The sequence below is a fragment of the Chenopodium album genome, chromosome 1, assembly GCF_948465745.1.
Source record: "Chenopodium album chromosome 1, dcCheAlbu1.1, whole genome shotgun sequence".
Lineage (NCBI taxonomy): Eukaryota > Viridiplantae > Streptophyta > Magnoliopsida > Caryophyllales > Amaranthaceae > Chenopodium > Chenopodium album.
This window is the reverse complement of record NC_137834.1, coordinates 61405568-61477656: the sequence shown is the minus strand read 5'-3', so window position 1 is coordinate 61477656 and position 72089 is coordinate 61405568. Positions and strand designations below refer to the sequence as shown.

General features: G+C 37.3%; 1 protein-coding gene, 1 long non-coding RNA gene, 1 other non-coding gene and 1 pseudogene across 6 annotated transcripts; 2 read left to right on the top strand and 2 right to left on the bottom strand.

Moving 5' to 3' along the window:
* Positions 1–23390: 23390 nt before the first annotated feature.
* On the bottom strand, positions 23391–23489 carry LOC145566349 (small nucleolar RNA R71; annotated as a pseudogene).
* A 21312-nt stretch (positions 23490–44801) lies between these two features.
* Positions 44802–44906, top strand: LOC145565357 (small nucleolar RNA R71). The gene has a single exon (XR_014095017.1). It is a non-coding gene; the product is annotated as a small nucleolar RNA R71 (small nucleolar RNA).
* A 4676-nt stretch (positions 44907–49582) lies between these two features.
* LOC145556792 (single myb histone 6-like) lies at positions 49583–60489 on the top strand. Of its 3 annotated transcripts, XM_081618445.1 has the most exons (8): positions 49584–49766; positions 50818–51001; positions 51161–51375; positions 53359–53443; positions 56177–56260; positions 57013–57350; positions 58406–58481; positions 60126–60489. In XM_081618445.1, the coding sequence occupies exons 2-7, from the start codon at positions 50852–50854 to the stop codon at positions 58443–58445; spliced, it is 912 nt and encodes a 303-aa protein (XP_081474571.1). In that variant the 5' UTR covers positions 49584–49766; positions 50818–50851; the 3' UTR covers positions 58446–58481; positions 60126–60489. The 3 variants fall into 3 exon arrangements, with proteins under 3 accessions (XP_081474584.1, XP_081474571.1, XP_081474577.1); XM_081618458.1 differs by lacking the exon at positions 56177–56260 and having other exon boundaries at positions 49583–49766; XM_081618451.1 differs by lacking the exon at positions 58406–58481 and having other exon boundaries at positions 49585–49766.
* Positions 60490–62741: 2252 nt separating this feature from the next.
* Positions 62742–68556, bottom strand: LOC145593834 (uncharacterized). 2 transcript variants are annotated; one of them, XR_014102810.1, is made up of 4 exons: positions 67953–68556; positions 65448–65468; positions 64160–64225; positions 62742–63002 (listed from the first exon to the last, which is right to left on the bottom strand). It is a non-coding gene; the product is annotated as an uncharacterized LOC145593834 (long non-coding RNA). The 2 variants fall into 2 exon arrangements; XR_014102807.1 differs by having other exon boundaries at positions 68214–68554.
* Positions 68557–72089: the final 3533 nt, after the last annotated feature.

The following is a 72089-nucleotide window of genomic DNA, read 5'->3' as shown; positions in this document are numbered from 1 at the left end:
CGAAATTGACCTAGTACGACTTTAGGCATACCCCGGTTGACTAATAATACCGAAAACAGTCCCAGACCGAAGCTCCACTATTGGCGCCAAAGTCTGAGCTGTAGCGCCACACTATGGTGTGTAGCGCCAGACGTTAACTAAATTGTCTGGCGCCAATCACCATAATGCGACGTCAGTCCTGTCGCTTGGCCGACAATTCGGATTATTTGTCGAGTCATCACCTAAGGTCTAATTAACCAGTTTGCTAATTAATCCGGTTAATTTCCGCTGTCAATAACACCTTGTCGAGTCATTAATCGAGTCTTGGTCACATAGTCTAGCCACATGGTCATGACACGAGTCTCAACATGTCACCTACACTCACTAGTCTTAGCACACACTTTGAGTATACATCACCATGGCCATGTCTTAGGTTCATGCATGAGTCGGTCTTTTCCGTCATTTGAGTTGGGGGGTACATTCTATTCCTAATTCTTCATATCCCTCCACCTCCATCATCTTATTCTTCTTCACATTCTATTCCATTTTTCTTCACTTCTTCCATCCATGTGTGTTGAATCGAGTTTGAGTCATATGATTGACAAACAAAAAATGAGGGTAATGATGAAACAACACAAGACAAGAGGCGAACTTCAACGACAAGATTTCATGGCCTTTTTTTCTATTTCTTTTTCATTTTTTCCTTTCCCCAATAAGTCTAGCATAGGCACCTTTTCCTTTCCTTAGATTAATTTTGTAGATTCTTTATTTTCTTTTAATAAAATGAGCATCTATTTCCTTGCATATGATCATTTCATTACATTGCATTCAAAAAAAAAAAAAAAAAATCCATGTCGAATTAAGCACAAGGTATACCAATGATTTAAGGCACCCCTCGTAGCCACATCATATTACCTTTCACCCTTCAATTATACATCCTTTCTTCATAAACCACTTTGAGTCTCGTATAACGATAGACCTTTTTTTTCAACCTACATCTATCTAACCTTGGGATGGGATGGTGTGTAACTTATGCAATTCTAAAGAAAGCTTGAGCAAATTCAAAAGAAAGCAATAGTAAAAATAAGCAAAAGCAAAAAAATAAATAAAAGTGTACAAAAGGGCAAGTGTTCCAATGTCTTTGATATGAAAATATCTTCGATAAGAACACGTCTCAGATTGCGTCTCTTATCGAGTGCTCGGTACCGTGCCTAAGAAACATGAATGTCAAGTGAGTGATAGACCGCATGATCGGGATTGCCCACACTTATGAAAATAAAATAAATGCTAAAGCAAAAAGAGCTAAAAAAGAGTAGAAACTCAAGCATAAAATTATAAAGATTCAAAAGCAAGGTTGCACACCTTGGGGGCTTATCTAGGGTCTTGAGCCTTTATCCCCTTCTTCTTCAAACCTTTAGCCTAACCACGTTACAACCCTTAAAAAGACCTTTTTGAGGTATACACACTTGTGCGAGGTTTGGCTAGAGCTACGTTCAGCCTTATTCCTAACGGATACGTAGGCAACCTCACATTGAGGTGCGGCCGTAATAAACATGCATTCATATTCACATTCACACACTTGCACCATGATCATATCAAGGGATCTCCAATGCTCATCCCTATTCATTTAGAGCTAGACTTGGGGGCTTGATCCCTACATCATTAGATTATCTAGCTTAAGAGTCACCACCATTTGACTCTTTTAATAAATAATATCTTTTCACACACTTAGCTCTTGCGGCCTAACTTTAGTGTCACTATCACACACATCACGCATACATGACCAAATATACTTTCCTTAGGAACCCTTTGTCATGAAATCTTAACATAACGATGAAGCATGCCTTATCAACATCACTCATCAATCATAATTATCATTACATAGAAGTATGAAGCGCTTAGCTTCCGTGCCTAAGATACCCAAATACTTTTATCATGGAGTCAACCATTGAGATAGCCTAGGATGGATTAATCCTTGAACCTTGAGAGATAGTATCAAACAACATTTGACTAAGCTCATTCAACATGCACCTTCAAAACTTCGATTCTTTTTCGCGTCTTTCCTTTTCGGGAGAAAGTCGGTACCCTCCACAAAATTGACGGAAAATTTTTGCTTTTTTGCATTTTTTCGAGTCACACGATCACATTACAATGCACACACGATTCATGTACACATTGAGTCATGTCATGCCATATCACTTTGATTTGATTCTACCACATGTGTCATTTCACTTCGAGTCGAGTCAGCCTCGAGTTAGTCAAACATATCGAGTCAAGTTTATACCTTGAGTCGTGTCAAGTCGATGAGTCAAGCAACATTAAGCCTTAGGTCAACCCTAAGATAATTAAAGAAATTGGCAAAGTTCTATAGTCAAAAATAAATACAGGTGTAGAAGAACAGGGAAGACCCTATCACAGCGTTCGGCGACAGAATCAGTTCTTGCCGCCAGAAATATTTCAGCAACGACAGAGCTTGAAGCCTCTCAGAAAGGTGATTTCGACTTCATACAACAATTTCGGGTTCCTTGGTACGCCAGTTAGCCCCTATAAGCAATTTGACATGATTAAGTGATCGACCTGATGAAAGATCGTCTCACTTAGCTTAAAGCGCCTAATCACGAAGACACCGACATACTGGTTTTAGCGAAAGCAAAGTTCAGGCGAGCTTTAGAGATCGACAAACGTTGGTCTTCGGAAATTTTTCTTCAGAACATCATCGCAAGAAACATTCAAGCACTGAAGCTCTATTGTTCAGAGACGCGTGAACATTTCCATCAGAAGCTCTTTTGCTCCAGAGACGCGTGGGCATATCATCAAAGCTCTTTTGTTCAGAGACGCGTGGACATTTCATTCAAGCTCTTTTGTTCAGAGACGCGTGGACATTTCCTTTTCAAGCTCTTTTGTTCATAGACGCGTGGACAATCATTTTCAAGCTCTTTTGTTCAGAGACGCGTGGACATTTCCTTTTCAAGCTCTTTTGTTCAGAGACGCGTGGACAATCCTTTTCAAGCTCTTTTGTTCAGAGACGCGTGGACATTTCCTTTTCAAGCTCTTTTGTTCAGAGACGCGTGGACAATCCTTTTCAAGCTCTTTTGTTCAGAGACGCGTGGACAATCCTTTTCAAGCTCTTTTGTTCAGGGACGCGTGGACATTTCCTACAAGCTCTTTTGCTCAGAGACGCGTGGGCATCCTATCAATCAAACTCTTTGTTCAGAGGCGCGTGAACATATCAAAAAGAAGCTCTTTGTTCAGAGACGAGTGAACATCGAAACAGCAAGGTGGCGTTCCCTGGATTATGGAGAGTTGTCACAAACAAATGAGGATTGTTTCAAGAGAAGCAATCTTCGATAGTATTCCCTTGGACGCGGAATATTATCAATGCGGATGGAGATTGTTTCGAGAGAAATAATCTTCGGTGATGTTCCCTTGGACGTGGAATGTTATCATAGCGGGGAAGATAGTTTCAGGTGAAGCGATCTTCTAAATTTATTGGAAGCAGTTACAGGCGTAGCGGTTTTCAAGCAGGATGGCATTCTCTAGCTTGTAGGAGGTCATCAAAACAGTAAAGCAGCAACAATCGGTTACTTTCAGAGACGTGTGCTCGACGGTGCAAGATACGCGTTTCTTAACTCTTTTATCTGTTTAACTAACGCTAGTTTTGCAGGTATCGGCGTTATAATATTGATTTAGGATCGCAGAACGTTCTGAATCATTCTCCGTCCCTATCGATACTTTGACTTTTGTTTTCGAAACTTGCGTTTCTCCAAAGTGGGGGCTTCTGTAGACACCCATTTGTGTCTCCCCAAAACCAAACCCGATGATGAGTGCCTTTCACGTCGAATCATAATCGAATGAAACGAAAGTGTGGAAAGGTCTAGTGTTGCGGAAAGTTTTATTTCTTTTCTCTTCTCCCTGTTTTGGAAAACTTTATTTTAAGAAAACATCCAATACAGTTTGGTTGGTCCATGATATGGGTCCAATAATGGTGTAGTTGGATGGGGCTTGCAAAGGCCTTTCCAACGATATATTATAAGCCCAATTCCGATGAATATTGAGGAAGTTATGGCCAATTTGCTAAACTGGGTCCGGTTTGAGCTTTATGTACGGCCCAATGATCTAGGGGAGGGCCTAATATGATTTATCATTCCTAATGCAATTAGGAATGGTTTTAGTCTTCTAGAATCTTCTAGAAGGTTCTTTTCATTCCTAATTCAATTAGGACTTTTCAGAGTTTTAATCAAGATCAAATAGCATTTTCGAAGGAATTATATTATTTTATCTTCCAGTACGGTAAATTTATCAGATTTTCGAAACCGCGTTGAAATCCAGTTTAGCGTCCAACCCAAGGCCTTGGCGCCTTGAACCAGGCTTGGCGCCAGACGCTAGCCATTGGCGCCTGGCGCTAGCCACTGGTGCCTGGCGCCAGTTAGCCAAGGTTGGCGCCAATACTGTTTTGTGATCTTCAGACTCTGTTTTGTTAAATTATCTTTTTTGGCTGATTTTCTCTATAAATATCGTATTAAAAACTCCGTTTTCATTCACCAATTACCATCTATCTTCATCATCTACATCTTTCATTCATCAACTCTCTTCATTGACAAGTTTTCTTTCATCGATTCTTAATTAAAAACGTTAATTCTTTAGCATTCAATTCTTTCTTGCTTTTTCATATAAAATTCCGCATTCACAAGATTTAGAAACACCTAGCCATATTCGAAGTTGTCTTCGCCCTAGACGTGAAAGGTTTTAATTTCTGAGGGTTTGGTCCCAAATCTCTATTTAAATTATTTAATTTAATTGCTTTGATTATTATTTTCCTTGAAGTTACTAACGTGTGTATTTTGTTATTAGAAAGAGGTACGAAACATCAAAGTAAGTACTTTTATTGATTTTATGATGTAGATATCATGTTTATATTGTTATTATGATATTCCTAGTATCATGTCTAGGATATTTTTAATATTAAATATGATTGTTATGATGCCTTTTATTTTCTTCCTAATATTTATTCAAGTTAGTATCATGTTAGGGTTAAAGATTTGATTTTTATCGCTTAGTGACATGCTAGGATTTGTTATTAATCTTGTTAGTATCATGCCTAGGATCTTACTTTTATTATGCTTTAACATGAATATTGTTATAATTATGATTATTAATATTTCTGATTGCTATGATTATGATATTCATTATTTTCATGATTATTTATTATGTTGCTTGATACATTATTTATTCTTTATTGCTTGATCACCTTTTATACATGTTAAAGGGAATTGGTACTTGTAATCATGCTTAATAAGATAATTAATAATCTTGTTTAGGGTTAATGTGATTATAATTTCAAGTGATCGCCAATAATAGTTTGTTTGTGCATTATATTCAACCTACATAGATTAAACAGGTGTAGGGTTAATCCTATTGATTGTATGTTAATCAGAAAGCGCACATGAATACGAGCAGAATAAAGTAGAGGCCTATTATGATGGCAGGTTCAATCTCTTTTAGGTTGGATTTGTACCATCATCCCCGAACCCTTATTTGGTTCATGACCTTATGGAGTTGACGATCTCTTGGATCGTTAAGGGGTGTAACCTTCACCTCGTGAACGGTTTACAAGTTCCTTAAAAACTTGTTGGCGACTCTTTTGCTCTATCTTCTTCCCTTTTGGACGCCACCGTACTTTAGTGTATGATCACAGTGGGGTTCAAGCTAGTGGGATTTTAAGGCTTGAAATTATTCCCTACACCTATTATTAGGGCAGGTTCAATCTCTTTTAGGTTAGATTCGTACCTTCATCCCCAAACTACCAGTAATGGTTCCAGACCTATTGGAGTTGACGATCTCCTTGATCGTTAAGGGGTGTAACCTTCACCTTGTGAACTGTTTACAAGTTCCTAAAACTTGTTGGCGACTCTTTTGCTCTATCTTCATTCCCTTTGGACGCCACTGTACTTTAGTGTATGATCACAGTGGGGTTCAAGCTAGGGATAATGCTTGAAATATTCCCTACAGTTTTTTCGCTACTCCAATGGGGAGGATTTCTATTTTAATTCCTGAAATTTATTTCGGCAAAGATATAGAATGAGTGGATGAGACTCGAAAAGTTCTAAGTATTTCATGTGCGCAATTTTGATTAATATTATTTTCATATGCATAAAAAAAGATCTCATTGGAAAGACCATCCGTAATGAGGTAAAAACATAGGATTTTTACACGTAGGAAATTTGAGGAATATCTTTCACAACTAGGATCGACATAATGCTGCGCGAAACTGGAAAATTTTATCGAGCACAGAAAGCTACTGAGGCATGTAGGAACTAGCGTTAGGAAACAGAGTTTAGCGCCACTAATTTGACTCTGGCGCCAGGCGACAGTTTTTGTCGTCAGGCGCGAAAGCCAAATTGTTGGCGCCGGCCTCTGTTCGCTGGCGCCAAGTTCTTCCAATACCGAGCCAGAAATATGCGTTCTAATTTTGACCAGTTTTTAGCACTGTTTGCTGGATCCTACTTCCTGATTGGGTTTTTCTCACTTTTCTGAAACCCATATGTGTTCTACATATGGACATAACCCTCTGGGAATTCATGCTCCATCTACCTAATTGAACGCTCTGTGCAACAAAGGGTACATCCGAGAATGTTGAATTCACCAAACCATGGAAATGAGTTTTTCTTAACTCGCGGTGTCCCATCCACTCTTGCCAACCCTTCACAGTTAGGCTTCCGCGCGGTGCATCCGGACAATTAACCATGGACCCTCTTTGACTAACCCATATCCCGAACTTTAGAGAACTAGAGCCATTGTTAGGTTGCAAACTCATTGCATCATGGTGTGACTACTTGACTACTTGTGCATCTCTTACTTGTGCATACTTATTATGTGACTAAGCTAACTGTTTGATTTGACTTGTGCTTGTAAATAAGTCTTAATAAACTAATTAATTAATTAATTAATTTGAGCTAAAAAAATGCCTAAAATCGAGTCATAGTTCCTTTAAGTCAACCCGGATTTTTATTCCCGTATACTTCACAAACGTCAACTTGTTTTGGTCATATCCGGAGTTCTAAGAATAACTATGAGTCGTACAATCTATGGATCTATAGCCCGAGTTTTATCTTTAATTTTGCGTTGGTTTCATCCCAATCAGAGTCACATATCAAAAGTTATGACTGAAATACCATAGCCTGTCCAGTTTAATGCATATACGTGAGGTTTTAACTTAGTCTTTGTTCCAGTCTAGTCATATAGTCTAGCCGCATGGTCATGACACGAGTCTTAACATGTTACCTACACTCATTAGTCTTAGCACACGCTTTAAGACCATGTCTTGGGTTCATGCATGAGTCGATTTTTTTTTTCGTCATTTGAGTTGGGGGTACATTCTACTCCTAATTTTTCATATCTCTCCATATACATCATCTTTCTCCATATCACAACTTTCATTGTTTCTAGCTTCTTCAATCCATTTCATATTGAATAGAGTTTGAGTCAAATAATTAACAGCCAATATCCCTAATTTCCCTTTTCACAGTACTTGGTCAAGGAGAGAAGGGCGATTAATCAAGGACAACCTCTTTATTCAAGTCTAACTTTTTGATAAACCGATTCGTCAAAAGAGGAAAGCTAAAAAGATAATGGCAACTCAAGAGGAAGTTAATGAACTTAGGAGTCAATTGACTGACGTGACTGAGGCGTTGAAGGCTTTAGCTCTCAAAATTAATGACCCTGTGAAGCAACAACAAATGGACCTTATGCAAGAAAGCTTGAGCAAGCTATCTAGTGATTACAAATTTCAAGGCATTAGTTCACAAGGGGTCTTGGTGGACAAGGAACTTCTTCCGCATAAGTTCAATGCCAACGACATCCCAAAATTCAAGGCAACATATAATCCTTACCTTCACTTAAGGGCCTTTGAAACTATAATGAACATTAAGGGGATTGATAAGAGAGTCTTTCATTCCTTGTTTTCTTTATCTCTTGAAACCGTTTGCCAACAATGGTTCTTCTCCCTTGACAAAGAGAAAACCTCTACTTGGAATGCTATTGTAAACGCTTTCATTAATAGATATAAATGTAATATTCAAGTCGAAATCGATTATAGACAGCTCGATGTGCTAAGACAAAAAGAGAATGAAGGCTTTACTTCTTTCTTCAATAAGTGGAGGGAAACTTCCGCTAAGATGATTGAGGTGCCCACCGAAAAAGAGTCTGTGAGGATGTTTATCAAGAACTTACAAGAAAAGTATTCAAAGCACTTAAAATATCAACACAACTTGAATACTTTCAAGGCCGTTTATGACATCGGAATCGAGATTGAAGATGACCTCGCAAAGCAAAAAGCTACTAACAATAGTAACCACGGTGGCTGGAAAGGAAAGAAGAACGGCAATCCTTCTTCTTCCGAAAACGCTCACTCTAGTAACAATGTTAGTACCTTTGATCTCAGTGAAGTTTTAGCCATGGATAACCAAGGATCTAGGAAGCAACTAAGTAAAGACTTCACCCCCATTGGGATGAGCTACGATACTGCCTTCGATCGACTCCATGCCAAAGGACTCATTACTCCCATTGGACCTATTCAAGATCCCACACCTGAAAAGAGATTGCCTAGTTGGAATCCTGATGAACACTGCAAGTACCATCAAGGTAGGGGTCATGCTACTGAGAGCTGTTAGAAGCTAAAGGAGGTTATCCAACATTTGATCGATAATAAAAAGCTTCCCATGCCTCCAGTTAACAAGAAGAGCGAATGATGATAAAGCAAACAACACAAGACAAGAGGCAAGCTTCAACGACAAGATTTCGTGACCTCCTTTTTTCCTGTTTCTTTTATTTACCCTTTCCCCAATAAGTCTAGCATAGGCACCTTTTTATTCTCCTTAGATTTATTTTGTAGGATCATTATTTCTTTTCCTTTAATAAAATGAGCATTTTATTTCATTACATATGATAATCGCATTGCATTGCATTTTAATATAAAAAAAAAACATGTCAAACTTAGCACAAGGTATACCAATGATTTGAGGTACCCCTTGTAGCCACATCATATTACCTTTCACCCTTCAAATATACAATCCTTTTTTTGATAAACCACTTTGAGCCTCGTCTAACGATAGACCTTTCTTCTTCAACCCATATATACCTAACCTTGGGATGGGATGGTGTATAACTTATGCAATTTCAAAAGCTTGAGTGATTTCAAAAGATCAAAATAAATCAAATAAGCAAAAAAATAAATAAAAGTGTACAAAAAGGGCAAGTGTTCCAATGTCTTTGATATGAACATGTCTTTGATATGAACACGTCTCATATTGCGTTTCTTATCGAGTGCTCGGTACCGTGCCTGAGAAACATGAAAGCCAAGTGAGTAATAGACCGCATGATCGGGATTGCCCACACTTATAAAAAAAATTCTAAAGCAAAAAAGAGAAAAGAGAGCTAAAAAAAAAAGAGTAGAAAGCCTCAAGCATAAAAATATAAATATTAAAAAGCAAGGTTGCACACCTTGGGGGCTTATCGAGGGTCTTGATCTTTTATCCCCTTCTTCTATAACCTTTAGCCTAACCACGTTACAACCCTTCAAAAGACCTTTTTGAGGTATACACACTTGTGTGAGGTTCAGCTAGAGTTACGTTCGGCCTGATTCCTAACGGATACGTAGGCAACCTCACATCGAGGTCCGACTGTAATAAACATGCATTCATATTCACATTCACATTCACACATCATGGTCATATAAAGGGATCTCCAATGCTCATCCCTATCTACTTAGAGCTAGACTTGGGGGCTTGATCCTTACATCATTAGCTTACCTAGCCTAAGAGTCACCATCATTTGACTCTTCTAAAAATAATATCTTTCCACACACTTGGCTTTTGCGGCCTAACTTTAGTATCACTTTCACACACCGCACAGATACATGATCAAATATACTTCCCTTAGGAACCCTTTGTCATGAAATCTTAACACAATGTTGAAGCATGCCTTGTCATATCAACATCACTCGCTCATCAATAATCATTGCATCACAAAGTATGAAGTACTTAGCCTCCGCGCCTACGTTACCTAAATACTTTCATTATCGAGTCAATTAGGATACTCTAAGATGTTACAATCCTTGTACTATGAGAGACAACGTTAACGGATTAAACTATTCAACATGCACCTTCAAAAACTTCATTTCGATTTTTTTTTATGTCTTTCTTTTTGGGAGAAAGTCGGTACCCTCCACAAAAATGACGGAAAATTTTTGCTTTTTTGCATTTTCGAGTCGCACGATCACATTACAATGCACACACGAGTCATGTACACATTGAGTCATGTCGTTTTATCACATTGAGTCCACACTAAGTCTTAGGTCAACCCTAAAGAAAGATAAGCAAAGTCCTATAGTCAAAGATAAATACAGGTGCATTCCTGCGGCAACAACAGCAGAACAGGGAAGACCCAACTCAAGCGCCAGACGACAACATCTAGCGTCTGGCAACAGATTTCAGCGCCTAGCGCTAGATCCCAACATCTGGCGACAGAGCAAAATCGCGGTGTCAGAGATATTTCAGCAGCGACAGAGATCGAAGCCTCTCAGAACAGCAATTTCGGGTTCCTTGGTACGCCAGTTAGCCCCTATAAGCAATTTGACATGATTGAGTAGTCGATTTGATTACAACCTCAAATAAGTGATCGATCTAACGAAATATTGTCGCACTTCGCTTAAAGCGCCTAAACATTGGCTCATCACAAAGGCACCGACATACTGGTTCAGAAGCGCCGACATTATGGTTCAGAAGCACCGACGTAATGATTCATAGCACCGACATACTGGTTTACAAGTAGCAGAAGCGCCGACGCACTGGCTAAAGCAAAGTTCAAGCGAGCTTTAAAGATCGACAAGCGTTGGTCTTCGGTAGTTTTCTTCGGAATATTATCGCAACAACTGAGGATGACTTCAAGAGAGATTATTTTAGACAGCATTCGCTAAGATTGTGCAGGTTGTCACCAAGATTCGAGAAGATAGCACGAGATGGGCGATCTTCGACGGCATTCGCTAAGATTGTGGAGGTTGTCACCAAGATTTTAGAAGATAGCACGAGATGGGCGGTCTTCGACAACATTCGCTAAGGTTATGGAGGTTATCACCAAGATTTGAGAAGATAGCACGAGATGGGCGGTTTTCGACGGCATTCGCTAAGATTGTGGAGGTTGTAACCAAGATTTGAGAAGATAGCACGAGATGGGCGGTCTTCGATGGCATTCGCTAATATTGTGGAGGTTGTCACCGAGATTTGAGAAGGGCAGTTCGTGATGAGGCAGTCTTCGGCGAATTTTGCTATGATTGGGAAGGTTGTCGATATGATTCAAGAAAAAGAAGCTCTTCGTTCAGAGACGCGTGGACATATAAAAAAAAGCTCTATTGTTCAGAGATGAGTGAACATCAAAACAGCAAGATGGCGTTCCATAGATTGTGGAAGGTTGTCAACAACAACAATGCAACAGCAACAAATCGGTTAACTTCAGAGACATGTACTCGACGGTGCAAGATACGCGTTTCTTAACTCTTTTATCTGTTTTAACTAACGCTAGTTTGCAGGTATCGGCGTTACAAGAATGATTTAGGATCGCAGAACGTTCTGAATCATTCTCCGTCCCTATTGCTACTTTGACTTTTGTTTTCGAAACTTTAGTTTCTCCAAACTCAGTTAAAGTGGGGGCTTCTGTAGACACCCATTTGTGTCTCCCCAAAACCAAACCCAGTGATGAGTACCTTTCATGTCATTTGATTATCGAACAAAGCGAAAGTGTGAAAAGTCTAGTGATAAGGATGTTTTATTAAAATATCTTTTCTTTCTGATTTTGAAAATATTTCTTTTCTTACCTTATTTATGAAAAACATGCATTCCAGTTTAGTTTGGTCCATTATAAGGGTCCAATAATGATGTAGTTCGATGGGTCTTGAAAAAACCTTTCCAACGATATATTATAAGCCCAATTCCGATGAATAATGAGGAAGTTATGGCCAAAATACTAAAATGGGCCCAATTTGGTTTTTATATGCGGCCCAATGATCTAGAGGAGGGTCTATTATTAATTATCATTCCTAAAGCTATTAGGATTGAATATATTCTTCTAGAATAATCTAGAAGTTTCTCTTAAATCCTAATGGAGTTAGGATTGATAATTATGTTTCAAAGAGTTTGAAATTGAATAAAACTACTCCTTTTTAGAATCCTTGTTTTGTACGAAGTGGAATATATTCAGATTTTATTTTCGTGCCTCATAATCTTTATCCAAATTTTATATGGTTGGATATATCTTGAAATTATCTTTCCAATGATACATTATAATATTAATTCTGAGCTATAACGAAAAAGATATGAAACTTTATCCAAAACAGACACCGTCCTACTATTTCAGCCATATCTTCTTATATACAAAAGATTTTAATCTGATTCTAATTGGGTTGGAAAGTAGACTTCAGTAGCTTTCCAACAACATATTATATGCCTTATTTGGACTTTCGGATCAAAAGATATGATAAAAAAACAAAAAATGTGTGAAACTAATTATTAGCGCCTGACGACAAGCATTAGCGCTTGGCGCTAATGACCAGCGTCTGGTGCTAATTGTGTTTTATTCTCGTTGAAATTCTGATTTGTTTTTTTTTATCCATCTCGCTGATTTTCTCTATAAATAGCCTCTTAAAATTCTGTTTTCAATCATCAATTCTCTCTATCACCAACTCTCATCAAGAAATTCTTGATTCTCTCTCTCTTTCTAGCCTAACCTTTTAAAAACACAATTCCTCATACATTAGCACTAGACACACCTAGCATTATTCGAATTTGCCTTCACCCTAGACTTGAAAGGTTTTGATTTCTAAGGGTTTGGTCCCAAATCTCTCTTTCAATTATTTAATTTAATTGTTTTATTTTTATTATTTTCCTTGAAGTTACTAACGTGTGTATTTTGTTATTTGAAAGAGGTACGAGGCATCCAAGTAAGTGCTTTAATTGTTTAATTGATATTTTGATATAGAAATCTTGTTTAGGTTATTATTTTGATTCATAGTATCATGTTTAGGGTAAAAGTTATAATATCAAATATGCTTATTATGATTTATGTGATGCTTCCTATATTCTTTCCTAATATTCATGTTAGTATCGTGTTAGAGCTAAATATATGATCTTTGATTGTTTAGTGACATGCTAAGGTTTGTTATTAATCTTGTTAGTATCATGCCTAGGATCTTGCTATTATTATTATGCTTTAACATGATTATGTTAATTATGATTAATTTTATTTTTTTAATCATGATTATTTTTATAATTGTTATAATAATTATGATTTTTATGATTATTATTATTATCATGATTATTATTATGTTGCTTGATATTTATTGTTATTGCTTGATCACGCCTTTTATGCATGTTTAAAGGGAATTGGTACTTGTAATCACGTTTAATAAGATTATTAATAATCTTGTTGGGGTTAATTTAATTATAATTTAAGTGATCGCCAATAATAGATTTATTTGTGCATTAATATTCAACCAACATAGATAAACAGGTTTAGGGTTAATCCTTTTGATTGCATGTTAGTCAGAAAGCGCACATGAATACGGTCAGAATAAAGTAGAGGCCTATTATTAGGGAAGGTTCAATCTCTTTTAGGTTGGATTTGTACCTTCATCCCCGAACTACCAGTCATGGTTCCAGACCTATTGGAGTTGACGATCTCCTGGATCGTTAAGGGGTGTAACCATCACCTCGTGAACGGTTTACAAGTTCCTAAAACTTGTTGGCGACTCTTTTGCTCTATCTTCTTTCCCTTTGGACGCCACCGTAATTTAGTGTATGATCACAGTGGGGTTTAAAGCTAGGGATAAATGCTTGAAATATTCCCTACAGGTATGGGTGTAAATTATATTGCTTAGGCATTGATTGAATTGTTACTATTTGGTTTAGGAGAGGACTTTGTAGAAGGTGATTTCTAGATAGTAAAGTGGCACACAGATTCGTTTACTCAAGGTGCGTACAAGGATACGAAAACCTTGAACTTGGGAGCATGTTTAAGGACTTGGAAAATTTAGAATCATGTTAGGAACTTGTGGATTAGTTGAAATTGTATGGTATTAATTGTGATTAATCATTGATGTGATGTTTAGTTTTGATTCTAGTATGAGAAATGTGTATTAATTTATCTTTTAAGTATTATTTATGCATTAATTTTCAAGATGAGCTTAAAGGCAAAGGTACGTGAATATGGTGTTTGAATTATTTTATTACTCGTTCATGATAATTGAAATGTAATAAGTAAAGGGAGAATTAAAGTCTTATAAGACGAGGTTAAGGATTTGAGGTGCCTTTTATGCACTTAATGTGTTTATACACTGAGGTAGTTAAAAGATTCAATAACAAATACTATTTTTCACTAATAAATCATGAATTGAATTGGAAATTTAAGTTGCTAGAATGATACATGATTGATTGGTTGAATTGTTTTGCATTTGAGTCATCACCAAGTTTAAACTTGTAAATCACGTAAAGTGCAAGATGTATGAGCAATAAAACTCTTGATTTGTGCACATCTAGAGTATTAACAATTTGGGGTTGGGGTTCACGGGGTATTAGTCGTGTACTTTCTAGGAAGGTCGTCAGATCTACGAATCTCTTGTTTACAAATACTTTCTAGATGAGATCTCATACTAGCTATGGTCACAAAGTCGCTCCCGTGGCCATTGGATGTTTATTGATGTTTCCGAAAGGAGGCATGGGGTTTTTATTTTATTGATGTTCCAAATGGAGCATGGGAGGACATTCTTGTCTATAGCTTAATCCAATTAATAAAATGAGATAATTTATCTATTATTAATTAGTGAAGTTTTAGTAATGTAAACAGTTAAGTCATGTGTTTGAGTCTATAATTAAATTGTATTTGATAATTGATTATTAGTAGCATGGTAGGAATTTCTTACTATATTTCATATCTTGTATGTACTTAGCGTTACTGATTGCATGCTTTTGTGTGTCTTTATTTGGTCATATCCTTCGCGTTTCAATGACCCTGTAATGATCCATTTTTTACACTTGTAATATTGGGGAGCAAATTTACCACATGTTTTTTTATATTTAGAATTTGCATCAAGGTGATGGGATTTTGAGTAGAGTGTTGGTTACCATTCACCGTTTATGTTATTTCTTACTTTTGAAATTATTTACTCTGTTTGACTTATTTACCACTTTTATTGGGTTTTGAATAAGGGCCTTAATGGTTCCAATTTGTTAGACTTAATTTGGTTTAATTTGATTATTGGTTTTGAAACTTATTTATAAATGAAATAGTTATTCCACTGCTAAATTCTAATATAGCCTTAACGTTTGAACACGAGGCGGTAGCAAGTCAGTAATCCTCTTGGATTTTTTTCAAGGTACTTACAGGTTTAAAGAGAGAATTATTAGGGTGTTACAAAGTGCTATCAGAGCCAGGTTTTATTTTAGTTACCACTAAAGAAATTTTTTTTTAGGCGCCTAATGTGTAAGTATTATGATTTTGGATTTAATTACTTGATTGAAAATTAAACTTTAATTTTTGAAATTATTTTATTTTAAATAAAATGATTCGGCATTTTAAAAATAAAATACTCCCTTCGTTACGGATTACTCGCAACAATTTCCTTTTTTAGCCGTTACACATTACTTGCAACAATTTTTTTCCAATTTTAGTAAGTTTTTTAGGGTAAAATGACAATTTTACCCTTACTTATATTTTTAGCTTGGATTAATTATTAACAAAACACTACACTTAAATTCTAATCAAATTAACATAACATAAGCCTAATCTAACCATTCCCACCAAAAACTGATCACATTCCATCTAAATTCAACAGATTACTCTCATCTCCACAACTACCCTATTAAATGATCTTCATTCAATTAACCTCGATCATGCTGCCCAGAAATCCTTTTTTCTGGAAAATTCTCCTGTTGCTCTTCATAAACCCTAAAGTTCCTCCTCCAATCTTCTTTCTCTCTCCTCTTTGTTCTCTATTCTCTCTCCTCCATTTTCTCTCTGAAACCCTAAATTTGAGTCCCTGTGTTTTCTGGAAAAATGAGTTCCCGAAAAAACAAGAAACCATGTGTAAAACCATCTAAGAACGATGATCAATCCACCATGTACATTGCTATGCGTGGATATGGAGTGATGAAACCTGTTCGGAGGCGTTCTTCTTTGTTTTTGAGGTACTCCTGTGGGAAAATAAGGGCAAAGTTTTACTTTTCGTCCAGCGACGAAGAGGAGCCAGTGGTTGCTGCAGATCCACCCACCCCGTTGGCTGTTGAGGCGGCGCCTGTGCCGGATCTGACTGTTTCCACTAAGGAAACTGTTGAAGGGGTGGTCGGGGTGAAAGAGTCCCTTGAAAAAGGAGCCGGAAAGAAGGAGGAGACGCCTCAGGAAGCTTTGGAAAAGGAGGGGTCTTCTAGGGGCCTCAAACGCCGATCTATGTGGCTCGATGACTACAGCGACTAGAATCCATGTTACCTGGCCTATATTAGGAAGCATTACCCTAATGACTTCCCCCCTGATCTCTGAACTTGCAGCGTAACTATGACTAAACCCTAGTTCCTTTAATTTTTTTGTTATTTCCTAAAATTTTTGTGTTTTTGTTCTTGAATATGAGTCCCTCTTGATAAAATATGTTGGATTGTGTATGAGTATTCTGGGTTTATTTGTTGGTGATGCATATCCTGTGGGTTGTCTCTTGTGAGTTTTTGTTGCTGCTATGTTGTTGATGCTTGTACTTTTACTGGTTTCAAGATGTTGAATTTGGTTTAATTAGTTATTGTATGGTGACCTTGCTTATGATGTATGGATGATGTGCATGTTTTTGGTGAGTGTTGTACTATATGGATGATGATGAGCATGTTTTTTGTATCTAAGCCCTTGGAATACTCTTATTGTGGATGTGTTAGTGTTGTTGCCATGGAGTCCCATTTGACACTTGTTTATGTTTGGCCCTTATAATGTTTGACTCATGTGTATCAATTGTGTTATGTTGTGAGTGCATACTTGAGGCATACAGTCACCACTTCTTGACTGCATACTTGAGGCATAGAGTCCCTGATGTCCCTTGTGTTGTGAGTGAATGAGTCCCCCTCCCCTCTTTTGTAATGGGTCTTTGTTGTTTCAAGTGATGAAGGGACTCTTCTGACACTAACCTCAACTTAAAGGATGCTCCAACATTTTCTTACAGATTTCGTTGTTGAGGTGCCTTTGTTTGGATGGTTTTTTGTGTTGATATAACATCCCATTTGATGGACTCATGGAATTCTTATCATGTCCTACCTATAGGGTATTTGTTGGTCATAATTGTTTATATTGATTGTCAAAAAGTTGTCATGTTTTCATAATTCCTACTACATGTACATTTGTTTGTCATGAATTCCTTACTAATTTACCTATGCTATTTGTCAAAATACACATAACCATTACAAAAATAAACAAAAACCTAGTTTTAGTCTTAATGGTTATATGTGGCAATCCATGATCTTCTTCTGCTTCTTTCTTGCACATTCATTCACAAACTTCTTTCTTGCATCTTCAAAAAGTTGTTACCTTGCATTGTGTTCTTCAAAAGACTGTATGCTTGCTTCATGATCAATCTGCATCCACTTCCATGTCTTGTGTGTCTGGTTGAGCCCCTGTTGTAGGAACAAACAGTGTGTTAAGGTACTCCACTGTTTCTGCTATGAGTTCCTTGTTTACCTTGAGTATGTCCTCCAATGTGCCTTCCCTTGCTTGTCTTGCCTTTCCCATGTGGGGTGAGTTGAAGTTATTGCCTCCCTTTTTCTCTAGTATTTTTATCATAAAATATTAAAGAGTGATCCAAGTGTACTTGTTTAGGGTAGGATCAAAAATCTGAAATGCCTCTCCCACTTTCTCAATAAGCTCATCCACATTAGTTGGGAAAGACTGATATTGTATGGACTGTATGACCTTAAATAAACCAAGGTCCAAAACATTGGGGTATGGGGATTGGGCAGATTGAAAAACAAACTTAATGTTAAAACCATTAGCTTGTGTGGCTGCCAAAAATTCAGCATCTGTGGGTACTTGATGGGGCCTTGCATTGTCCCACTGAATTACTATGTTCTTTGATAACTGTTGTGGCCATTCAGCATGAATAGTAGGAATGATTTTGTTCATGAGCATGTCTCTGATTGCTTCTTTGTTAACATTCTGAATGACTTTTGTTTCCATTGTGCATGCCTCTCTGTTTTTGCTTTTTTTTTACTTTGCTCTTTCATACTTCACAAAAGGGAATAGTCCATACTTCCCTGAGTGAAGTAGAGTCCCATCCTCACCATAAAGAGGATTCCTTATCATCCCCATGAACATTGCCTTCAATTTGAACCTCTTTGATTGTTGTGCTCTATAAGGTACCTCTTTATTAGGTGTTAGGTAAAAGGTCCTTGTCTCTGGGTTCCAGTAGAACCACTTTTCATCAATGTGAATTTGATGTTACATGTCCATAAATGATGGGTCCCCTTCACTTGGTACTGGATTGATATGCTGCAACACCCATTTTAACCTTGAAACTTTATGATTATCACTTAAAGCTGGGTGATTAGTTGTTGTGACTGCCCTTAGTCTGCCTTTTTTCTTTAATCTGTGTATGACCACATGATTCACATTAAGTGCTGCACCATAGCTTCTGTTTGTGGTCCTCTTGTACAGTGGCACAAACATAAGCCACTCATTAGAGTATTCCTTAGGCTTGGGACCAGTCTTGCCTAACTTCTTGCTCCTGACATCTACAACATCACCCAATTGAATGTGTTTCTTAATTTCATGGAACCATCTTCCTGTTGTTTATCTATGTACTCCATGTTTTCTTGCCAAAGAGGACAGCATGCCACGTGGAAGAGAGTCCCCTTCCATGTGTAGCAGGATGTCATCTACTATTTGCCTCTTTTCATTGATGTTGAGTTCTCTGTTATGCCTTACATTCTGTTCCTCTTGATTGTGACCCTCTGCCTCTACTTCTGATTCCCCTGTTTCTATGGACTCTGTCTCTTGCGGAGTACTTGCTTCACTGCTGCCTGAAATTATTTTTGTACTGTTGGATTCATGACCCAATTATGTACTCTCTTGCATTTCTCTGTCCTGCTGCATGAGCAGTTGGCTGATGTTGTAAAATTCATCAAATTCGTCTTCCATGAGTCCCTTTTTTTCAAATCAGTTGGTACGTGATGAAGTGGAGATGTTCTGGCTTTTTTTGGGAGCTTACAATGGAGCCTAATTTTGTACAAAGGACTAATGTTGCTACTAATTCAGCAATTAGGAATTAGGACTAATTTTAGTGGATGACTGTTTTTGTAATTTCCAAACAATGGAAACTTTTGGTTTGTAATCAAACTTTGAATTATGCTTTCCCTCCCCCCCCCCCCCCCCACCCCCACCCCCACCCCAAATCCGAAACAGTGTTGTTGATGATGTATGGGAAATGAATGGAACAGGTAATCCCCCTTTAAATAAGGGGCTTTTGGTATTGAAATTAGGAATGTCCCAAAAATTTGAAAGTGTTTTCAATTGATTTCAAACTTTTCATGAAAAGTTTGGAGGGAAATTAATTAGAGGGGAAAAAAAACCCTCCAATTTGCTGCCAGCCAAAAAGAGAGGGAAAAAGGTAAGAAAAAAAAAGGGGGTCACATGGGTCTCCTTAGAAATTGGGACCACATAATTTCCCTCTCTTTTTAACTCACCTAATTACATACCCTTACTATTTAATACACCCCCTTAAAAGTTTTGCCTAGGAGTCCGCAATTCCTCCCTTTGTTGCGAGTAACTCGTAACGGAAGGAGTATTTTAGAATAATGTGTTGCATTAATATTAAACCAATTTAGCTTAATCATAGTTTGGAGCAAATTGAATATTTTGTTTGTATGCCTTTGAGATCCCAGGAATCATTTTTCACCATAAGAATCGAGTAGAGGCCAATACGGGTGAATGTGACTCCATGACTCACTTCGTACCGTCATCCCCGAGACCCCGATCCTCCTTTCGTGGTTCCGAACCATATAGAGTTAGTAATCTCATGGATTATGAATGGGGTGTAACCTTCACGGGTCAATCGTTGTTGCCTATCGTTGTCCCTTAATCGTGGTTGCCTTTTATGATCCGTGAACGGTTTACAAGTTCCTTAAAAACTTGTTGACGGCTCCCTACTTTGCTTTGTCCCTAATCGTTGTCCCTAATCGTAATGTCAATTCCCACTTCCTATGAGTGCCAAGCATATTCACAACATGCTTTTACGTAGGCACACTTCGAACGACGCCTACAATTTGGCGACTCCACTGGGGAGGATTCTTGGTTATTTATCGATTTAAGTGATCGATATTTAATTAAGATGAGTGGATGAGACTTGAAAGATTCTTGAAAAATATTCCTGTGATTAATTTGGTATTTTTGCATAAGCATAGACGTTTTAACGTTGCATTTAAGTCTTTCCCGTAGGAAAAATTGAATAACTTGATTACGTACGAAGGAAAACAGGGCACCAGTCAGATTTTTTTACTGTCGCGCCATGGCAGATTCTGCAGTGTCACGATGCAATACACCGTCACGCGGTGTGCAGCATCGTGACACGGTGCTCTCTACCGTGTCACGGCAGTTCTTGAATCAGTTCGGTGGTTTATTTTCTCTTCTCACAATCAGCTTCCTTCGATTTTTCTGAAAAAACGTGTGTGTTCTACATACGTCTTAGCCCCGGGGGGTTTAAGCTCTATCAACCCAAAAACGCTCATGGCAATAAGGGTTAATCCGAGTTTTTAAATCCACATAAACCATGGAAACGAGTTTGATTTCATCACGAACTCGCGGAGCCGCCTGTTGGCATACACCCTCAAGAGAGGCTGCCTTGCTAACGCGTCCAAACTCTTAACCATGGTACCCTATTGACACCAAATAAACCTGACCATAGTCGAACATAGAACTTGACCTTAGGTTGCAAACTATTCTTTGCATCATTGTACCTACGTGTTTTATGTGTGTATATTTGGTCGTTTTTATCCTAACCTTAACGATCTTTCTGATGAGTGTCATTTATGGAACTCATAGGGTAGTCTTTTAGGGTTATTTCTTTCCCTTTTTCATGCTTTCTTCTCTTATTTTTGATCCTTTTTCCTTTAGTTTCTCTTTTTCCTCTTTTCTTTATGATTCTCGTGTTTTTATCGTGTTTTCCTTTATTTGGCTCTTTTTCCCTTTTATTTCCTTTCTTTGTTTACTTGTGTAGGTATTGTGAGAATCACCTTGGCAAAGGATTCAATTTGGGACCTTAATGATCAAGCAAGGAAGAAGCATTTGGCTAGAGAGGGCTTAGAGAGGCCTTGGAGAGGCCTCGGAGAGGTCTCCAAGGCAATACCAGCAGGCCGCGGGCGCGGGTCATCTTGCCGCGGGCGCGGGCCTATGTTACTCAAAACTGCCAAAACATGGCAGGAACATGCCGCGGTTTCCCCGCAGGCTCTCCGCGGGCGCGGGTAAAATGGAGAGGCCGCTCCATTCAGAGAGACCGCGGCCCCCCTGATCAGGCTTTGGGAGCAGGGGAATAGTCGCGGGCGCGGGTTTCACTGCCGCGAGCGAGGGTCTCTGCTGCCGCGGGCGCGGGGTCTGCCCAGATAGCCCGCGGAGGGTTCCGTACCCATTTCTCCGCGGGCGCGGGTCTATCGAGAGAGGGCGCGGGAGCTGCCGATTTCTTCTTTGCTTATAAATAGAATTGTATTTCCTTTTTGAAACCAACTTTTTGATAATTTTCATTAGCTTAGTTTTAGAGAGAGAATCTAGAGAGAAGTTAGAGAGAAGTTCTTGGTTTTGGATTTGTAACTCAACATTTGATCAATCAAGTTTGGATTTCTTCATTTTCAATCATCAATATTAGTGAGAATCTCTTCCTTCCTTCATCTTTTACTTACTTGCTATTTGATTTTTGCTTGTTGCTTGTTCTTCTTTGGATTTTAATTTGATATTGTTGATTATTTTGATTTCTCTTAGATTTTGATATAGAAATGAAGATTAAAGCAATTTCTAGTTATTTGTTCTTGAATTTCACCATGATTAGTGAGTAGATTAGTTGCTAGGGAAAGGGGGAAGCATGTTTGATTAATGAAATTGCTAGTTGATGCTCTTTGATTGATTGATTTCTTGCAATTAAATTGGTTGACATAGTTTTGCATGAGATTGATTAGACTAGGAGTGATCAACCTATAAGATTAATCTAGATTGCATTGCAACTCTTAATGACATGAACAATTGAATTGAAAGTTGCTCTAATTGATTGGGTTTGCTTGTGATCCTTCTTGATTTGCCTTTCATAGTGACACCTAGATTGGCCTATAGGAGATAGCATTTGAACTCTCTTGATTGCTACTATTGTTTGTCCATTGCAATACTTGAATTAATTGATTAAGCTCTAAACTAGCATTATCATTGAACTTGCATGTGGAACCCATATCCCTAGTGTTTAGACCTTTGTTTTACTTGATTAGACTTGCTTTAGTTTACCATAGTACCACCCATAATCTCAACTCCATCTTCGAGGTAGCTTGACTTAGACTCTAGTTTTCATCATTGCATTCCCTAGGGATCGACCCTTAACTTGCCCTATATTCATATAAGGTTGGTTAGGTGTTTACAAATTTTGTTTGACTTGGGAGAAGGGTAGATAACGACATACATTTTCCTCTTGTCAAAATGGCGCCGTTGCCGGGGAGTGCTATTGGTGCTTAGCTTTTGTTGTTGAGTCTACTTCATTTTAATTGAAAAAAAAAATACAAAAAGATTTTGTTTCTTTAGGCTACACTTGTAGCCGTGCTACTAATATTTTCTTTGAAGTTTTGCATGCATAGAGCTCGTGATCGATCCATTGTGTCTTTTGACCCGGAAATTGAAAGGACTCTCTCAAGAAGAAGAATAGCTAATCGATTCTCCTTGGGGTATAGTTCTTCAAGTGAAGAAGAGATTGAAGAAGGGCAAGGCATGGGAGAAAATCCGAGAGTGGCCTTGAAGGAGCTAGGAATACCCGGTGCTTATAGGTTTGAGAGCGGCATAGCTCCGCCTACAACACCGGCAAATGATTTCGGGATTTGGCCGGCCATGATCACCTTAATTGAGAGGAGGCAATATAGTGGGGCTAAGAATGAGAGCCCGTTGAACCATCTTAAAGAATTTGAAAAATATTGCAACACCATCAAAGTCAACGGAGTTTCTCAAGAGTTCATACGCCTCAAGTTGTTCCCCTTCTCTCTCATAGGAAGATCCTTAGAGTGGCTAGATAAAGAGGTGAAGCCCAATTCCTTGAGAACATGGGATGATGTTACAAAGGCCTTCTTGTCCCGTTTCTACCCTCAAAAGAAGACGGCGGAGGCAAGAGCCTTGATTCAAGGGTTCAAGCAAAGGCCAAATGAAAGCCTTTACGAAGCATGGGAGAGATACAAAGAGTATCAAAGGGAGTGCCCTCACCACGGAATCCCAACATACCAAGTGGTCCAAATATTCTATGGCGGTTTAAGTCCCCAAGGCAAGTCATGCCTTGATGGGGGGGCCGGGGGTCCTATCATGAACAAGACCGAAGAAGAAGTGGTGGACATCATTGAGGACGTGGTGACATACTATAGAGATTGGCAAGATGGGGAGAGAGACTCTTCAAGCAAGCAATCTTCATTGTACTCGGTAGACCATCTAAATGCGATCAACAACCTTTCCTCCCAAATGACAAACTTGGGAAAGGAGATGACCGCAATCAAAGCCAAGTTGGAGAGCACTTCTACTTCATCCCAAGCTTCAAATCTTCCCTCCCAATTTAAGGGGAGAGGTACTCCTTCTAACTCTCAACCCCCTCCCTCTTCACATAATATGCCTATGGGTTGTTTGTTTTGTGATGCATGTGGATCGTATGATCATGACTCTAGTAATTGTCCTAATGAATGTGTTGATGAGTTTGATAACAATGAGAGTGAGCATGTGAATTATGTGTCAAATAATAATGCTCAAAGGTTTGATAATCAAAGAGGTCAATGGAATAGGAATTACCAAAACCAAGGCAATTTTGACAAATATAATCAAGGTGGTGGTTATAGAAACCAAGGGAACCAAGGTTCTCGTGGTAGCTATAATAACCAAGGTTATAGTGGCCAAAATCAAAGCCAAAATTATGGTAATCAAAACCAAGGTTATGGAAATCACAACCAAGGTAGTGGTAACCATAATCAAGGTGGTGGTAACCATAATCAAGGTTATGGACAAAATTAAAATAGGGGTACTTGGAACAACCAAGGGAAGGGCAATTTTCAAAATAATGCTCAAAGAGGTCCCCCACCCGGATTTGTTCCAAGGACTCAAGGAGAAAATTCCTATTCCCAACCTTCTTCACCTAGGACCAATTTAGAAGAGATAATTGAGAATCAAACCAAGTTGTTGAACACATACATGGCCGTTAGTGATAAGAAGTTCAATGAAGTGATGACCCACAATAAAATGCTTGAAAATCAAATTTCTCAACTTGCTAATGCTTTGAAAGATCATGCAAGCCCTTCTTCTTTACCTTCCCAAGGTCTTGATCCCAAGAAACACGTGAATGCTATTGTTACTAGGAGTGGTAAGGTTCTTGAGGAGAGATTTCCTAGGAAGGGTGAGGATAAGGAGATTCCTAAGAAAGCCTTGGTTGAGAATGAGGGGGATAGGGCATCATTGGATGAGGTTGTGGTTGAGACACCTAGAGAGGTGAGAGTAGAGAAAGAAATTGTGAAACCCAAGCTCCCCTACCCGCAAAAATTCATGAGACACAAATTGGATGAGCAATTTGAGAGATTCATTGATATGCTAAAACAACTTCATCTTTCTCTACCTTTTACCGATGTGATCAACCAAATGCCAAATTATGCCAAATTCCTCAAGGACATTTTGAGTGGGAAAAGGACTTGTGAGGTTGTGGAAACTATCAATTTGACCGAAAATTGTAGTGCTATCATCATGAACAAAATGCCACCCAAATTGAAAGACCCCGGAAACTTCTCCATCCCTTGTGCCATTAACAAGATGCAAATTGATAATGCCTTATGTGACTTGGGAGCTAGTGTTAGCATAATGCCATATTCGGTTTATCAAAGGCTTGAACTAGGGGAACTCTTACCTTCTAACATTACCTTGCAATTAGCCGATAGGTCAATCAAGTTTCCAAAAGGTAAGGTAGAAGATGTTTCATTGAGGGTTGGGAAGTTTGTGTTCCCGGTGGATTTTATTGTGCTTGAAATGGATGAAGATGCTACCATTCCAATCATTTTAGGTAGACCCTTTCTTGCTACCTCGGGTGCTATGATTGATGTGAGGAGTGCAAAGATTTCCCTTAAGGTAGGAGATGAGGTCATTGAATTTGATTTGAATGAAAGCAGGAAATATCCATCTTCTTCTCTAGAAAATTGCATGATGATTGATTCACTTGATCATGTTGTGTCTTCCATGCATGAGCACTTGCTCACCTCTAACGATGCTCTTGAGAATGTTTTGTTGAACAAGGACAAAGTAGGTACACCATGCAAGGAAGTGGCATTCTATGAAGAATTGCTTAATGGAAGCATGGAGGAAGTGGATGAGCAAATGTGCTTGAAAATCTCAAGCCAAGAGGCTTTGCAAGCGGCCACATCAAAGGAAGGTAATGGTGTGCCTATGGTAAAGCTCAAACCTCTACCATCACACCTTAGGTATGAGTTCTTAGGCCCTCATTCCACTTATCCCGTGATAGTTAGTGCATCCTTGAGCGTGAGCCAAGCTCAAGCGTTATGTGGTGTTTTGAGAAAGCACCAAGGTGCTTTGGGGTACACAATTGATGATCTTAAAGGTATAAGCCCCGCCTTGTGCCAACACCATATAACACTTGAGGAAGGCGCCCTTCCTTCTATCGAACGACAAAGAAAACTACATCCCCAAATGGGAGAGGTAGTTAAGAAGGAGATCACCAAGCTATTGAATGCGGGAATCATATTCCCCATCTCTAGCTCAAGGTGGGTCTCCCCCGTGCATGTCGTTCCAAAGAAGGGGGGCATGACCGTGGTTGAGAATGAGAAGGGTGAGCTCATTCCAACTAGGACGGTCACGGGTTGGCGGATGTGTATAGACTATAGACGTCTAAACACATCCACCAAGAAGGATCACTTCCCTCTTCCATTTATTGATCAAATGCTTGAAAGACTAACAAGGCACAAGTTCTATTGTTTCCTCGATGGATATTTGGGATTCTTCCAAATCCCCATTCACCCCGATGATCAAGAGAAAACTACCTTCACATGTCCTTATGGGACCTTTGCCTATCGAAGAATGCCCTTTGGGTTATGCAATGCACCCGCTACATTCCAAAGGTGCATGATGAGTATTTTTGGGGATATGTTGGAGGAGGAAATGGAGGTCTTCATGGATGACTTTTCGGTGGGGGGTGTCTCATTTGAGGAGTGCCTTGTGAACCTTGAGAAGTGTTTGGAAAGATGTGTTAAGGTCAATCTTGTTTTGAATTGGGAGAAATGCCACTTCATGGTGGAAGAAGGTATAGTGCTTGGGCACAATATTTCAAATAGAGGCATTGAGGTGGATAAGGCAAAAATAGAAGTTATTGAGAAACTTCCACCTCCGGTGAATGTCAAGGGTGTGAGATCGTTCCTTGGTCATGCGGGTTTCTATAGAAGATTCATCAAGGATTTTTCACTTATTGATAAGCCCCTAAATGACCTTCTTCAAAAGGATGTTGAGTTCATTTTTGATGACAAATGCTTGAAGGCATTTGATAAATTGAAGAAGGCCCTTATCTCCACTCCTATTGTTCAAGCCCCAAGGTGGGATCTTCCTTTTGAATTGATGTGTGATGCAAGTGATTGGGCTATTGGAGGTGTTTTGGGACAACGTGTAGAAAAGAAGCTTCATGTGATCTATTATATGTCCAAGACACTCAATGGGGCTCAAAAGAACTACACAACAACGGAAAAGGAATTTTTAGCAATTGTGCACTCTTTTGAGAAATTCCGTTGTTACTTGTTGGGTTCCAAGACCATAGTCTTCACGGATCACGCGGCCCTCAAGTATCTCTTTGCCAAGAAAGAGTCCAAGCCTAGGTTGATTCGATGGGTGCTTGAATTGCAAACTTTTGAGATTGAGATTAGGGATAAGAAGGGTGCGGAGAATGTTGTGGCGGACCATCTTTCTCGCCTTGAGGGTGATCACATTCATGATGATGGTTCACCAATTGAGGATAGAATGCTTGATGACTTCTTATATGCCATAGAGGTGAAGGAACTCCCATGGTATGCCGACTTGGTGAATTTTCTAGCATGTGGGGAGTTTCCACCCTCTTTCTCAAAGAACCAAAGGAAGAAAATCAAAAGGGAGGCAAGACATTACTTGTGGGATGATCCCATCCTATACAAACGAGGGGTTGATGGCTTACTTAGGCGTTGTGTTCCAAATGAAGAGGTGCCTAGTGTTTTAAGGATGTGCCACTCGGACCCTAGTGGTGGGCATATGGGTGTTTCCAAGACCGCTGCCAAGGTTCTTCAATGTGGTTTGTGGTGGCCGCATCTCTTAAAGGACTCATGGGGCTTTGTGAAGTCATGTGACCGATGTCAAAGGGTTGGGAATATCTCCAAGAGGAATGAGATGCCTCAACAGCCCATTCTTGAGTTAGAGGTGTTCGATGTTTGGGGGATTGACTTCATGGGACCGTTCCCATCTTCATATGGTAATCAATTCATACTTGTGGTTGTGGACTATGTTTCTAAATGGGTTGAGGCCATTGCCTCCCCTACTAATGACCACAAAGTAGTGTTGAAGTTGTTCAACAAAATCATCTTCCCAAGGTTTGGCGTGCCTAAGGCTGTGATAAGCGATAATAGATCTCATTTTGTTCACAACGTTTTCCAAAAGATGTTGAGGAAACATGGAGTGCATCAACAGTTCGGCCTTCCATATCATCCTCAATCGAGTGGCCAAGTCGAGGTCTCCAATCGTCAAATAAAGCTCATTCTTGAGAAGACGGTTGCAAGGAATAGAAAGGATTGGTCGAACAAGTTAGATGATGTTCTTTGGGCTTATAGAACGGCTTTTAAGACGCCTATTGGTACCACTCCATATCGCCTTGTCTATGGCAAATCGTGCCATCTCCCGGTAGAGCTTGAACATCGTGCCTTATGGGCTATCAAGAAGATAAATTTTGACTTAGCTAGTGCGGGGGAGAAGAGGTGGTTGGATCTTCATGAGCTAGAGGAACTTCGACTTGATGCTTACGATTGTGCTAGCACCTACAAGGCTCGCTCCAAAGAGGTTCATGACAAGTTGATTGAGAAAAAGGAGTTTTGTGTAGGTGACAAAGTCCTCCTCTACAATTCAAGGATGAAGTTGTTTCCCGGAAAGCTCATGTCAAGATGGAGTGGACCATTCTTGGTGAAAGATGTTTTTGATAATGGTGCCGTGAAGATTTCTACTTTCAACTCCTCATCTTCATTCAAAGTTAATGGTCATCGGCTCAAGAAGTACTATGAGGGAGTGTTTGTTGGACTTGTTCACAAAATGATTCTTTTTAAGCCACCTTGAGATGGTGGTGCACGTCGAGCTAACGACGTTAACCAAAAGCGCTTACGGGAGGCAACCCGGATTCTCATCTCATTTCTTTTTCCTTTCTTTTCTTTTATTTTTCCTTGATTGGTTTTTTATTTTATTTTTGAGTTAGTTTTGTGTTTGTCTTGTAGGTCGCCATTATCATCTCTTGTTGGAAAAAAAAGGGGTTTGAAGAAAAGTTAAGAGTGCTGGGGAGAGGGCTCCCCGAGGGCAAGGAGAGACCTCGGGGGCAATTTCTCCCCTTGAGGCAAATTGAAATGTCATTTCCAGGGACTTCCCGCGGTTGCCCCGCGGTCTCTCCGCGGGCGCGGGAGGTTCTGGAGAGGGCACCTCCTGTTGGAGAGGGCGCAGGCCTTAATTCGGCAAAATTTGGAACCCCATTCCAGAAAGTCCCCGCGGTTACCCCGTGGTCTCTCCGCGGGCGCGGGAGATTTCCCGTGGGCGCGGCATTTTCGGGAGAGGGCGCGGCCTAAATTCAAGCAAATTTGGTACCCCATTCCAGGGACTTCCCGCGGTTGCCCCGCGGTCTCTCCGCGGGCGCGGGAGGTTTTGGAGAGGGCGCAGCCCCCCATCAGGTATTAAAATTCTAAAATTCCAGGAAGTCCCCGCGGTTGCCCCGCGGTCTCTCCGCGGGCGCGGGAGATTTGCCGCGGGCGCGGCATTTTCGGGAGAGGGCGCGGCAATCTGGGTTTCAACCCGGGGCACGCCTCTCTTCTCTCTCTCTCCTCTCTTATTTCCTCCTCTTCTCCTTATTTTTCCCCTTTCTCTCTCTACCTCCTCTCAAACCCTAACCCCAAAACATCAATTTCTCACAAATTTCTTCACCTTTTGCCCAAATTTTTAACAATTTCTTCCATATTCCTCCATTTTCAACACTCCTCCTCTTCTTTCTCGTGCTTCTTCGGGAAAATTCGGGTCTTTGAAGTGCTTTGAGTTTAATTTGAGTCTCCAATCTTTGTATACTTCTAACCTTTGTAATATTTTTGTCAATTTTAATTGATTTCTTTACATTGGTTTGTTTACCTTGAATTTGAGCATGATTTTTGTGTTTTATGGTTGATTTATGGGAAAATTGGTATAGTTGGGTGATTGTTACTTTTTCTTGTTGATTCATGATTATATTGTTGAATGATTGTTGATATTGTTGTTTGTTGTTGGATTTTGGTTGTTGTGTTGATTGGAACAGGTACCTTGTAGTTTGTGGTGGTTTGGTTGGATTTGTAAGGAGGTTTGTGAGTAATTTTTGGTGGAAGTTGTTTTGTTTGAGGGAGTTTGTTGTGTTCTTGTGACTTGTGTGAATTTTGTTAAAATGGATTTGATAAGAAGAGTCAAAAGTAGCAAGAAGCGCTCAAACAAATCCCCCGGCCAATCTTCTCAAGGCCAATCCTCAAACCCTCAACCCCAACCGCATTCCACAACTCAAGATGATGCTCCTCCTCCTCCTTTACCCCCTCTCAAATTTTGGAACCGGTCCAAACAAACCCCCATCTATAACAAAATGAAAGACCGGAAGTTTAGACCCTCCCGGCATTACTTTCGTGAGGATATGGCCAAGTTAGGAATTGAAAATGACCTTGACATACTCCTAGATAACCTAAGCTTGGGTGAGTTTCTAAAATCGGCCCCTAGAACCTATTTGGAGCCTTCCATTGAATTTTTCTCCACATTTGAGTTCAATAAGGTGGGGGAAACCGATTTTATTATTTCCTTCCAACTCTTCAATGTCAAACACACCATGAACCTAGCCGAGTTCAATGTAGCCCTTGGTTTCAACCCCAATGGTGATATCTTCGAGCCCCTTATCTCCCTAGTCCAATCTGAGTACAATGAGGTTTCTTGGTGGATAACCATAGCCAACAAGAGGGAGTTTGATTCGAAAAAGTCTCTTGCTAGTGAGATTATCCATCCGGCCCTTAGGATCCTTCATAGAATTCTTGGGTATTCGGTTTTTAATAAGCAAGATTTGGGGAAGTTGTCTCGAGAGGAGATTATGGTGTTATGGATGGCTACCAAGCCGGAGTTAGGGTCAAGGATTAATTTTGGCTATATCTTCATGAATTGTTGCAAGGATATAATGCATGGGGTCAAAACGGGGGAAATTCATTGTGGGGGCATGGTGACACGTCTTGTGTCGTATTTTAAGCAAGAGGGGTTCTTGAAGTCTTGCACTCCGGTTGGAATGAAGACGTGTGGATTAGTTTGAAGCAAGTTAACACTTTACGTTTCATAACTAGCACTAGGAGAACCGGCACCTACTCTTGGCTAGTGAGAAATACCCACCATTGCCTACTCCCTAACCCGGCCGCTACCTCCATCCTTCGTGAGGCTAGGAACATTTGGATGGTCCCTAGGGACAATGGGAGGATTGAGGATGAGATGGAGGAGGATGATGAGATTGATGGGGGTGATGAGAATGATGAGGAAGAGGAGGAAGGAGGAGGAGATGAGTATGATGAAGAGCAATAACAACCGCCACTACAACAACAACATGAGCATTTTCATGATGATTCTCAAAGAAGAAGAAGAGAAAGAAGACAACAACAACAACAACAACAACAACAACAACAACAAGGTTTCCAAGGAGATGCTTATCTCCGAGAGATGGAGGCCATGAGAGACAACATGGAGCACATGCAATTGAGCATGCAAGGTATGTACTCGGACCACCAAACTTTGTCTTATCAAACTAGCGCATTGTATGACGCTAGTGTGCATAGGGGGGAGGTCACACCTCCGGTCAACTACCCTTATGTGCCGCCCCAACAAGGGTCGGTACCTTCATGGGGTGGTGACAACCTCCCTACGTACCCGTATTGGCCCGGGGTGGAGGACCCCGATGTGCCAAGGCGCGATTTCCCACCTTATGATTATAGGGTCTCGGGGGGGGGGGGGGGAGTGATTATCGGGGTGATCCCGCATATTACTATGTTCACCCCCATCACCCTGAGCCCCTTGTTCAGCCTGAGCCCTATGACCAATTAACCCGATCCCAGCTTGACCTATTCCAAGGTCACTATGGTTTTCCTCCCGGTTACACCGGATGTTGGGATACGGGTGATGATGGTGCCGGCCCTAGTGGCCAATAGTCCCCTTATGCATTTTTGTTTCCCTTTTTGTTCTCCCCTTTCCCTATTTTGCATGTTTATAGGCATCGCGGTCGATGCCTTCATTTTGTGAGGGAGGAGGGTCAAAAAGGATGTTCTATGTTGGTTTGGGGAGGCACCTGGGGCTCGGTGGGAAGTCTTTGATAAGGCTTTTGGTGGATTTTTGCTAATGGTCTCGTTGGACTGTTGCTTGTTGTTGTTTTGTTTCATTTCTTGATGTTTCTGGGAGTTTCTTGAGAAAAAAAATATATAAAAAAATAAAAATTTTGATGATGATGGTTTCTTTAGGTTTTTGTATATAATTTGTATCTAAGTGTTTAATTGTTTGCTTTTGTTTGGAAGTTACTAACAATTTCATTTTGTATATATATAGCCTTTTTCTTTAACTCACCTTGCTCGTAGCCTATGCTTTGGATTGCGGAACCTTTTGGAGAAACACATTCTTACTCCTTGGGTACTTTAATTTGGCACGGATGCTTGGTGAGGCCTTTCTTATTTTACCTCTTTATTTTCACTTCTTCATTTTCTTGGTTGCTTAGATTAAGATTAGATTTAGGAGAAGTTGAACGGTTCGAGGATGTATGATTTTAACACCTAGTGTGTTTGGGGTCTTTGGCGATGTGGCCATTAGACCGCTTGTATGTCGATTGGGATAAACGTGTTATGATTGCATCTTTGCCCTTTTCCTCTTTCCCTTTCTTGTCCTTGTCTAAGTTTTCCATTTTCTTCTTTTATTTTCTTTCCTCTTCTTTTAATCTTGTTTGTGTGCATAACTTTTTGAGGCTTTATTTTCACTCTTTCTCTTTTTGAAAATTGGACTTGTATGCAATGGACTTTTGCTTTTGAATAATAGTCTTCTTAGGTAATAATGGTATGCACGGTTTGAGATTACGTTTGGTTGATTCTAGGATAAAGCATGCTAAGATAGTTGTCTAGAACTAGGGGGATCATGAAGCCGGATTCTACTCGTTTGTGGCATGTTGGTAGTTGCTCCCTATCTTTGATTTGACACCCTTAGTGAGTCTTTGCTACAACCATGTGAGATTTATATTTGTTCAAGCTTTCATCATACTCTTGCGTGAGCGGCATGGATCCTTGATTTTCGCAAACCTAATCTAGAATCTTAGCGTATGATTCCTAAGACCGTGACCGAACTACCTAGGGAGGACAAAGGCAATTTTTCGGGGAGGTATTTTTCTCTTTCTAGGATAGTCCCTTTTTGGTTTGGGATACATTTGCCTTCTTGTTACCCCTTTGAACCCTTTTCCCTCTTTTCAAGCCGCATAATTAGTTATCTTGAGCCTTTTGTTTCGTTCTCCTTTTTTTTTTTTTTTTTTTTGGTTTTTGTGAAGCAAGGGTCAATGTTTGGTGATTGTGGTCTATGAAGTTGGGGTTTGGTTCGAATTGGTGCACATAATTGAGTTGTTTATATTTGGTAAATAATGGCAAATGCTTATGTAAAAGCCATCCTTAGTAAAAAAGGCAAGGACTAATGCTTTTAAGGAGTTCAAGGAAATTCAAACAAATTTATAAATGAGAAAATGCAAAAAAAAAGAAAAAAAATAAGAAAAAAAATTTCAAGTGTCTTTCTCCTCTCTATGCATTGAGGACAATGTTTCTTTTAGCTTGGGGGGGAAAGCGCTTGCGCTTTTTGTTCTAATGATTGTAGATTGTTGCTTTGAATAAGCTTGGGGGTGTTAATACGTTTTTGTTTGGTGATTACTTAAGTTTGGTGTTGAGATTTGGCCGGTCTTTGCTTCACAGTTTAGGATAACCACCAAATTTTAAATTTTAAGCCTACCTTAACCCTTTTTGCCTTACGTTACAACCTTGGGGAAGACCTTTGGACCTAGGAGTTGAGTCTTTCATCGGTGGAGGGAATCATAGGTTGTAGACTAAGGAAAGGGGATGCGAAATCAAGATGTCGAGTAGCCCAAAAATTTGATCTTTTTCCGGTTCCTTCGCGGAATCTATGAGATGCTCACTAAAGGGAAACATGAGATTAGTAGGGGGAACGCGGTAAGACCGTTTGGGATGAAAGTGGAATGTGATAACTAGTTCCTATGCTTAGCATATTTATGTTTCAATCAACCTTAGGTATCTTATAACGTGCATACCATAATTCTCTTTAGAAAGGTTGTTATTCATTTGAATTATAGTCTCTTTGTAAAGTCCATTTCGTAAAGATTTTGTTTCCTTTTTCCTCTTTCTTTTCCTTCTCTGGTTTGCCTCTTGGGGGTTTGGTGGAGAGTTATGGGTAAACTCTTAGGATACCCTTACGAGAGCATCACTCGTCCTCTAGAGCGATCTAGGGGTTTAAATGGCTTATTGTAGCTAAAAACAACCGTGATTCCTACGACAGTGAGTCTTAGTGTAAATTCTCGCCCCTCTTTTTCTTTTTACTTTGAATAAGCCCTTATTCCTTTTTAGCCTTTGTTTTGCTCGGGACGAGCAAAAGTCTAGCTTGGGGGAATTTGATGAGTGTCATTTATGGCACTCATAGGGTAGTCTTTTAGGGTTATTTCTTTCCCTTTTTCATGCTTTCTTCTCTTATTTTTGATCCTTTTTCCTTTAGTTTCTCTTTTTCCTCTTTTCTTTATGATTCTCGTGTTTTCCTTTATTTGGCTCTTTTTCCCTTTTATTTCCTTTCTTTGTTTACTTGTGTAGGTATTGTGAGAATCACCTTGGCAAAGGATTCAATTTGGGACCTTAATGATCAAGCAAGGAAGAAGCATTTGGCTAGAGAGGGCTTAGAGAGGCCTTGGAGAGGCCTCGGAGAGGTCTCCAAGGCAATACCAGCAGGCCGCGGGCGCGGGTCATCTTGCCGCGGGCGCGGGCCTACGTTACTCAAAACTGCCAAAACTTGGCGGGCGCGGGCCCATTTCTCCGCGGGCGCGGGTCTATCGAGAGAGGGCGCGGGAGCTGCCGATTTCTTCTTTGCTTATAAATAGAATTGTATTTCCTTTTTGAAACCAACTTTTTGATAATTTTCATTAGCTTAGTTTTAGAGAGAGAATCTAGAGAGAAGTTAGAGAGAAGTTCTTGGTTTTGGATTTGTAACTCAACATTTGATCAATCAAGTTTGGATTTCTTCATTTTCAATCATCAATATTAGTGAGAATCTCTTCCTTCCTTCATCTTTTACTTACTTGCTATTTGATTTTTGCTTGTTGCTTGTTCTTCTTTGGATTTTAATTTGATATTGTTGATTATTTTGATTTCTCTTAGATTTTGATATAGAAATGAAGATTAAAGCAATTTCTAGTTATTTGTTCTTGAATTTCACCATGATTAGTGAGTAGATTAGTTGCTAGGGAAAGGGGGAAGCATGTTTGATTAATGAAATTGCTAGTTGATGCTCTTTGATTGATTGATTTCTTGCAATTAAATTGGTTGACATAGTTTTGCATGAGATTGATTAGACTAGGAGTGATCAACCTATAAGATTAATCTAGATTGCATTGCAACTCTTAATGACATGAACAATTGAATTGAAAGTTGCTCTAATTGATTGGGTTTGCTTGTGATCCTTCTTGATTTGCCTTTCATAGTGACACCTAGATTGGCCTATAGGAGATAGCATTTGAACTCTCTTGATTGCTACTATTGTTTGTCCATTGCAATACTTGAATTAATTGATTAAGCTCTAAACTAGCATTATCATTGAACTTGCATGTGGAACCCATATCCCTAGTGTTTAGACCTTTGTTTTACTTGATTAGACTTGCTTTAGTTTACCATAGTACCAACCATAATCTCAACTCCATCTTCGAGGTAGCTTGACTTAGACTCTAGTTTTCATCATTGCATTCCCTAGGGATCGACCCTTAACTTGCCCTATATTCATATAAGGTTGGTTAGGTGTTTACAAATTTTGTTTGACTTGGGAGAAGGGTAGATAACGACATACATTTTCCTCTTGTCACTTTCTTTGTCTATGGTGGTTTATTTTGTGACTAACAATTGTCAATGGACCGTACTCACTTAATAATTAGCGCAAACTTTAAAATAAAAAAAAAAATCAAAAAAAAAATAATAATAATAAAAAAATTGTCGTGCCACGTCAGCATCCACCGCGCCGTGGGAATGTTAACCGTGTCACGGCAATTTTCACCGTGGCACGGTGGATTTCCCGAAAAAAAAAAAGGAAAAAAAAAATTTGTCGTGCCACGTCAGCATCCACCGCGCCGCGGGAATGTTTACCGTGGCACGGTGGATTTCCAGTAAAAAAAAAAAATGGAAATGATCACCGCGTCACGGAAGCTTGTACTGTGACACGGTACAGTTTGCCATGTCACGGTGCCTAGGAAATAAGTCCAGTCAGCTTTTTTAAGTCTTCAGTGTTAATTTGGTCCTCGCGTCAGTCATTTTAGTTACTGTTCACATGTCTAGCCATACGATTATACCATGAGGCTTATAACATCACTTAATCACTCACGAGTCAAGTATAGTCCACACACTTTCTTTATTTATTTTTTTTAACTCGAGTCATACACCATGTCGTTTATGATCGATACTAGGATCATGCACCCCCAATCCTGTCATAATAAAAGATGAGTGGATCGGAGTTATTCTCACTTGTTTTCAAATGACTTTTTTTCCTATCTTGAGCAATGTGTCAAACAATTAAGTGCAGTTGTTTTATTTCACAGCACTTGGTCAAGGAGTAGGGATTGATTGGTACGGTTCGAGTCATTACTACATCAACCTCTTAGACCTAAGAGGAGTTTAAAGAGAACTTTGCCATCTCCACGTCACTCATCACCATCAAACTACTTTCAGTTTGTTCCAATGGCCACTAAGGAAGATATTGAGAACATTAACAAGTCCATTGAGACAATGTCTAACATGTTACAAGCACTCACTACCAGAGTCAACACTATAGAGCAAAACAAAGTTACCGCGGCTGCAATGGACAAGATCAAAGAGAAAATGAGCAAGACTTCTGAGGATTTCACCTATGTGGAACGGCCTCCCACTCCCTTAGATATGAAGGAAAGACTGCCTGAGAAGTTCTCCACTGCTGATATCCCCAAGTTCAAGCCAACTGACAACCCAATGTTCCATTTAAAGGCGTTCTCTGCAACCATGGCTCTCAAGGGATTGGACGTAACACTCTTCCCTACGGTGTTCCCTCTCTCCTTAGAGCATGCTTGCTAAAAATGGTTTTTTTTTTCTCTAGATACCAAACACATTGCAACTTGGGAAGATGTCACCGAAATATTCATGAATCATTACAATTGTAACATTCAAGCTAGAACTTCTAAACGTGAACTCTCCATTCTCAAATAGAAAGAGAATGAAGGCTTCACCGCTTATCTGAACAGGTGGAGGGAAACAACTGCACTCTTGGTATATCCTCCCAAAGAAAAAGTGATGATTCACCTCTTCATCCAAAATTTGACTCACAAGTACAAGCAACATCTCAAATTTCTTCCTTTGAACACTTTTAAAGCTGTATATGACATTGGCGTCAATATTGAGGATGATCTAATAAAGACTGCCGGTAGTATCAATAATAACACTTGGAAAAACAAGAAGAACAACCATCCTTCTTCTTCGTCTTCTAAGCACGAAAATACTACCAACAATATAAGCCAAGTTGATCTCAATGAAGTGTTAGCTCTTGATGCTTCATTGCCCAAGAAGAAAAGAACTTACACTCTTTAGGAATGACTTATGATGCGGCCTTTGATTGCCTTTACAGTCAAGGCTTGATCACACCTATTGGGCCATTTCCAGAGCCAAAACTTGAAGAAAGGAGCGCCAAATGGAATCCCAATGCCCATTGCAAGTACCATCAAGGAAGGGGCTACACTACGGAGCAATGTTGGAATTTAAAGGACGTCATTCAAGACTTGGTGGATGCAAACAAACTTTCTGTCCCTCCAGGCGGTAAGAAGTAATGAACACAAGGCGCACAACAGATCCTTTGTGCAACATTTCATGATTTCTTTTTAATCATTCATCTCCATTCCCCCATTCATGTCTAGCATAGATTTTCCATTTCAAATTTTTATATGTTTCATGTGTTCCGTTTACCTTTTCCATTAATAAAATGAGCAAATTTCTTTTACATCTCGATCATAGCATTTTTCATTCACTAATTAAAAAAAACAATTACCAAACTTAATACAAGGTACACCAATGACTTGAGGCACCTTTGTAACCCTGTCATTCCCTGTTAACCGTTCAATCACATTCCATTTCTTCATCAACCACTTTGAGCCTCGTCTAACGTTTGATCTTCATTTCTTCAACCCACATTCACTTAACCTTAGGATTGGAAAATGTGTAATTGTATAACATTCAAAAAGCAAGTAAAAAAAAACGCAACAAAGAAACAATAAAACAATGTCTAAAGGCAAGTGTTCCAATGTCTTTGATATGAACACGTCTCAAATTGCGTCTCTCGTCGAGTGCTTGTTACCGTGCCTGAGAAACATGGATGCTAAGTGAGTGATGGACCGCATGATCTGAGATTGCCTACATTGATTAAAAATAATAAAAAAAAAATGCAGTTCAAAAAAAATGAAAATAAACTTGCAAATTTAAAAATTTTCAAATTCACAATTACACATCTTGGGGATTCTCTCGGGTCTTGAGCCTTGTACCCTTTTCTTCTTTAAACCATCAACTTAACCATATTACAACCCTTGAAAGACCTCTTTGAGGTGTACATACACTTGTGCAAAGTTCGGCTAGAGCTACGTTCGGCCTGATTCCTAACGGATACGTAGGCAACCTCACATCGAGGTGCGGCCACATTCATATTCACATTCATATGCTTGATCGAGTCAAAGAATATCCAATGCTTACCCCTACCCATTTAGAGCTAGACTTGGGGGCTTGAACCCACATCATTTAGCCTACTCGGCCTAAAGAGTCATCATCTTTGGCTTTTCTCATATATATTTCCATCACCATAACCCTTGCAACCAGCCTTAGTATCACATTCACACACTTCACTCACACATCCATATCCATATCAATCATCCTTCCCTTTAAGAGTCCATTATCATGAAAGCTTGTTTCAACACTGTGCATGCTTCATCATCTTTCAAGACACCATTCATTAAAAGAAACATTGTATACTTGCTTAGCTTCCTGACATGAGCAATGTTCATTGTTTCATGCATCGCATAATGTGCTGAGCAACATTTATATATCAATGATTTGTAATCATACAAAGTATATCGTTCTTAGCTCCTTGACCTAAGCAACGTTCATTATGCAATAATCACTTCATCTATATACGTGCTTAGCTTCAAGACCTAAGTGACGTTCAAGATCGTTTCTTTACACCATATATGATGCTTAGCTCCATGATCTAAGTTCATTCATCTATCGTGTCACATGATGTGATTGTCCTTAGCCTCTTGGCCTAAGAACATGCATCATGCATAAATTATTTTCAAGACAAGCAATTTAATCCATGCGATTCATTTCGTCTTGCTCAACGAAAAAGTTCAAAACTCTTTCCCTTTCTCATAACTTTTCTTTTAGGGAAATTAAAAAACGTTTTAAAAATTTTCTCATCGAGGGAAGTTCGAAAATAAAACTTTTTTTTCACGTCTTTCTTTTTCGGGAGAAAGTCGGTACCCTCCACTCATCTCATGACAAAAATGACGAAATTTTTTGCTTTTGCATTTTCGATTGCTTGTGTTTGTGCACACACACTCAAACTATACACACACAATCACAAGTCATACTCATGTCATGTCATGTCGTGTCAAGACAAACTTGGTCAACTTAGTTGGTCAAGTCAATCATAGTCTATACGAGTCCCTTGGCAAATTTTATTTTGCAGGTCTCAATTACAGCCCACGTCCGAGGACAAGCAGACCATCGATAGCCCACATTCGGGGACAAGCGGACCATTTACAGCCCACGACGGGGGACAAGCGAACCATTTACAGCCCACGTTCGGGGACAAGCGAACCAGATACAGCCCACGTCCGGGGACAAGCGGACCATCTATAGCCCACGTCCGGGGACAAGCGGACCATTTACAGCCTAGGTCCGGGGACAAGCGGACCATCTACAGTCCACGTTCGGGGACAAGCGAACCATTTACAGCTCACGTTCAAGGACAAGCGAACCTTCTACAACCCACGTCTGTGGACAAGTGGACCATCTACAGCCCACGTTCGGGGACAAGCAAACATTTTACAACCCACGTTCGGGGATAAGCAAACCAATTACATCCCACGTTCGGGGACAAGTGGACCATCTACAGTCCACGTTCGGGGACAATCGAACCACTATCATTTCACGACGCAAGGTTCTCGATACACAGAGACTTGCAATCTCATCATCTGTCGACTTTCCTCGAGCATGGAAAGTATTATCCGGTGGATTTCTTCAAGCATAGAAAACTGCCAAATTCATATGTCGACTTTCCTTAATTAAGCATGGAAAGTATCATCTGGTAGATTTATTCAAGCATAGAAAGCTACCAAACTCGTCAGTCGGCTTTCCTCGGGCATGGAAAGCATTTCAACAAACGTCATCCAGTGGATTCCTTCAATCATAGGAAGCTACCAAACTCATTTGTCACCGATAAACTGGTGTCAGATAAGCATTCTATCCCTTTACTCTTTTATCTGTAGAACTAACGTTTTTCTGCAAGTATCGGCGTATACAGAGTGATTTAGGATCGCAGAACATCTTAAATCATTCTCCATCCCTATCGACTACTTTGACTATCGTTTTTGAAACTGACGTTTCTACAAACTCAATCAAAGTGGGGGCTTCTGTAGACACCTAAAAATGTCTCCCCAAAACCAAACCCGATGATGAACACCTTTCACCGCTATTATTGGTCGAGTTGAGTATTTAATCTTTGGAGTGATTAAATGCATGTTCTATCCAATATATTTCATAAACCAATCCAATTTCTAGCTCATTTCCCTAAACCATAACATATTTTCCACTTTTCGTATCCACATCACTAAAACGAACTGAACTAATTTTATGGATATATAATTTTGATCCAATTATTATTTGGTTTTATAGGCCTTGAAATAAGCTTTCGAACCATATATTATAAGCCCAATTCCGAGCTATAACGAAGAAGATATGAGCAAAACACTAAACTCGGCCCAAAACCAACACCCTTCCACTAAAACGGCCATATCTTAAAATCTATTAATCATTTGACCTGATTCTAATTGGCTTGGAAAATAGACTTGATAATATTTCCAATGATATATTATATGCCTTATTCCAAGTTACGGATCAAAAGTTATCGCAATTTTAAAAACGGGTAAAAAACTGGAATTACCGCGCACAGTGCAAAAGCACCGTGTCACGGCGCTTGATGACGTGGCACGGTGCCTGGTGCCATGACACGGTGCTTTACATCGTGTCACGGAGCTATTTTTAAAGCTTTTTTCGCGTCAAATTCCATCGTGGCACGGTACCTATCGCCGTGACACGGTACTTGTTGCCGTGATATGGTACTTGCTGTAGTGACACGGTATTTCTCACCGTGTCACGGTGCTTTTTCCGTGTAATTTCCGCGTTGTCTTATATTGTGACATGGTGTACTGTACCGTGCCACGGTGGACACTTCCGTGTCACGGTACGTGTGTCGTGTCGCGGAATTTTCTCGTGTGTTTTCTGCGTAAACCCTTCACGCGCTTTCACTTCCCGTAGGTCAAATATGTCCCACGTCACTCTAATTTTCCCCGTATCACGGGATTTTCCCCCGTCTGACGGTGACTGGCACCGTGTCACGGTGTTCTCTGTCGTATCGCGGTGTTAATTTTTAGGGTTTTTTTTTATGGTTTTAGGGTTCCTTGTGTTCCCTCTACTCATTTTCCTTATAAATACCCCCCTCCTTTCTGCAGTTCGGGACATCAAATCCTTCTCTCTTTCTCTCTTTTACACCAAAAATCATTTTCTTTTCTTTCTCTCATATTCTAACCCTCAAACCTATGTTCCTAATTACATCATTCTTCCCCTAAGCACTGCAAGGAGTCCATACAACACCCGAGGTTCCGTCCTTAAACCAAGGCGTGAAAGGTACCAATAACTGAGGGTTTGGACCAAATAAAATCTACATTTATTTAATTTAATTTCCATTTGATTTATATTTTTTTATTGAAGTTACTAACAATTTATTCATGATGTAGCAATTTAAAGGAACGCGCGGAATGTGAGTAACTAATTAATTTAATTACTCTTATTTTATTTTCTTATTGCTAGTATCATGATTAGGTTATTTTATATTTGATTTACTAACACTATTATTGTTGAATTGCTTCCAATATTGATGTTTATTTTATTATATTTATTGATCACCATATTGCATGTTAAAAGTAATATGTAATTGAAAATCACGCCTAATAAGATAATTTGGACAACCGGTTTAGGTTGCTTTTTAATCTTGTTATTAATTGAAGTGATCATTAATATTTTAGAATAATATGTTGCATTAATATTAAACCAATTTATCTTAATAATAGTTTGGAGCAAATTGAATATTTTGTTTGTATGCCTTTGAGATCGCAGGAATCATTTTTCACTATAATAATCGGGTAGAGGCTAATACGGGCGAATGTGACTCCATGACACACTTCGTACCATCATCCCCGATCGTCATTTCATGGTTCCGAACCATATGGAGTTATTAATCTCATGGATTATGAATGGGGTGTAACCTTCACGGGTCAATCGTTGTTGCCTATCGTTGTCCCTTAATCGTGGTTGCCTTTTATGATCCGTGAACGGTTTACAAGTTCCTTAAAAACTTTTTGGCGGCTCCCTACTTTGCTTTGTCTCTAATCGTTGTCCCTAATCGTAATGTCAATTCCCACTTTCTATGAGTGCCAAGCATATTCACGTACAACATGCTTTTACGTAGGCGCACTTCGAACGACGCCTACAGAGCTCTACCGTTGGAACACCTTTACCTTCCTTGGTTGAGGCCTCTTGCAAATCTTCTTGGCTTGAGAACTTCATGCACATTTTCTCATCACTTCCTTCCAAGCTTTCATCAATGACTCTTTCAAGGAAATTCATTTCTTTGCCATGATCACCTATCTTTTCTTTGTTCAACAAAACACACTCAAGAGGATCATTAGAGGCGAGCAAGTGCTCCTGCATGGAATTCAAAATGTCATCTAAAATTTTGATTCTCATACAAGTCTCTAAAGAAGAAGGGTATTGCATACTCTCATTCATATCAAACTCAATCTCTTCTTCCCCCACCTTTAGAGAAATTTTAGTACTCTTGACATCAATCATAGCTCCCGATGTTGCAAGGAAGGGTCTACCAAGAATGATGGGAATATTGGAATATTCGTCCATATCAAGCACAAAAAATCCACCGGGATCACGAACTTCCCTGCCCTTAAGGGAACATCCTTTACCTTACCTTTTTGGGATTTTAATGGGCCTATCGGCTAATTGTAAGGTAATATTGGTAGGTGAGAGTTCTCCTAGCTCAAGTCTTTGATAGACCGAGTATGGCATAAGGCTAACACTATCTCCTAGGTCACACAAGACATTATCAATTTGTGTCTTGTTAATAGCACAAGGGATAGAAATATTCCCAGGATCCTTCAACTTAGGCGGTGTCTTGTTCATTATGGTGGCACTACAATTCTTGGTCAAACTAACCGTTTCCGCCATATCACAAGTTCTTCTCCCACTCAAGATTTCCTTAAGGAATTTTGCATAATTCGTAATTTGGTCAATGACATCGGTAAATGGGAGGGTAAGATGAAGTTGCCTAAGCATCTATATGAATTTGCCAAATTGTTCATCTATCTAATTTGTGCCTATTAAACTTTTGGGGGTATGGGAGCTTTGGTTTGATAACTTCTCTCACTTTCTCTTTCACTTTCTCAACTTATTTCTCATCAACTTTCTCAATCAATGGACTCTCATCTCCTTCATTCAATTCTCAATCGGATCATTGATGTGACTCTCCTTAGCATCACTCTTCTTAGAAACTCCACTCTCAAGAATCCTACCACTCCTAGTCACAATTGCATTCATAGAACTCTTAGGATCTATACCTTGTGAAGTTAAAGAAGAAAGATTTGCAAACTCTTTCAACATACAAGCCAATTGAGAAATTTGGTTCTTTAACCCCTTACTATAAGTCATCACGTCATTAATCTTCTCATTACTAAGAGTTATATGAGTATTCAACACCTTGGTTTGGTTCTCAATGAAATTATCTAACCAAATCCTAGATGAACATGGTTGATCATAGAAACTATCATTTTGGCCTCGGGTCTTTGGAATAAATCCAAGTGGGGTACCTCTTTGAGTATTGTTTTGAAAATTCCCCCTACTTTGATTACTCCAATTACCCCTACCTTGATTTTGGCCATGATTTTGATTATGGTTACCATAACCTTGGTTATGATCTCCATATCCTTGGCCATGACTTTGACCATTATAACCATGGTTGTTATAGTTACCACAAAACCCTTGGGTTCTTTGGTTTCCATAACCACTATTTTGGTTATAATTATCATAGTTCTCGTGGTTGTGATAATTCATATTCCCAACATTCCTTTGAACATCAAATCTAGGTCCAAAATCATTATTAGCAACATAATTCACTTGCTCACTCCCATTTCCATCATATTCATCATTTCTATCACAAGAAACATTAGGGAAAAAAGAAGCATCATGATAATTCATTCCACATAGATCACAAAACCAACATTCACTAATCATACAACAAGAAGAGGGAAGAGTGTTAGGGTAAGGAGGTGTAACTCTCCCCTAAATTTGGGAGGGAAGAATCGATGCTTGTGAAGTTGCACTCTCGAGCTTAACCTTGATAGATACCACCTCTTTCCCTAAACCCGAAATTTGCGTGGACAAATTGTTGATAGCATTGAGTTGATCAATTGAGCATCCCGTGCAACTACTCTTGTTTGTCGGCTCTTTCTCACCCTCTTGCCAATCCATGTAGTGTCTCACTACATCCTCAATAATATCAACAACTTCTTCTCGGTCTTGTTCATTATTGGGCCTCCGGCTCCGACATCAAGACTTGACCTCCCTTGAGGACTCAAACCACCATAAAATATTTGAATGATTTGGTAACTGGGGATTCCATTGTGAGGACACTCTCGTTGATATTCCTTGTACATCTCCCATGCTTCATAGAGGCTTTCACTAGTCCTTTGCTTGAAACCTTCATCAAAGCTCTAGCCTCCGCCGTTTTCTTTTGAGGGAAGAAACGGGAAAGAAAATCTTTAGTGACTTCACCCCAAGTTCTCAAGGAATTAGGCTTCACTTCCTTGTCTAGCCACTCTTGAGCTCTTTCAATTAGAGAGAGACGAAATAGCTTGAGCCTTATGAATTCTTGTGCGACCCCGCTCACCTTAATCGTGTTGCAATATTTCTCGAATTCCTTAAGATAATTGAAAGGGACTTTATTTCATTTGTTCCACCTCTATATTGTCGCCTTTCAATCAAAGTTATCATTGCCGGATTGATTTCAAAGTCACTTTCTAGAAGTGAAGTTGGAGCAATCCCGTTCTCATACTTATATGCACCTGGAGTTCCCAACTCCTTCAATGTCATCCTTGGGAATTCTCCCATGTTCTCTTGCACACACAATCTCATAGGAAAATATTAGTAGCACAGCTACAAATGTAGCCTAAAGAGAAAAATCTTTTTGTATTTTTGAAATAAAATGAAATAGACTCAACAACAATAGCAAAAAACTACGCCAGTCCCCGGCAACGGCGCCATTTTGATGAGAGGTGGTAGGTCGTTGAAACTAAAATTCCTCCAATCAAACTAAATTTGTAACCAAACCTACACCTAGTAATAGGGCAAGTTCGGGTCAAACCACTAGGAATGGGGAGGAGGGGAAGTTTGCTATGGTCAAAGTTAAGCTATTTCAAAACGTAGAGGTAGTGTAGGTTATCTAATTCAACTAAGTAAACAAGGTAATTCACAAAGTAAATCAATATATCAAACACTAGTGAGTTAGGATCCACATGCACTTGCAATGAACACGCACTAATCGGGTTGGAGATTGATTAATTCGAGTACTGTGAGGGAAGATAGACAATGCAATCAAAAGATCTCAACAAGCAATCTCCTAGAGGTCTAACTAGTGCCACTATGAAAGACTCTAACTAGGAACGTCACAAACCAAGCTCAATCGATAAATGTGAGCTACAAATCAATGGCCCGTATCAATGTAGACACACAATGCAATCTAGCATGAAGAACAAGGTTGATCACTCCTTTCAATCCATACACATGCACAAAATCAATCAACAATTTAATCAAAATACTAAATCAATAAAAAAAAAAACCCCAATTAGCTAATGATCCATCACTAATACATGCTTCACCACATCCCTAGAAAGCAAACTACTCACAATCCATTAAAGAAATCAAGAACAAAGCTATACAATTCATTAAATTCATCAACATCATTCCAATCAAACTAATCCAATCAATAAACTTGAACAATCAACAAAACAATTGAAATCAAAAGCTAAAGATTGAATTAAAGTAAAGAGGATTCTTACAAACTTGATCAAATCAAAGGATATGTACTTGAATTCAAACCAATTGCAACTATCATTAATCATCACCCATCAATCTTCAATGTTTCTCTCTCTAAAATCTAGAGTTTCTCTCTCTAAGAAAATCAAACCTAATTCTAATTCTAAGCTTTCTAATTCATTCCCCCTCTAAAAATGAAGAGAAAACTATAAATAGTAAAACTAACAAAGGAGAAAGTAGTTAGTTGTCCCAAAAGAACCCGTACAGGCGTGACCTTTACTTTGAAGATGCACGGCCGCGAGAAAAAGGGTTCGGAACAGGGAAAGCTACAGGCGCGCTTGCGACTGGGCACTGCGCGCCCGCGCCTAGGAGCAGGACATCTCTTTTCCCCTTCATCTTGATGCTCCTCGTGCGCTCCACTTGATGTGCTTGATGAACACGGAGCATGGAAACCCTAAAACACCTTGATAGTGGGTTCAACACCAGAATTGGTTCCCCCACGGCTTGAATGCACGGCCTAAGATCACTGGGAACTTTCACATCTCCATACTTGGGCTTCAAATGGAAGACACTAGCCATCCTAATCAATAAAAAACCCGAGAAGAGACCTCGGGAACAAACTTTTCCTAAAAATAAAAGAAAACAAACAAATAAAGGGGAAAAATGCGAAATAAACCAAGAAATACATGAAAATAGAAATCTACTAAGGAAAATGCAAACTAAAGAAATAAAGGGCAAAATTAAGGAAAAAGGAATAAATAAAGAGGTACAAAAGAGAATGAAATTCACCCTAAAATGGATCAAATGAGTGCTATAAATGACACTCATAAAGCATATGTTCTTCTATATTTCCTTATAGTTATTTTGGGGACGTAGATGAAGATTGTCAATTTGTAAGTAAAATTAATAGTGTAGCTTTTTTTTTTTACAAGCTTATAAATTAATTGCATATATTAAAAGTTGGCGCTTAGGTGAAATGATTCCCACTTAAACCCTTGAAAACAGGCTTAAAGTCTGATTAACACACCAAAATTAAATTCTCAGCTTTTAATTTTTTATTCCCCCTCTAAGGCTAGCTAAGTTGACATGTTTGAATTGGTGGTGTACAAGTGTATCCCAAGCATTTCCCAAAGTTTGTGTTGTTCATTGCTCCATATAAAGTTCATGCTGCTTATGTAATACCCTTCATGATTGTTTTAAAGGAGTTTAATATACTACTCATACCAACAAGATGCATCATCTTTTTAGGGAGCTAATATGCTAAGATAGTCCACATTTAAGCCTGCTTTGTTGGGAGTAGTCTTGGGATGAGTGACAATCTGCGGAGTTTTTCTCAGGATGCGCATGAGTAAGGACAAAATGCGCCGAAAGGACTTGTGTTGTTCTGTGGGGATAGTTGTTGGCCCTTGATGCGCATTTCGTGACAACATGCCTCTTCCTAATTTGTTTGGGGTCGAAGCTAAGGGTTACAATTTAGCGTACCCAAGTACTGATTTGTATTTTTCGAGTAAATAAAAAATTATACAATGATAAGATATGGACTATAACTATTTTATAAATAATACTTCCTCTGTCTCAAATTGGATAAGATGATTTTTTATTACCTTTGTTAATGCAAAAATTCAATTGAAATATTATATGTGATGTAAGAAAAAACTAAAGAATCGGTTGTGAAAAGTAAGGGCACAATGGTATTCGCAGTGTGAATAGAGGTATTTTGTTTTCTTAAATGGATGTAATGCAATATTAGTAAAACTTATTTAAAAGGAAAATAATGTAATAATTTAAAAAACAAAAGAAGTACTATAGTAACAATATTAAAAATTAATTAAGTACACATTAAAAAGAACCTAATTTAATATTGAGCAAAGCAAAGTTTATATAAAATGTAAAATGTGTAATCTAATTTAATACGGAGGAAGTATGAAATTGTGGTGATTAATGGTGTTCGTGATCTAGTTTTGTGTAGTTTAAGTTATACCCAAACCAAATCGTAATACGATTTGACATTTTCTCGAATCAAACCAAACCGTATTATACGTCAAACCAAACCAAATCAAATTACATTAAAACGGTTTGGTTCAGTGTCACAATATCATTTATTGATTTTTTTTTAACATTGATACTTTTATTGTTAAAATGGTTTGTAGCATCAAAGTTTTACTAGACACTAAAAAAAGTTGATAAAGTCAATTTATTAGCAAAACAAATCACAAAAGTCAATATTAGATCTATATTGGACATTTATTGTTTGTTTTGAATTATTAATAGAATATGTTTAAAAAATACATTTTATTCAAAAAAAGATTTATTAGTAGAGCCTGTGTTGGCATTGTTTTGTGTTTTATGTTTCATGTTTTTTTTTTTTTTTTTTTAAATTAATAATCAAAAATAGGAAACAAGAAAAATGTGTTTCCGCTTCTCTGTTAACAAATTTCAAAATTATTATGATTTTAATTAGTTTAATTAATTTTTGATACATTATATAATATATATCATGATTTTGAAAAACAATTAAAACAAAAAGTCACAACAATACCTAACGATAGGGGTGAGCGTAGTAGGGGACCCTGTAAAACTCTCAAGACCCGAAACTGGAACCTGTTGCACCAGATTCCTAAAAATAGGAATCGGAATCGAAACCTACAGATATTGGTTCCGATACATGGTACCCTGTCTTTCAAAGTAAGCTTATTAGTTACTTGATAAATTGTTAAAAAAATGGATGTTCACGATAAAAGCTTACAACTTTAATACAGTACTACAAAATAACCAACCAACACTGATTGTCTAGAATATTGAATACAAAATTACAAATATTTATATTAGTACCATTAATTAAATCTTAGGATTAAGATGAAAAATGAATAAGAAGAGGGAGAGAGGTAGGTGACGACTTTTATACAAATTTGGCGTATGGCTTTTATATTTGGGCTTAAATGATAGGTTTCACTTTCGCGTAGCCTACAGGAAACCTGTACGAACAATGTACCCTACAGGTTTCAGGTCCAAAATTTTATTATCCGGAATCGGAACCTGCGGTTCAGCGATTCCTAACAGGTTCTGATTCCAGTTTAGGGAAACCTGAATTTTTGCTCACCCCTACTAACAAATCCATTGTGGTTTTGTTTTAAATTTTATGAAAAACCAAACCATAGATTTTCTTCACAAACTAAACCATAATTTTAAAACCGTAAATCAAATCAAGCTGTTAAAAAACGATTTGAATTACGGTTTGACCGCTTTGACGTGGTTTAAACCAAACAGATTTGATTTACGGTTTGACCACTTTGACGCGGTTTAAACCAAACTCTGAACACCCCTAACGGTGATAAAACAACAAAAGAAGGGGAGAGAGACAGAAAGTGAAATCACGACCAGGAAAAAAGCACGAGTAAAAAAAACCGAGAAAAGGAAAAATAAGATTGAGAAAAAAAAACAGAAAAAAAAAGCGATAGAAACTTCCATGGCCGCTCTGCTTACCATTGTTCTGGGCACTCTGATTGACTAGCGTTTCCTCTGTTGTTACAATTCCCTTGTATTTAGGTATTTTTGCCTTGTGATTTCCTCTTTATTCATGTTTTTATCGATCTCTTTGATAACTATATTAAATTTCGATTTTTCTTTTTCTCTTATTGCATTGATCTCTCTGTACAATGTTATGCCATCAATTTTTCGTCATGTTTTCTCAATTTGTTATCTTTTCTGTTTTGGGTGTTTAATTTTGACGCATTTGGTGGAATTGGGTTGTATATGAAAATGGCTTTGCTATTCAAATACTTTATGCTCCAGTTTATTGATATCACTAAGCTTCTTATAGATGCTGTAAGTCTTTGCAAATTTGCAAAATTATGGGTACCCAGAACATAATCTTCTGGGGTCATTGTGAGGATCTAAATTTGGGATTTTGTTATTTCCGAGTTTTGATCAAGGTTTTGTTGTTGGAATTTAGAATTATGGGTACCCAGAACATAATCTTCTGGGGTTACTCTTGGATGTTAGTTGAATTCGGGAAGAGGGGAGGGTTTTTGGATATTGAATTTGAAGAGTTGAAGCAAGAATGATGCGTGTTATTCATTACCATCTTTACACGTCGATAAGATGCAGAATTGTATCTTTCCTTTACCAATTAATATTATTATGGCAGTGCCGATTGTATCGTTCTTGATTAGACTACAAATCAATAGATGCAAGGTTGCAATGTCAGCTGCCTAATTATTTTTTAAGATAGCCTTCAATGCATGCATGCTGTATTATGATAATATGTAGGTGAAAAGCATACAGAAATGAGGAAGACATGTTTTAGCATCATGCCATTCTTTGTTCAGAGGTCATTGCCAAATTAGAGGATTTTGAAATTCCCAGTTTTCTTATGCTCTTGTAAATTCACTAATTTGTATAAAGTACTCTCCTTTCCGACTAGACTTTCCTGCATGGTTTTTATTTTTTTTTGCCATTAGTAGCAGTTATAGTGATTACTACTCACGACTAGTGTCATGATCTATAATCTGATAGTTTAGTCCTTAATGATATCTGTACAATTTGCTGCCTGTGATATGCAGTTTCAGCAGTTTTTAACAATCTTATATGTTTGCAGATGTTTTCTTGTAAAGAGTCTTTGATTCTAGCTAATGGGTGCTCCTAAACAAAAGTGGACAGCAGAAGAAGAAGCAGCTCTAAAAGCTGGAGTACGCAAGCATGGGTCTGGTAAGTGGCAAACAATACTTAGAGATCCAGAGTTCAGCAATGTCCTATGCTCCCGTTCAAATGTGGATCTCAAGGTATGGTACTGAGCCCTTTTAGAGAATTGAAGCTTTGATTTATCTGAACATACTTTTACATTAGAGGCAAAGAAAATTCTATTTCAGCTTGAATGACTGTTCTTATCTTTTTGTATTGAATTTGTGCTAATATCAGAATTTCTTTATCGTTCTTGACAGGATAAGTGGAGAAATATTAATGTGACTTTGAGTGGCTTAGGATCTAGAGAAAAAGCTAGGCTAGCACTTAAGAGGAATCCACAAATCCCCAAACTTGATGACAAGCCTTCAGTGGTGAACCATGTTAGGAGTGATGAGGATGCTGTTGAAGATGAACTTGTTGGTACCCCTAGTGAGACAGTTCAGGTTGCTGATTCGAAGAAAACATATACAAGGTCATAGTCTTTTTGTCATTATGTTGATCTGTTCTTTATTTGTATATCTTGGTGTATAAAGTGTGATGTTGTTATAACCAAATATGCTACCCCTCTTGCAGCCCGTATAAAATCTAAGACTGGACTAGTAACTTCTGTTCTGTATAGAGTTTAATGGTTAGTGTTGATATCCGTTCATCCCCGAATGCATAATTGAGTTGGGTCTTTAATTCTTTATAATGGATACTTAGACTACAATCACTTTTACAGTGTTTGTTTTAAAGGAGATGGAGGAAAGGATGGGAAATAGAGGGGTGAAGTATCTTTCATTTGGATAACAAATGAGGAAGGAAGGGAATTGGAGGGGAGAAAAATGGAGGAACTAAATGGTAAGAATTGATAGTGGAGAGATTTGGAACTTCCCTCCCCTCCCCTCCCTTTCCCTTTTCCTCCCCCATCCCCTACCTCTCCTTTTCTATCCCTAAACAACTGTAAAACTCGATATATATCTAAAATCACATACTAAACGTGGGTACTTCTTGTTTTGAAACTCTATGTTTAGCCATTGTCTGGCCCACCCAAGTTGCAAAAAGGGAATTGAAATTTACTACTTATTTGGATAAGACTTGGTTCTGTTCACTTAACCTCATTTTTGCTAAACTGAAATTATTTTTGATGAACTAAAATTATTTTTTGCTGAACTTAAATTACTTATATTAAACTGAAATTAATTTTATCGGGTTTTTCACCATATGCCCCTGCGTTTTTTGTTTATTCACCATATACCCATGACCTTTTCAAAATTCATCATATACCCTCGAATTTCCACAAAAATACACCATATACCCTTAATGACTTATGATTGTTATCTTTGTCAATCATTAGGGTTAATTGTGACCCGAAACCACCCTAAATACATTCATTTAACTCCGAAATCACCCACATTTCGTTTTTCCACCCCCAAAACCACCACAAATTTCTTTTCTTATCCTCAAAATTGATCATACAGACATGATTATGGATAGGACAAAGGAAAGGAGTGGTTTCGAGGATGGGGGAGAGATCTAAGGTGGTTTCGATGCATAATAAATCAAATTTCACTCATTTTGTTGTCATTAGGGATATATAGTGAATTTTTGTACAACGCGGGGGTATATGGTGAATTTGAAAATTTTCATGTTTATACGGTGAATAAACAAAAAACTCAAGGGTATATGGTGAAAAAACCGTAATTTTATAGAACTAAGATTTTTTTTACTGATTCTCTAGTATATTTATTCTTAACAATTACTGATTTTTACTGGCTGAACCTAATTTCATTGAATATTATTTTTTAAGGTGAAGTGAACAGGTCTTAAAGAGGGAAGAGGAGGGGAGGGGTTGAGAAATACTATTCCCCTATATATTTTTGACAGAACGAGTTCCATGAACATGATTTTGTTTTTCCCCAATCACAACATATTTACAAATTTGTGATTATTGTGAATTTTACCTGCTTCTTGATTACTTTTGATGTATATATAAAATAATTGAGAAATTGACTTAGGCTCCAATCTTCCTTCCAAATCTTTCCAATTATGGAGCGAATTGTTTATATAGGATGAAGGAAAAATCTTTCCAGTTTTTTGTCCTCCATTTAACTCATCCTTACAATCTGGAATCTGAACAAGGCACCCACTATCTTTCCCTTTAAATCTCTCTATTCAAACAAGCTGTTGGTGATACAAATTCTGGCAATTAAAACTAACGTGAAACATTGATTGACATAAGAGAAAGGATGAGAGGTGTATAGTTGCTAGGTCATTCTTTTGTGGGTTTATTCTTTTTTGTAGTGCCTAAAACAGATTTTGAGAGTTTGTAAAAGGGGTGATGAGTGTGAGTATGCTTTATGTGAGGCTGTGTTGAGGAAGCTATGCTAGCTTTAAGAGTTTACAGTCTGTTGATATGGTATGATTATTTAATATTTTGATAATGATTGTCATTCTGTATTTTGTTTTTGATTAGGCTGGATAACCTCATATTGGAGACTATAACAACTCTTCAGGAGCCGAAAGGTTCTGACAGGAATGCAATTGCCATGTACATAGAGGTATTAGAGGCTATAACAACTTATCATTAGCTATACTCAGAAGTCATAATGACTTTTTTATTTAGTTGCCATCTTCCAGTCTTTGGTTGCTGTCAAAGAAAACTGCTTTTTGACATACCTTGACGTCTTTTTATGCTTGTAACTGCTCAGTTATTGCATCCTATGGCAGTAGCTTTAACAATTTACTGTCAACTAGTTATCAGTTTTGGCTTGCAACTGATGGATTTAAAATATTAAATTGCGATAGGTTTATGTTATTCACCTTCATAGTTGCTTTATTAAGGAAGAGTTATAATTCGTTTATGATTTTTGGAGCATTATCTATACGTGGATTCTCCGCTGATATCATTTAAGAATTAAGTAACTACTATTCTTGTTAGTTGTGGATCAAGAGTTTTCATGAAGTAGGGCTATCTGAATCCAAATATAGAACTAGTGCTTGTCACAGGGAGATATTTATTGCTTTCTCAAACATAAATAATTTGCTTTGAACACCAAAGAAGCTATTATTACATCAGACAAGCATATTCCAATTTATTATATTTTTTTTAGTGAATGAGAGGGGCAAGCCCCAAGAAACAAAAAACACTAGCCAACTAAAAAAAGAAAAGGTAGCAAAAATGAACAATTGGAAAAAGAAAATTACTAACTACTGAACTCCATAGCCGGCACTAGTCTTTATCCTTCGAAGCTTCCAGAACTGATCTAGCCCAAGCTACACCACTAATGTCCTCCCATAAAATAACATGAAGGTCCTACTGCACCGCCTCCAACAACAGTAATATCTGTACCACATCCACTTTATGCTGCTGCTTTTTCTTCATCCTACTTTTTTTTTTTTTTAAAAATTTTTATTTTTAATAATTATACTTTGACTTCTTTTTTATTATTTTTTCATGTTCATGATGTATACAACTCTCCCAAAATTTCCCAATTACTTTCATTGGCAAAAATAACGAATCGCCAAGAATGACCAAATTGATTAGAATACATGCTACCATCAACTTTTTAGCCTGAAGATGATTAATATTTTTCCCTCTTTCATTTTGTTTTCTTTCCTTTTCTTTTCCTTTTTTACTTTTTTTTTGTACAAATTCATTTACTTTAATGTCCTCTCCCTCCTAAGTTCTAGTCATCCCTACTCTCCTGTCATTTACTGAAACATCATAAGCCAAGAACCGCTAAATCCACTTAGAATTAGCACACTTAAAATACAAGTGCGACACACTTTCATTTTCAAAAAAAAAATAAAATAAATAATAATAAAATTTTTTAAAAAAATTAAAAATAAAAAACAGATAGGATCACAAGGCACATGCCAAGCAGTCAGCCTGTCTTTGATAACCAGCTTATTCCAAACAGCAAGCCAAGGAATACAATGATATTTGGAGAAGCGTTATTATTACAAATAACCATCTTCCAATTAAATTTAGCTCCTTGAGGCCTGATCAAAGCATATAACTTTTGATACTCATTTTCCCCTGATGCATTCCAACTACCAATTTCATCAATTATTGCCCTGCATTTTAGAATCCTTTTTAGAACCCAACATTTTTTAGGAATAGGAGCAGACTAGAACTCTGTATATATGAAATAATGTATATGAACCCATTTAACCTACATGTTATCTGCTTTGTGAGCAAGGACCCACATTACCTGGGTTATTGCAGCCTTGCTCCCATCACCAAGAGAAATAACATTCTATCCCCCACAAAACTCTAGGTATGCACACCAGATTCCAAGAAATCAGAGCCTTCTTAGAAGGGTTAGCTTTCCCTGTCCGAAGCAAGCATTGAATCCTAGCTAGCTTTAGTTTCCTGTAAAATTTTCTTAGGTGAATGAAGATTTGTGCGCAATATTCTGAATACCAAACAACTTTCCCTTTACCCAGCATAAGAAAGCAGCCTATATGTCTAGCAATCAATCCTAGAAGTAACTTTCTCCACCGAAGGCCTACATGAGAAATAGTAAGTTTTTCAGAAGAGAGAAAAACCCCTAAATTTTTAAAAGGAATGGTTCCCTTTATCATCCATAGCACCTCTTACATTCTATCCTGATTAGCCTCCGAAAATCCACGAAATAAACTTATAACTCTTTCTTAAATTTGAAGAAAACCTGTACCCGTAAAGAACTTATGAAAAGCTACAAAAAGGGAGTAGAATGATTATCAATTCTAGAGAACTTTAGCAGATTTTCATATTCACCAGCAAACATCGTGTGAGTGATGTTTAGATTTTCACATCTTGGATGAAAGTTGAAATTTGGATTAAGTGTCAGCTCTTGCAAACACTTGGACAACTATTCCATTCCCTCCCCCCACTAGTTTATTCTTGCCACTTGACCATTTAAAGCAATGTTTGATTTGGTGGTCAATTACATGTGCAAATTTGGCTTACAGACCTTTAAGCAAAGTGTTCTTGTATCTGGCTGTTGAGGAGAGAAAGAAAAAGATCCAGCTGTGCTAGGAAACTCCCAATTTATTACCGAATTGTATCTTTTCATAGGCAATAGCCCTATCATTGACAGTTATTTTGCTCTTTGTATCGTTTGTTATTTGAATGATTTTTATCTGGCAGCGTCTTGTTTATATTTCATACATTTTTTTGTGGAAAGTAATTTAGATTTTTTTTTTTTTTTTTTTTTTTTTTAATTCTAGTTGGTGTCGGAAAGGCTTCTGACATTATTTTTCTTAATATACAACCAAAGCGTTGACTCACATCTTTCTTCTGCTAGGAGCGGTTTTGGGCACCTCCAAATTTCAGTAAATTATTGTCTTCAAAATTGAAGTTTATGGCATCAAATGGCCAGTTGATTAAGGTGAGGATGTTTGGAAGTAGGTTCTTGTTGAAAGACATGAGTCCACTTTGTTGTAGAAATTGCTGACAACAAGCATCATCGGTTCGTAAAATTTTAGCTGTTTGGTTGTCACCCTCTGGGTTGCTTTTAATGCATTTATATTTTTCTTAGCTTGGTATGATTGTGTAAAATAAGTGAGTTGACATCAAGATTTTTATTTCATGTTTGGTATTGCCTCTGTTTAGGATATTTTTTGTTATTGTTTTTTTAGGGGGGGGGGGGGGGGGGGGGAATACGACACCCTATGGATTGAGAGAATTGGAGCGAAGAGAAGAGAAAATAAGGGATTCATCCTCGTTTCTTTGGATACCTTTACTTTGATAGTAGGAAAGGGAAATGGAAGGATTCATTTTCCCTCCCTCTTTAATAAACTAAATCCTTCCAATGTTGGAATGATTTGGAGGGAAAACTTTACCTAACTTTCTCCCTCCTTCCCTTTCCATTCTTTCCCCTTCTTCTTCTTCTCTCCCTTCCCTTTCTTTCCACTTTGCTATCAAAACATACCAAAAGTTTCAAATATCTGATTGAAACCTTTTATAGGACTGACTTGGAATTGCATCACTTGTTATATAATCGAAAGGTTTTTTCCTGAGCATTTACATCCACTTTTTCTTCATGTGATGTATCTTAGATTATTTTACAAGTGTACTGTCAATTAGCTCCTTTCCATGGACGGACATACTAATTGTGAGTATTGGTTTTAATTGTGCCAGGTTAAGCACAGGTATAGAATATCTGAGAGTTTACCTCCTTCTGAGACAAGAAAAAATTTATTGGATAGTAAATGCAAGGACCATGCTAAGCCAGAAAGCAAGGAACTTAAAATTTTTACGAGGTCAGAAGTTGTTGCAGAATTGGGGAAAATGAAGAGTTTGTCGCCTCATGAAGCTGCCGCTGCAGCTGCTCGAGCAGTTGCTGAAGCAGAAGTTGCTATTGTGGAAGCTGAGAAGGCTACAAGGGAGGCTGAGGCTGCAGAAGCTGAAGCAGAAGCTGCAAAAGTTTTTGCTGAGGCAGCAATCAAAGCGTTAAAGTGTCAAAATCTTCGTGCATGGTAAAGTTCAATCTTAGTTTGCTTATTATGCTTTTTTGGTAACTATGGTAAGCATTATTGGTTAGATGGTACATTTAGAAATGCTCTGTTAAACACTTAAACGCATGTTGCATGTCATACTACTTAGATACCTTTTGCTGTTTTAAAAATTTGTAGAGATTGTTAAATGCATAGTACTAATTGATTCAGTTGAATAAAGAGTATGTCTAATTGTTTAATTGATCATTTTGAATTTAATTAGTTTGCTCATCATCTAGTATTTATATTGTTCTTAGCGAACCCACAGTGGAGTTAGTTTGCAGGCAAAGGTCACTCTCAATCCTTTCTTATCTTTTTTTATTTATTTGTTATTATTATTATTTTTTATCAGTAAGCAGATGAATTTTATTCCTCATCAAAATGATGATACAACCAATCTCCTTGAGGAGAAAACTATATAGGCAAAGAGCCTAAAAAAACACCTATGCAAGTACTACACAACAGTTCACAAACGTAAACTCTATCCAAGAATTCTGCTGTACAGTATTCTTTACTATACCTATCCCTTCTAATCTACACTTTATCTTGTACTTTATACAATTTGCCATTCTAGGAATCCAAAGGACTTTCCTGTCCCATAAAGCAGCATTCCTTGCCCACCTGGTGTGATACACCCACTGCAAGAATACAAGTGTACAGAACACTTCTGTGAAAGCTGCTCCTTATTCTGCCTATTACTCTATAGACCGTACTCAGCTGAATGCTGTGAGGCCCTATACCAATCCACTGTCTGATTTCAGACCAAAGAGTCTTGCTGAACTTACACTCAAAGAACAGATGTCTATGACCCTCCACAGTCTCCCCACTCAAGAGACATGTCTTGTCTCTGAGAATGCAGCCTGTCTTCTAGTCTTCAGTCTGCCTTGAATAGCTAGCCATGCAATGAACTGATGCTTAGGCATGCATTTCTTTTCCCAAATGAATTTATCCCATCTGCATCTCTGCTTGGCATGCATCAGAAGATCAAAATGCTTGCCAATCTTATAATATTCCTGCATCTTGCCCAATCTATGCAGGAGCCACTACACTTTGTTTCCAACACAAGCTGCAATCTAATTTTGGCTGATAACTCATTCTATTTTGCCCCTTCAGGTAAACTGCATTCACCCACTTTACCCATAGGCTTTCCTGATTTTGAGCTATAGCCCAACCATGTTTCCTTAGAGCAGCAACATTCCAGATTTCAGCATTTTTAATGCCTAAAACCTCCTTTCTTATCTTTGAAGACATCTAAATTGGTTGAATTGCCAAATTTGTGTATTAAGTTCCCAATCTTCCCATAGATAAATTAATCATCTTTGGTGACAATTATTCCTAAAAATTGTTTAGATTCCACTAGAACTAGTTTATGTACATTATATATATAGGTTGGGATCTAATAAGAAGATTCTTAATTCAAGAAGGATGTAATGGGTAAACTAATTAATAGCCCCAAACATACACATTCACAAGGGAGCAGAAGCAAAAGTAATAGCTTCGCCCCACCTAATTACTTAGCAATTTCTCATTTCCCATATACCTTATGAGTAAAAGCTTAAAGGCACTTCAAAAGTTACAAAAATACCAAGGGGGTGAAATGTAAGCAAAATTTAATGGAAAATTGAAATTCTCAATCTTATGTGAAAATTGAAAGGCATTAACTTTTGTGATATGCTCTTAATTTTGATTTGTGAATAACTTGTTATGGTTTGAATTTTGAGGGACTAGGCGTTTAGGATTAACATAGTTCAAAATTCACTATAAATTGTCCAAAATTTACTAAAACTAGTCTCTCTTTGTTTTCTTTTATTTATCTTACCTAAAATCTTGACATTATTTACAATTTGAAGGAATCATTTAAATTATCCTAATCTATAAGATAAAATATAGTAAAGTTTGTTAAATCCGTCTCAACAAATGCTTTAAGAATTTATAATTTTTATAATTTGTAATGATACATAATTAGAGATGTTATGATGCGTATGTTAATCCAAAAATATATCATGGGATTACATTGAACAGTGTTAAAGGACCAACCCAGCCAAAAGCTTAAGCTAATAGTTGAATCCTAAAATTGATTGATATACTATATCATGCCTCCTCATATGAAAGACCTTTGAGCTTGAAGTGTGGTGGTTGCCGCATGAGTCTTGGCATAGGGTCCAATATCCAAAGTTAAATATTCCACTTGAAATGAGGGATTGATGTGCTTTGATATGTGACTGTTATGTCACTCCGGATATTGATGTCATGTAAAAGGGCCAACTCAACCAAAACTTAGCACAAATCTATTAGTTTGTGAGGTACTTCTTGGTGAATAGTTCAATAATTCAATTTGGCATTTATGGCGAGGTTTTAAGAAATTGGGAAAAGAGAAGTAGCATGTAAGGGATGGAAGGGCTTTACAAAAAGTTGGAAAAGTAAAACAAAATCGGAGGGGTTAATGTGCACTTGCTACCTTTTGTGAGATCATTGCACCATATGTTTTCTCTGTAATGTTAGAATTCATCCAATGTTAAATCATCATCTATGTTTGATATGCATGACTGCATGTACATGAAAAATAAGGACTGTGAGCTCTTTGATTCATCTTTTACCGATCTTGAGGATTGTGTCAACTCTTTCTGGCCCATTGCTTGGAAAACTTAAACCAACATTCTAACACACACGCATGCACATCACGCCCACCTCTCACCTTGGTGGGGAGAGGCTTTTCTCCTGGTTCTGATTCTGACTATCAAATGTTTATTTGTGCAGCTGACATATCACATATGTTGCTGACTGGCTCGTCAACTAATGCTACTGTAAATGCCTGGCGCACAAAACAAATGGATCAACTTCTATGTTCCAATGCACTGTAGTATGCCATTGTGTTCATAATTATAGTTTAAAATGCTTCATCTCTTGTAAATTTTTGGTACTGATATCCATGTGTAGAAACAATTTGCTCAGTTTCAGAACCTTCTCTTATGGTTGAACCCAGAGTTTGATAGGATGTTTATAGGTTTGGAAAAACGGAATGAAATGAGGAACATAATGTGCAAAGAGTTTCAAACTCCAAATTGAAAATCTTGTTTGTTTATTTATTAATTTATTTAAACTTTTTATTTTTATTTATTTATTTTTTTGTTTCAACCTGAGTTGTGGGCTAATTCATTGATTATAAAACAATAACTTTATGCTCTACAAAAACCATCACAAAATTAATGATTCAGGGACTCAGGGTAACTGTCCACCCAAATCGAAGGATTCCAGATACTATCATTTAAGGAAGGCAAGTAAGTAATTGAGCTCTACTGCCTTCTTCCTGTTTTCTCACTGACTTTCTTGCTTGCAGGTATAAGCTCTTATTGTGTCGTCGTTAATTACTCCTAGACCTCTAACAATACTAGCCCAAGAAACCAGAATCACCATCAATTTTGTGCATCTCAACACAGCGTAAGCTGCATGTAATAAAATCTTCACCATCAATTAGCGGGCGTGAAGAAGCATCTTTAAATGCCTCCAGTTAGCTTTCAATAACTTCAATCACATCAACAAGTAGCTTTATGTAATTATTGCATAAATCTTGAGAACACCATGACATGGTCCAAAATGGCATCATGTTACAGTATCTAAACTAATGCAAAGCTTTCATCAGTTCACCTATGCCAGCCTCCTTCCACGCATATAGAGAAGGAACATTCTTTTAAAGTGCAAAGATTGTACTCCCTCCATTTCAATATGATAGTCTCATATGGAATCAATCACATAAAATAAGAAAAAGGAGAATATTTGGAATCTAGCATTAAAGTAAAAAAACAATTCACAAATAGTTTTGTCTTATTTAATTTTTTTGTTTTTTTAGGAAAGTATAAGCCATAATTGCATAAATCAAGGGAGTAATTTCTTTACTTAGAATCATTTCATTAACTCACAATCAATTAATCTAAGCAATCAGAATTTATTATGTATAAAATAGGAAATAAAAAATAAGTTAAAAGTAGAATATATTCAATATGGGTAGATATTTTTGAAACGCCCAAAATAGTATATGGGACTAACAAATTGAAACGGAGGGAGTATTATTGATCACATGGACATCCTCTATGTGCTTATGTTACCTCTGGTTGTTAGTTTTGCTCCTTTACGTGTGCACTATGAAAACACCTCATAATAAAATTCCCTTTTTATATTCAAACTCGATTATACAATTAGTTTGATTAAAACCCGCTCTTAATCATGCCAATAATAAAAGTGTGGTCCATATACAATATTAAATCATCAACAACTCCAACAATAAATCATTCCAAATAATCATGCCTCCTAATCAAATCATCAAATTGACCTCAATTCCACAAAACCAATTCAATCCAACCAATTTTTCATTAACTTAGAATCAAATAAAATAAAACCTATCATGCTTCTACATATTTAATAAGTACCGAGTACTTGTACATACCTCGAATAAGAACACAAAATCGCTGCAAGGATTTTGAATAAAATAAAAATGAGCTTTATTTTTTTTTTAATTTTGATATGACCGAATCATAGAGTTTGCCTACGTATTCGTAATACGAAATCAGGTCTTTGCGTAGTTCTTTATTTTTTATTTTTTATTGTTGTAGGAAAATATTTCAAGCATTACCCCAAACTTGAACCCCACTGTGATCATACACTAAAGTACAGTGGCGTCCAAAGGGAAAGAAGATAGATCAAAAGAGTCGCCAACAAGTTTTAGGAACTTGTAAACCGTTCACGAGGTGAAGATTACACCCCTTAACGATCCAGGAGATCGTCAACTCCAATAGGTCTGGAACCAAAACTGCTAGTTCGGGGATGAAGGTACAAATCCAACCTAAAAGAGATTGAACCTGCCCTAATAATAGGCCTCTACTTTATTCTGATCGTATTCATGTGCGCTTTCTGACTAACATGCAATCAACAAGATTAACCCTAAACCTGTTTATCTATGTTGGTTGAATATTAATGCACAAATAAAACTATTATTGGCGATAACTTGAATTATAATAATCAAATTAACCCTAAACAAGATTATTAATTATCTTATTAGACGTGATTACAAGTACCAATACCCTTTAAACATGCATAAAAGGCGTGATCAAGCAATAACAATAAATATAATCAAACGACATAATAATCATCAAAACAATAATCATCATAATAATAATCATTATAACAATCATAATAATCATAATGTTAAAGCATACTAATAGCAAGATCCTAGGCATGATACTAACAAGATTAATAACAAACCCTATGTAACACCCCAATAATTCTCCCTTTTCCAAATCACTTACTTTAAATAAAAATAGAGGAGAACCATTGTCATATTACCGCCACGTGTTAAAACGTTAAGGCTTTATCAAAGTATTGCAGCGGAAATCCAACTTACATCTTAAAATAATATAATTTAGAAATCCAATAAGTCAAAGCTTACAAATTGGAACCATAAAGGCCCTTATTAAAACCAAACCAATATTCAAAATCCCAAAACATAATTAAAATAGTACGTAAAACATAAATAAGTTCAACACAAAGAACGAATACTCTCAATCACACCAATCCCTTGGCAATGCGTATGTCAAATCCCCAAACTTCACATCATCAATCTAACCTGTGCAATACTGCTCCCTAATAATACAAGTGTAATAATTGGATCATCACAGGGTCATTGAAAGGCGAAGGTCATGACCAAAAGAAAACACACAAAAGCACGCAATCAGCAAAGCTGAGTACATACATGCTACAACGCACAAAACCTAGCATGCTCAATTAATTAAAATAAATAAACATATAACACAAATTAATTAATCAAGACTCCACACTTAAACAATTCAATCGACTCAACATACTTGCTAATCAATTCCAAACACTTGACTCTTTATATTTAATTTAATTAATTTAATTTGGAGTAAGCAATAGACGAGGTTGTCCAATCCACCAAATCATTTTGGTCCCAAATGACCATTTAAAATAAAAGTTTAGCGCGATGTAAGAATGGGCGCGACTCCATTCTCACAAAGTTAGTCTAAGATCCCATCTAACTTTCATTATAAAATAAAAATTTAAATACCAAAAGAGAAGAGGACATGTTGATCAAACAAGCCTCGGAAAGCCACGGGCTACCACCGTGTACCCCAACCCATAATTGTCAATACTCTAGAAGTGCACGCTTTCTAGAGTTTTATTGCTCATCCATGTTTCACTTTACGTGATTACAATTTTAATTGATAGCCGACTCAATCAAATAGACCATACATAAAAATCATACATCAATTTAATTTTAATCTTATTTAGGACAATGGTGATCACATCACAAATTGACCTTTAATTTCATTAAACTTCCAAATTATCCAAATTGTTGAACATAGTCAACCCACCTAGCCATTTCGGCTTAATCCACCTTTACTCAACATACTAACAATTCATGATTGAGTAATAAAATAAATAACAACCTTGTGGAATAATTAATAAATTCACTCCACTTAAACCATTCAATTCCAATCCTTTAATAATCCAAATGTGGTTAACAAACCAATCCAATAAAATATGTTTGTATCAACATTCCATACAAACAATTAATCCAATATAATTCAACATGTTTGCATCCATAATTCCATACAAACATAATCAATTCACCAAAACATGTCTCATAAACATAAGCACATGAATTAATTAAATGTATAACCAAACAATTTTCATCCAAGTGTTCTCTAATCATGAAACTAAGTTCTTTTCTTTGGCACCTAAACATGATACTACTTACAACGAAGTAGACATGTACGTACCTCGTGTAAACAATCCTTTGTGCCACTTTTAATCAATGAAAAGTCTCCTAGAGAAATAATCACTTCCTAGAAAACAACCAATAATCACAAATTAACACTTAAACAAATTTCCAGCAATATAAATTTGATTAAAAGTTCTTAAAACTCCATTAAAAACATGTTTTTATGGTTAATTAATCAATATAAATCCAATAGGAACAAAAGCCCCAATTTAATTAGTCATAAGAACCCTAAAATCCCAATTTAAATAAATTGAAACCCTAGGTTTTAAAATTATAAAATCTGAAAATTAAATCAGCATTATAATCTGAAAATTAAATCAGCATTATAATCTGAAAATTATAAGTTTAAACTATTAAAAACATGATTTTGATACTAAAAATATAAACTTTATACCATAAAATCAAAACATAAACAAAATTAATACTTTTAAGCAAAATAGGAAAACAAAGGGGAGAGAAAGGGGGCAGCCACGGCAGGGCTGGCTGGTGGTCGCCGGCGTCAGGTGGCCGGCGGTGGTGAGGGCAGCAGGCGGCAGTTGGTGGTGGGCGGTGGTGGTGACCGTGAGTGAAAACTCACGTGAAAAGGAAAAAGAAAGGAAGAAAAAGAAAAGAAAGAAAAAGGAAAAAGAAAAGAAAGAAAAAAAAAAGAAAAGAAAAGAAAAATAAAGGGAAAATAAGAGAAATAAAATAAAGAGAAGAGAGTTTACTAACCTTTTTGCGTGGGGAAAAATTTGGGGATGTATGGGGTATTTATAGGAGAGAGAGTGGTGTAGGGTAAATAGTAAGATTGGGACTCATAAAATTGATGGGCCAATCAAGTATGTAAAGTGAGATTGACTTTGATTGTTTGGACATAAATATAGAATGAAGGTGTGTATAAAAATTTGTACCAAAATAATTTTCGACCCAAAATTAAAAATTGAAACTTTTGAAATTAAATTCCGGAAAAATACAAATAAATATTATAAATAAAATATAATTTCATTTATAATATATTTAAAAATACGGGGGATTACACCCTAGCATGTCACTAAACAATAAAAATCAAAGCTTTAACCCTAACACGATACTAACATGCTATTAGGAAAGAAGATAAGAAGCATCGCAGAAATCATAATTGATTTAAGAAACTTATTCTTTACCCTAAACATGATACTAGGAAGATCAAAACATCCTAACATGATACTAGGAATCAAAACATCCTAACATGATACTAGGAAGATCAAAATAATAACCTAAACATGATTTCTATATCAAAATATCAATAAATCAACTAAATCACTTACTTGGATGCCTCGTATCTCTTTCTAACAACAAAATACACGCGTTAGTAACTTCAAGGAAAATAAAAATCAAAACAATCAAATTAAATAATTGAAAGAGAGATTTTAAAGAAAGTTTAGACTAGATTTGGGACCAAACCCTCAGAAATTAAAACCTTTCACGTCTAGGGAGAAGACAACTTTGAACTTGGCTAGGTGTTTCTAGATCTTGTGAATGCGGAATTTTGTATGCAAAAGCTAATTTAGAAAAGAGAGAGAGAGAATCAAGAATTTCTTGATGAGAGTTGGTGAGAGAAAACTAGAGGGAATTCCTAAGAATTGATGAGAAGAATTGATGATAATTGATTGATTCAAAATAGAGGTTTTAGGAGACTATTTATAGAGAAAATCAGTCGGATGTGATAAAAAACGAATCAGAGTTTTGAAAAGAATAAAACATGATTGCAGCGTCAAACACGCGCGTGGCGTCAAACGCTGGAGTCTAGCGCCAGACGCTAGGCTTGGCGTCCGGCGCTGCAAAACAGTTTTTGCGGATTTTGTTTTTATTGATCATATCTTTTGATCCAGAAGTCCAAATAAGTCATATAATATGTCGTTGGAAAGATCTTGAAGTTTACTTTCCAGCCCAATTAGAATTAGATTAAAATATTTTGTAGATAATAAAATATGGCCGAAATAGTGGAAGAGTGTCAGTTTTGGATAGAGTTTCATATCTCATTCATATCTTTTTCGTTATAACTCGGATTTAATATTATAATATATCATTGGAAAGATAATTTCAAGATCTATCCAACCATATAAAATTTGGATAAATATTATGAGGGACGAAAATAATATCTGGATATATTCCACTTCGTACAAAACAAGGATTCTCAAAAGGAGTAGTTTTATTCAATTTCAAACTCTGTAAAACATAATTATCAATCCTAACTCCATTAGGATTTAAGAGAACCTTCTAGAATATTCAATAAGACTATAATCAATCCTAATTGATTTAGGAATGATAATTAATAATAGGCCCTCCTCTAGATCATTGGGCCACATATAAAATCAAACCAGGCCCAGTTTAGTATTTTGGTCATAACTTCCTCATTACTCGTCGGAATTGGGCTTATAATATATCGTTGGAAAGGTCTTTTCAAGACCTACCCAACTACACTATTATTGACCTCTTATCATGGACCAAATTAAACTAGAATGCATGTTTTTCATAAATAAGGTAGGCTGCAGTGGACGAAGGCTACAGAGGAGCACCGAGAACAAGAAGAGGGTAGCGGTGAAAAGGAGGTGTCGAGGTGCAAATTTAAGAGAAAGTGAAAGCTTTATGAAGAAATCGATAAATACGAGGGAGGAAGAGAGCAAGTTATGACTTGTAAAGCTGTGAGGGTCTTTAAAAAAAAATTACCAAATTATGTTTTACAACCAAGTTCTACCTAGTATATATCGAAGTGTGACAACCAAGTGCTACCTAACATTAAAGTGTTACTATAAAGTGTTATCTAATATTAAAGTGTTACAAAAAATGTTACTCCCTCCGTCCCTGAATGATAGTCACTATTTACATTTTTGGACACCCAAAATGTTAGTCACATTTCACAATTTTAGGTCCCATATAATAACACAAAATGACCTATATACCTTCATTTTTTTTGCTGTATTATATGTGCTTCCCAAAATACCCTCATATTTGCCTTTGTACTTGTGCCTTAATTGAATGAGTTGTTTCCCTTTTTAATGACAATGAGTTTCTCTCTCTTCTTTTTGTTTTGCAAATGATTGGGTTTTAGTTCCCATGTACTTTATTTATTTCTCCTTAATTCCCGTGATTTTCACCCAAAAGTGACTATCATTCGGGGACGGAGGGAGTACCTAATACCACAATGTTACATAAGTGTAACTTAAAAATCAAACAATCATGAAATTTGTATAGTGTTACCAATGGATGTTACTTAAGCCCAACTTTGTAGTAGTGATTACAAATAGACATTAATAGCTATTCAATATAAATTTCCAGCAATATATACACTCTTTAAATCACTCATAAACCCTCTAAAACAAGCTGAAATTAATTTAGAACCCTTACTCACTACTACAAAAATTGGCAAAGAGACCCGTTAAAATATGCTTGAGAGACCGCCTTACAAAGGGTCTCTAGCTCAGGGGTCTGTTTGGTAAAGAGACCCGTTTGTTAAAGGGGGTCGTCTGTTTTTTAGGACAAAAAGACCCGCTGTAAGTGATAACGGGTCTGTTATGTAAGTCATAAAATTAATATTTTAGAAGAATAAGAGACCTGTTAATTGAGATGTGGGGTCTGTTTAGTGGTATCAAACAGACCTATTATGTGAGGTAACATGTCTCTTCATTCTTTAACTTTTTTTTAAAAAAAAATTATTTTTTCTTTTTATTTGGTGTGGTTTGGTAGGTTCACATTTGAATTTTGTAAATTTTGTTTATATGCAATAAATATATATATATATATATACAAACACTAATAAACATCATAGTTACCTAACTAAGCATAATAAGACAAGGAGAAGAACATATTTGTGAAAGTGAATGAAGTAACAAGAATTACAACAACAATCTCGGCCAAACTCAGAGAAATGACCCCGAAGAGAAAAAGACTACAACCAAAACAAATATGGAACTAGTTATAATTAAGAATTCTACTAAACAAACATATTTGAAAACACATTCAATAATAATAATAATAATAATAATAATAATAATAATAATAACAAAAAAAAAAAACAATTATAGATCGATTACCTCAATTTTGATCGAAAGTTAAGTCATCAATTAGACAACAATTTTTCATAATTTCTAGATCTATTAGCATAGGAGGTTGAGCTTCTTTCTGCAATCGAAAAATTGAATTAGACCTTGAATAAAGTTCGATATTGAACATGAGAAAATTGGGAGGATAAAGAGCAATCATAGGAGATAAAGAGCCCCTATTTGCCATCATTAGAGTAAATGCAGTGTTTTGATTTAATGGAGAAGGGAAGAGAAAGTGGCGGCGGTAACATGAAGAGAGGATGAGGGTTTTAATTTGGGGTTGGGCTTGGGCAGAGGTTTTGAAGAGGTGAAATATGTGAATGTGGTTGAAGGCAAATAATGAGGTATAAAAAGAAATAATAAAAGGTACGGAGTACGAGTTTTGCCAAAGGAGTAAAGGTAAGAGACCCTCTAAAGTTAAAGGTACGGAGTACGAGTTTTGCCAAAGGAGTAAAGGTAAGAGACCCTCTAAAGTTGAGAACGGGTCTGCTATGTCTTTTTTATTTTTTTCAATACACATAAGAGACACATTATAATTGATATTGGATCTCTTAAATCAAACAAACCGGTTAATTAAATAACGGGTCTTAAATTGGGGGTCGTTTTTCCAATTTTTGTAGTAGTGACTTATATTCCCAATTAATGGGTAATTAAAATCCTTTCAAGAAACATAATTATAACTTATATACAAAAATTCCAGCTTTAATAAAACATTTAAAATTTCTATAATTGTGTTTTTATACACTTATTTCAATAATTTAAATAATCCATAAACAATTTCCAACAATATACATAAACTTGGAAACCTAGGGTTTATAATTTGGGGCTTTTTAATTCAAAATCAAATCTGAAAATTTATATGGATAATACTTATAATCAAACATTATAGAAATCATCACAAAATCCAAAATCAACAATCAATTAGATTAGGATTTAAAATAAAAGAACAATTTTTTTTGATTCGGTGCGCACGACCACCAAGGCCGGGCTGCTGCAGCGCACCTGCTTGGTGGCCGCCGCTGCCGGCGAGTGCTGGTGGTGTTAGCCGGCCGGTGGGCGGCTGTGGTGGTGAAACAAAAATAAAGGGGAAGAGGAAAAATAAGAGAAAGAGAGAGAAAATAAGAGGAGAGAGAGAGAGTTACCTTGGGTATTCTCCACCTTGGGCAAACTTTAATTTGCCCATGTGATGGGTATTTATACCCTCACTCTAAAACCCTCCTAAGCTTAAATTCCCTTCCTACCCTTAATGATATATCTCCTATTCAAACTGGTATTTTGAATTTCCTTAAATACCATTGACTTTAAATTTCCTTTTATAAAATAATATGCCCCAATGTTTTTAATTGATAAAATAAAGTATTTCCAAAATTATTAAATATATAAATTGGGCCTTTTTAATTAAAAATAAAACTCTTTTAAATTAATAAAACATTATAGATAATTCATTTCAACTTATTTAAATTAAAATACGTATTAAAATACGGAATATTATAGTCTACCCCCCTAAAAGAAGTTTCAACCCGGAACTTGGGTAACAAAATTCAAACTTTTTCCTCACTTTGTATAATATTGTTTTACTCTTTTGTCATACTTTTACCTTTAGTGTCTCTTTGAAATAAAAAATTACTCGAAATAACCGTTAAAAGTGTGCAAAAAGCAGAAAATAACTGAAAATGTAGGGAAAAAGTGCGAAATTCTACCGCAATCTACCCCACTTAAAGGAAACGAGTTACGTCCTTGTAACTCAACATACCTTAAACAACTCAGGATATTTCTTTTTCATCTCATCCTCAGCTTCCCAAATTGCTTCCTCATACTCTTAGTTAGACCATAACATTTTAACAATCTTAACATTTTTATTGCGTGTACTACGCACTTTACTATCAAGGATCTTGATAGGTCTTTCCTCATAAGTTAAGCTTTGATCTAACTCAATGGTTTCAAGTTGTAGCACATGCGACTTATCAGGGATATACATTCTTAACTGAGATACATGAAACACATCATGTACTTTACTTAGTTACATGCGTAAGGCTAGCCTATAAGCTACTTTGCCTATCCTTTGCAATATATCATATGGACCGATATACTTTGGGATAAGATTTACTTTCTTCCCAAATGTCATTACACAATTCATTGGTGATACCTTCAACAACTCTCTGTCACTGTAGGGAATAATTTCAAGCCTTTAAAATCCCACTAGCTTGAACCCCACTGTGATCATACACTAAAGTACGGTGGCATCCAAAAGGGAAGAAGATAGAGCAAAAGAGTCGCCAACAAGTTTTTTTAGGAACTTGTAAACCGTTCACGAGGTGAAGGTTACACCCCTTAACGATCCAAGAGATCGTCAACTCCATAAGGCCATGAACCAAATAAGGGTTCGGGGATGAAGGTACAAATACAACCTAAAAGAGATTGAACCTGCCCTAATAATAGGCCTATACTTTATTCTGAACGTATTCATGTGCGCTTTCTGATTAACATGCAATCAATAGAATTAACCCTAAACCTGTTTAATCTATGTTGGTTGAATTTAAATGCACAAATAAATCTATTATTGGCGATCACTTGAATTATAATCATATTAACCCTAACAAGATTATTAATTAGCTTATTAAGCGTGATTACAAGTACAAAATTCCCTTTAAACATGCAATAAAGGCGTGATCAAGCAATAACAATAAATAATATCAAGCAACATAATGATAATCAATATCATGAATAATAAAATTATAAACATCATCAAAATAAAAGCAATTATAATCATCATCATAATCATCATAAATTATAACAATTATAATCATAATCATGTTCATGTTTCTGGCTCGGTATTGGGGGAAATTGGCGCCAGCAATCAGAGACTGGCTCCAGTTTTTAAGTGTAGCGCCTGGCGCCAATACTGGCGTCTGGAGCTACGGCTAAAAGTCTGGCGCCAAGCTCTGGCCCCTGACGCTACTTCCCACATGCCTCAGCAGCTTTCTGTGCTCGATAAAATTTTCTGGTTTCGCGCGGTGTTATTTCGGTCCTAGTTGTGAAAGATATTTCTCAAATTTCCTACATGTAAAATCCTATGTTTTTAACTCATTACAGATGGTCTTTCCAATGAGATATTTTTTTATGCATATGACAATAATGTTAATCAAAATTACGCACATGAAATACTTAGAACGTTTCGAGTCTCATCCACTCATTCTAAATCATTGCCGAAACAAATTCAGGAATTAAAATAGAAATCTTCCCCAGTGGAGTCGCTAAAAAACTGCAGGGAATAATTTTAAGCCTTTAAAATCCCACTAGCTTGAACCCCACTTTGATCATACACTAAAGTATGGTGGCGTCCAAAAGGGAAGAAGATAGAGCAAAAGAGTCGCCAACAAGTTTTTAAGGAACTTGTAAACCGTTCATAGGATGAAGGTTACACCCCTTAACGATCCAAGAGATCGTCAACTCCATAAGGTCTAGAACCAAATAAGGGTTCGGGGATGAAGGTATAAATCCAACCTAAAAGAGATTGAACCTGCCCTAATAATAGGCCTCTACTTTATTCTGATCGTATTCATGTGCTCTTTCTGATTAACATGCAATCAATAGGTTTAACCCTAAACCTGTTTAATCTATGTTGGTTGAATATTAATGCACAAATAAACTATTATTGGCGATCACTTGAAATTATAATCACAATTAACCCTAAACAAGATTATTAAACATCTTATTAAGCGTGATTACAAGTACCAAATTCCCTTTAACATGCATAAAAGGCGTGATCAAACAATAACAATAAAATCATCAAGCAACATAATAATAAATAATATCATGATAATAATAATCATCATAAATAAAATAATCATCATCAAAATAATAACA

What these genes read in the sequence shown, in the direction of transcription:
- LOC145556792 (XM_081618445.1), top strand. Translation starts at nt 50,852, where the DNA reads ATGGGTGCTCCTAAACAAAAGTGGACAGCAGAAGAAGAAGCAGCTCTA. An exon ending in GTTCAAATGTGGATCTCAAG is followed by an intron (nt 51,002 to 51,160) that starts GTATGGTACTGA and finishes CGTTCTTGACAG; the next exon opens with GATAAGTGGAGAAATATTAA. An exon ending in TCGAAGAAAACATATACAAG is followed by an intron (nt 51,376 to 53,358) that starts GTCATAGTCTTT and finishes GTTTTTGATTAG; the next exon opens with GCTGGATAACCTCATATTGG.